The sequence below is a fragment of the Populus trichocarpa genome, chromosome 10, assembly GCF_000002775.5.
Source record: "Populus trichocarpa isolate Nisqually-1 chromosome 10, P.trichocarpa_v4.1, whole genome shotgun sequence".
Taxonomy (NCBI): Eukaryota; Viridiplantae; Streptophyta; class Magnoliopsida; order Malpighiales; family Salicaceae; genus Populus; species Populus trichocarpa.
The window spans coordinates 7,062,777-7,134,865 of NC_037294.2; the positions used below are offsets into that span (position 1 = coordinate 7,062,777).

Genomic DNA, 72,089 nt, shown 5'->3' on the forward strand with positions numbered 1-72,089 from the left:
TGTAATCCCTCTTCAAATCTATTACATAGGCAAGATAGGCCATACACCCCTTTCTCTTTAATTTCCTAGCAGTCATAGCTAAAATTATACAATTTGATATGACATTTTTTTCTCTTCTAAATATTACTCCCCTACCATTCAGTTATTGGAAAGTAACCATCTTTGCAAAATAATCCATTTAGGCCTTATACATACCCAACCAATCTATACCTAATATCACATCAAAATCATGTAGCTCTAAGGGAATTAAGTCTACTATCATTTCTACCCCTTTACATTAACCCTTACCTCTTTATACACATGATCAATTTTTAGAGTCTCACCTAAAAAGGCACTTATTGTAACTATCTTTTTTTTTTTTTTTGCCTTACTAAGGGTTTTCCCAAGTCTTCCCACCATTTTATTTGCTACAAAAAAGTGTGTACATCAGGATCAATTAATGCATACACAATAAATAAATTTAGTTGCAGCATACCTACCACTATATTTGGGGAAGCTCTGATATCATCCTAATTCATATGGAATACCCTGTCATGTGTCCTATCACCTTGAATTATGGGTCGACCCCTATTACCACTAGCTTCAGATTGGGTTGGCCTAATAGGTCTATCTATAATAACAAAATGTTCTTGACTCTGTGTTTGTTGTTTATGTCCCTGAGTTTAATCAACAGCTCTTTTGGGGCATTCCCTCTTTAGATGTCCTTTCTCATTATAACAATAACATCCATGACCCAGATGATAACACTTCCTCTATTTGTTCCCCTCATGTCTACATATATAGCATTGACTTGGCAATGCTAAACAATCTCTGGTGTGTCTCTGCTTACAACAAATACACTAAGGGTATATGATAGTTTTCAACTCGGAAACCTTCTAGCAAAACTAATTATCTGGCTTGATTGTCTTTCAGGCGATCCCTCAACTATACATTGTCCTAGTTGATGATCCTTTCAGAATAAAGTTCCCTCATCTTTTTTTGAAATGACTAAACATGCTTTCTTTACCCTTATTCAAGAGGGGTGGTCTACTAGAAAAAAAATGTATCTCTTCTCTTTCTTAGCTCTAACGAGCTCTACTGACCTTCACCCATACATGTCTCTAAGGCCAATATTGCCTCAATTAACTCTCTAGCAGTCCTAAACTGTAAAGCTACCAATCCTTGCTTAAATTTCTATCTCAAACCATCTCGTAGCCTCTTTATCAAAAGCTATATATGGGAACATATTCTTGAGCAAACATGGAGAGATCATAAAAGTTTTGCTCATTATCCATTATAAACATCCTCTAAATGATCCTCTCCCTATCTACTCTTAGATCCTGTATCCCGTACCCTTCCCTTAGCTAGAGAGGGATTTGTCATCGCACCCTTTCTTTTTCACTTCTCTTTTTCCCACCCCTTTCCTCTCAAAATCATGCCTTTTCTTAAGAAATAGCCTTTTTTACACATTAAACCTCGTATGCTTCTTTTCATTCAACTTAATGCTAACTTAATTAATTTTTTTAATCAAGGGTTTATAGTTATTGTCTCTTCCATGTATGAATAGAGAATGGTCAGCATCTAATTGCTAGAAACCAAGATCAACTAAGAAAGTTTGGAACTTATGGAACCATTGTCTAGAAGCCTATTTCAGACCATACAAATATTTATGCAGGCGGTATACACAAGTATCACAGGTCTTGCGAAAGCTCATGGGTACTTTCATATAAATTTCCTTATTTAAATCATCATGTAACAAGGCATTGTTGACATCTAGTTAATACAATATTCATCCTTTAATGGTAGCCATTGTTAAAAAGCAACAAACACTGGTGATTTTAACAATTAAAGTGAAGTTGATGGTATAATCAATTTCTCCGACCTCAGTAAACCCCTTAACAACAAGTTAAGATTTGAATCTTTTAAAATCGTATCAATATTGTATTTGATCTTATAAACCAATTGGAGTCAATGACGTGTTTTCTAGGAGGGAGGTGCTCCAAATCCTAAGTACCACTAGTCTCAAGAGCAATAATTTTAGTTTGTATAGTTTGCTGCCATAAAAGGATCTTTAATAGCCTTGGAGAATATAAAAGGCTCATCAAGATAAGTGATGGCAACTAGAAATAATTGATGAGAAGGTGAAAAATATGTATATTAAAAAACAAGGGAAAGAGCATATGGAATGGGATTTATTAAAAATAGTAGCTCAAAGGAAACACCTTCGATTTTAGAAGCAAGTTAGCGTTCACGTCAAGGCCTAAAAAAAGCAGGAACATGCACGACCTGCTTAATAAGTGGAGTGTTTACAATAGTATTTTCAATATGGAAATTAGGTATGGAATTTGGCAATGAATTTAGATTCAACTGTATTGTTAATATAAGACTCAAAACAAAGGTAAAGGTAAAGGGAGAATGACATTGGTATCTGATCATAACCAGAATTAAAAGGAAAAACATACATATAAAAAATAACATCACGTGGGATATGAATGATTTTTGTGTATTTAGATCATAGACTTTGTAAGCTTTTTTACCATGAGGGTACCCAAGAAAAACATAATAAAAAGAGAGATTCTCTCATTCTTTGGTTCTCTAACGAACTAAATTGATTTCTTAAAGATTAACCAACTTTTTGGTGTCTTTCTTATACTTCTCATTCATAAATGGGTATTCGTTGGATAAGGGGTTTTTATTCTAATAGTTTTGGTGTCTTGAAACATGATTTCATTGTGTCATAATCCTATCACACCTGTTTTGGCTTTCCAGAATTCATTGTTATTTTATTATAGGTTGCGTGACTATGTGATCACGAGGTTCATGTCACTTGGTATTAGATCTAGGCTCCAAAATTAGATCATATCTTTCTAAAAATTTCATTTTCTTTATGTTTCATAAATTTAGTGGTGTTTTCTAGTCTTTTTCTTCTCTTTATATTTTCAGCATCTTAGTAAAAAAAAGGTATTATTTCATTTTGTTATTGCCCTAAACATATTAGTAGCATAAAAAGTCAATAAAAAATGAAGAATAGACATTATTGAAGCTTCAATTCTATCATGAAAACATAAATAATAAAAAAATTGAATCAAACCATTTTGAAATCACTTCCAAATTGATAAATTGGTTATTTTGGGTGAAATCTAACTATTTAATATATTTACCCTTATTTTTTTATCTTTTGATTAGGGTTTCAATTCTAAATTAAATTCTACCGCAAATTGATCATATATGCTTTTTTTATATTTAGGCATAAGAGAATGATCTATAAATTGATATTTGTTGTTTAATAGGTATAAGGGTACTACATATTAAATTTTAGGTTATTCTGATATCGTTTGGTCCAGGTTTCAATTCTAGTGCTTAAAATTGCATAAGGAGTCAGATTTGCGTCAAGTTACAAAAACATGTTTACTACTAGTTGTTTCAACCCAATCAATTTAATTTTGTTATATTTGGGTTATTTAGGATTCAAATAAATATTTTCATTAATTTTTACATCTATTTTATTTTGAGTTATAATATCGTCCATATTTCATACGAAATCATTTGCTACTCGTGAAATCATTATTGTAGTTTTGTTTTACTTATTTTTAGTATCTTATTTTACTTATATGTATTTGTATTGCATTATGATAGTCATTGACATTGATTCATTAATTTTCAGATTTGAAAGAACCGCAAGAAGGTAAACCGAGACATAAAAGGTATATTGAGAACAATTAAGTTAAAAGCCTTGAATTATATGAAACATGAGAGTTGTGAGGATATATTTTCTTACTACCAAACAATTTTTACAAAATCAAAGATGTTTGAAAAATAACGAGTCTGCAACACCAAAAGCGAATACCACTTTCCAAATGCAAGCTTTCGCTCAACAACTCGACTAGGGTGATGAATGATTTGAAAGATAAAATGGCTTTGATGAGACAACAAAATAATAGGATGTATGGTTGGAGTATGGGGCTAATTGGAGAGGAAACATTGTTCGAAATGTTATAACTAACTTTGTTGATTTTGTTGATGAAAACACAAATGATGATGATGACAACGACAACAACAACTACTTTGCATTCGTGGAACAAGAGAATAGATTTGGGTCGAACAGGGCTAAGAGGCATGTTAGTTTTGCCCAGGGTGGAACATTCAGTCAGAGGGAGAATTCTCAGGATTTTAGGCATCGTGATGATTTAGGTGGAGAGCTAGGCACCATTAAGTTAAAAATACCTGCTTTCCAAGGAAAAATTGATCCAAAGGCACACCTAGAGTGAGAAAAGAAGGTTGAATGGATCTTTTGTTGTCATTACTATAAATAACATATAAAGATAAAACTCGTTGTCATTAAATTTACAGATTATGCACTAATATGGTTGGATCAACTTGTTTTGAGTAGGAAAATGAATAAAGAAAGGCATATTGATTCATAGGATTACATGAAAGCCATAATGGGGAAATGTTTTATTCCTAACTTATATTACATAGAGCTCTTTTAGAAATTGCAAAGTTTACATCAAAGGTCATAAACTATGGAAGATTACCACAAGGAGTAGAAAATTGCAATGATTAGAGCTAATATGGTTGAAGATCAGAAACTATTATGTCTAGGTTTTTTAATGGACTAAATAGAGATACAGTTAATGTTGTTAAGCTACAACATTATGTAAAGTAAAGGACATGGTTCATATAGCTATGAAAGTAAAAAGGCAACTAAAAAAGAAAGGGAAATGTATGACCATCTTACAATTTGGGTTCTTCATCATTATGGAAGCTGAATTTTAAGATAGAAGGGGTTGCCCAACTGAAACCCTTCACTAGCACCAAAGTTGAACCATCCAAAGCCATAGTTGATGTCTCTAGGGATTTTAAAAATAAATGTGATACTTAGTCTAAACATGTTTGTGATGTTAAGTGTTTTAAATGTTAAGGGCTTGGGCACTACACTTTAGAGTGTCCAAACAAGAGAATAATGATTATGAGAGACAATAAAGACATAGAGTCTGAAAGTAACAAATCTAATTATGAAGATATGCCACCATTTGAGGATTATACTATTAATGAGGTTACATACAAGTTGAAGATGAGGCCTTGGTTATAAGGTGTACACTTCAGGTGAAGGAAGATGATAATGATCAACAAAGGGAGAACATCTTCCATATGCATTACCATGTACAGAACAAGGTGTGTAGTTTGATTACAGAAAGTGGAAGTCATACTAATGTAGCTAGTACTCACCTTGTTAGTAATCTGAACTTATGTACTCTTAAGAATCATAGACCTTATAGATTCTAATATATGCAAGTTACATCTTGTTAGGGAGACCAAAGCAGTTTGATAGGATGTTATGTTTTAACTTGGTGCTGATTTGTTTTCTTCAAGGAACGATCTTCATTTTATATATTCAAGGATGAATCCTTTTGAAGAAGAAGGAGATGATATGAACCAAGTTAGGTCCAAACTTTTTCTTAAAATGTCTACTGGCCTATTTTGCGAGATCATGCATATCTCTCATAATATGTATTGGATCAAGCTAAAATCTTACAAATAGATACTAGACACATGGAAATATATTATGGTAAAATCTCAAGTCAATCAAAGTTTGATAAAATATGTTTTAAATTGTTCTAAGTTTATGTTACTGTATTGATAGATTCATCGAAAAAGTGTTCTTTCTTGGCTATTTTTAGCCCAATCAGTTCAAACCTATAATGGGGTTAACTTTGGATAGAAAAGGGAGATTAAATGAGGTTTATTTAGGCTCTAAATTGGTGCATGGGATTAGGCTACAAAGGTTCTTGATGGGGCTTTATAAATACTTTAATTTCAGTTGTTTTTTATTATTTGTTTTGCTCTCTTTATGTTTTAGCAACTTACAAAGAATTTTAACACTTTGTTTTTCATTCTTAATTTTTGCTTTTAGGTTTGATTAATTAGCTAAGGCTTATAGCTTGTTCGGGCTTAATTATTTATTAGTTTTTAGCTATGGACCAAGGCTTGTTTGGATTCATACTTTTAGGTTTATTAGTATAGGTTTTTGGTCAGTTTTATAAATAGGTCAATTTAGTCCCAAGGGTAGATCCATTAGGGTTTTTATTTTCAAGAGTATAAATACTCTTTGTAAGGACAAAATATTCAGACTTGATAATACTATTGTTATTGAATTTATTCAACTTGTGTAAGAGAGATTCTCGCATTCTTTGGTTCTCTAACGAACTAAATTGACTTATCGAAGATTAACTGGTTTCATGACGTCTTTCTTATATTTCTCATTCGCGAATTGGAATTTGTTGGGTGGGGGTTCTTATTCCCCAATAACATTGGTGCCTTGAGACAAGCTTTCATTGTGTCACACTCCTATCAAAATTGTTTTGGCTTACCAAGATTTGTTATTATCTTGTTGTTGGTTGCATGACCACGTGATCACAATGTTCGCATCACATTGGGTATACTAATGGAGCATGACTTGAAATAGTAAGCTTTTTTTTATTAAAAAGTTCATTGGAAATAACCATATGGTTAGAGGGACCACTATTAATAATCCACATGCAATCAAGCTTATTAGCATAATTAGCGAGGCTCAGGGAACCTTCATTCAGAAAACATGTAAGCTACTTATATTGTTCCAAGGTAAGACCAGAGATGGGTCAAATATTGGAGCCATCACTCGATCTTGTTGTTCCTTCATAATCAATTAGGTTTACAACATATGCATGATTCTTTGACTTTCAGGTTGCAAGCTTGCTTTATTTCTCTTTATCATTACGGTGACGTTGTTTCCAACCTGGTGGATACTTATTAGCTAATAGCATTTAGCTTGTGATTTTCATATCACTTCTAAAATATATTATATCTCTTATTGATTTCTGAATTGGCAACAAATGTAGTGGCTTCTATGACAGGAAATCATGACATTACCATTGCTTGCTATTTTTCTTCATGAATAATAGTGCCATATACTTTACTCAAAGATGGTAAAAGCTCACTGTTTATGATTTGGAAATGTACCGTTTTAAAATAATCATTTAGACCAATGAGAAATTGATACACCTTTTCTTTCTCTTTAGTTGCTGCAAATTCTTTTCCAACACTATAGTGACATTAAGGAATAATGTCAAACATCTGGAGTTCATACTAAAGAGCCTTAAACTTGGAATAATAGATAAGGACCATTTTATTCTCTTAACGAAGCAAGTAGATCTCTTTCTTGAGTTCATATATGCGTGAAACGTTCACTTGAGAAAAACATTCTTTTAATTCTAGTCTATAACACTTTATCCAAAATGCATATTGTTCTTAAGTTTGTTCTGGTCTGTTAAAAGAACCATCAATAAAACCAATTTTTTTTTTGACATGGAGAGCATTCTTCATAGCTCTCTTCCATATAGGATAATTATCCCTCATTGAGAACACAAGTCATGGAAACATTCCCTAGGTTATCTGAGGGATGCAAAACGTATGGTGAATTGAGATCATTAAAGGGTCGTGTTTGGATGTCTCCCCTTCTCAATATGCTAAGGGTTGTGTTTGTATTGGCTCCACTTTCTTCTGACATGGTGAAGGCTCGATACCATGAAAAAAGTACAAGATTAGAAGCCAAAAGGTTAGAGTTATGATTCTACAACGCTGCCTTTAAAGGGTGTAGAACAGTAAACACAGAGGATTTTCATGAGAAATCCTAAAAGCTAAAATAGGTGATATGTACTGGAAAGAAAATACAATCAATCCTAATTATTAAGAGTGCATCAAGCAATAGGTTTCTGGAATAGCCAACCATCATAGAATATTATTGATTTTTGGAGCTTGTTTGTTATTACAGGTCTGACCTCTGGCTTGGGTAGCACTAAGTGGCTCACTTATAGTTTTTACACCATTATTGTTAGTAAATTACTAGATTTGTAGACTGCACTTCGTCATTGGCTGGATAAAAAAAATTCAACGTAAAAAAAAGAATGCTAAGGAAACAAATTCAATACCTGAGTCATTGGTTCACTTGGTAAATTAAATAATATGATTTAAAAAATGCAACAACAATAAATCATTATGAAAAAAAATCACAACGAAAAAAAGGTTAAAAGAACCTGATCTAAGCCAGCCCGAATTATGAAACAACTCAATGATGAAGGGAAAAATTGAGAAAAAGATTTAAAAAGACAACAAAAAAACCAAGTTAAACCGGGTTAACTCGCAAACTTTGCAACCATTGATATAAGATTGAGATAATCTCATAGAAAATAAATATAGGAAAACAAGTTTGGATACTAATTTATAATAAATCAAATGAGAACATGATAACTCCATAAAAAAAATTATAAAAAAAGTGAAGTTCATTCTCTAGCAAATAAAATGTTGAAGGATGAAAGTTAAAGAAAAAAATATAATTTAAAAATATTAAAAAAAAACTCAATTTGTGCCCATCCTGGTCACGATGCAAAATCTCTTACCCAGACATGATACCAGGGCGAACGCATTCGAAAGAAAATTAATAATATCATGTAGCTTAATTCTCAAACAACATAATGTTTAAGGACAAAAATGAAATTTAATTTGAAAAATCAATTGGAAAAAACATGAGTCAAACCATGTTAATTTGCAAACCTCACGACCATGGAAATCATGAAATCCTTAAACCAGGTTCAATTAAGAAGCTTAATTCTCAACCAATTTAATTTTGACAGATAAAATCGTAAAAAAAATATCAATTTAAAAAATTTGCCAAGAAAAAAAAGATAGCAATAAAAAAAATAGGGATCAAAATTGATAGAAAAAAAACACCCATAAAGGATGAAATTGTAAACAAAATGATTAGGATAACCCAATAGATAGGAAAAAAAAAGGTATGCAGACCAATTTTCAATAAATCAAATGTTAAAGGATGAAATTAAAATAATTCAATTTTAAAAAAGGGACCCAAAAAAATTCAATCCATGATAACCTTTGAAACCAATGACCTTGGTCCTAAACCCAGGATTATCCTTATAATAATAATAAGAAAATCTTAACAACCTAGGTTAATCCACAAACCACGTAATCATGGGTACAAAATCGTGATAACCTAATAAAAAGAAAAGGAAAAAAAAGATAAGAAGACTAGTTTCAAATAAATTAAATATTGAAGGATGAAATTGAATAAATTAATTTAAAAAAAGACCTAAAAAAAAGTTGACCACGTTAACCTTTGAAACCAATGACTCTAGTTATGAACCTAAGACTAATCTCATAGAAGACAAACCGTAAAAAATAATAAAGCAAATCTCTAAAAAAAGGTCAAAATAAAAAAAATAGATTTTAAAAAGGAAAAAAAAATCAAGCCAGCTCGGGCAAATCTCCTAAACTCAATCTAATATCTAAAATTAATAACCCATGAAATCTTTGAGTCGGGTTCAATCAAGAAGTTTAATTCTCAAAAACTTTAATTTTGAAGGATGAAATCTGTAATAAAAATTAATTTAAAAAACTTTCAAAAAAAAAAGATAGCAATAAAAAGAATGAGGATCAAATTTGAATGAAAAAAAAAACATGGAGGATGAAATTGTAAACAAAAATGATCCTAAAGAAAATAAATAACAATCAAAAGAATAGGGACCAAATTTGAAATATAAAAAAAGGGGTAAGATTGGAAAATAAATATAATTTTATAGCTTATTAAAAAAAATAGTAATAAAAAGAATGAAGATCAAGTCTGAAAGATTAAAAGTTAGAAGGGGGTCAAATTGAAAAATATTTTTAATTTCATGGTTTATTCAAAATGAAAAAAAAAAGTAATAAAAAGGAAAGAGATCAAATGTGAACGGGAAATAAATTGCAAGGGTTGGTCTGATTTTTTAAAGGGGAGCACGCAGAATTCAAGGGTGGGGAGAGAGAAAAAGGAAAGAAAAAAAGGTTGTCGATGTCAAACCAGATGCGATTTAGGGGCACGCCTTATCTCACTGCGTTTAGGGCGCCGAGATCTTTCAAACACCACCTCGGAAGGTGTTTTTCTAATTATATTTAATAAATTTAATGTACGACAATACCTCTCAGTACCTTTGGAATTTACAATAAAACCAATGTAAAATGACAAAAAAAAACTTAGGTGAGAGTTTTGTTTGTTTTGTCTTTAAGAGCATTAAAGTAATTATACTATTATAAAAAATATAAAAATATAAAAATATCCTTGAGTAGTAGCCATTAGATTATTTTATTCTAAGGATAAATTAGTAATTTTATTATATAAAAAAACTAAATACAAATCTAACCCCATATAATTTGTAAAAAACAATTGTGTCATGGTGAAAAGATTGCATTGCCCTTAGTGCCTAGTTCAAAGGTCGTTTTGTTCAAACATCATTTCTTAATTACACTATTACCATAAAAAGTAATTCGAGTCTTGGTGAACAGTAACTTTCCTAGAAAAATTAGTTTTTTTTTAACTATAGTATATGCTTGATTTTTAAAGAAAATCTATGCACTAGCTTCTGTCTCCAATGATATATTCAATACAATTTATATTTAATAAAAAAATAGTTACACTATTAAATAACCTTCCATACAGCCATAAAAGGTGCATCTACAAGCCTAATTTCTTGTTTTGTTGTCTCTCTAAAAGCCTTTTTTTAAGGCACCCCCTTGTTCTTCCCCACAAGTTCTCCTAGACTATCAACAAACCTTTTTACTCTACCTTCATAAGTTGATAACTCAATCCACAAAATCAAATTAGCTCCCAAGAAATCTTTTAAAAAGGCTTCCACCATGATGCTTTGATTCGCTATAAAAACATAATGTTTCCACAAAGAAAACACACACCAAGACTCATGATGGAGATCACTATATTAAAACTTCGGTATGCAACACTTCACGTGTTACAAACTCATATACCTTCATTCCAATTACATTTGCTCTAGGGGTAATCATTTTTTGTTTGATTCAGTTTTTACCTAAAAAACAACTAAATTGAATCGAAACCAAATTTTTAGCTCGGTTTAGTTAATTTATTTCAAAATCTTAAACAAATATGAATTATTTTTTTAGGCTTTTCGTGACTTCTAATGGGCTTTCTAATGAGTTTTTAATGAGCTTTCTGATGGGTTCATAATTGATGTAATCTTGTTTAGTTTTCTTACAAGATTCAAGAAGACAAAGTATATTAAATATGTTGCCCTGATTATTCATTGATATTAAATTGTTAGTGTCAATCATGCATTCTTAGTGAGCAGCAGAATTTAAATAGCACACACCAACAAGTCAATAAAATCCAAATTTACAAAGCATTACCTTTAAAGGGCTTAAAAAAAACATTATTATAAAACACAACATGTCAAGAAAATAAGTATTCATTATGCACATCATCTTAGTCAAGAAGTACATTAAGAACATTGTTCCATATAGAATTATAACATGATAAATTAAAATAAATAATATAAAAATAAAATTAGCATTTGTATCATATGTTTTCAATAGATGTCCCGATTTTTTAAATAATTATCATCAATTATTAGATGCAACTTTCCACCAAATTCTATAAAATAAAAAATTAGACATGTTAGATTAAAAACACGTTAATCAATAAATCATAAAATAAAAAGCTTAAATTTATAAGAAAAATTACTTGACTTAAGGTGTTCATAGGTTTCAAAATCTTTTATCAAATTTCTAATGTTGATTGAAATTAGTCTATAATACAATCGATTTTGACAACAAATAAGTGTTTGGACTACTTCTAGAGATAAAAAACTTTGAAATTGATTGAGTATATAAATGTCAGTGCTAAAGGCTAATTTGAAAGCCACTGTGGATATAGGAATAGCTAGCACATTTTGTGCAACCTTCAAAAGTATATTATATTTCGAAACAATACATTTTCACCAACCCAAAATGTCTAATTTATCATCATTAGAATCCTCATAACTGTCAACCAAAAACTTCCCAACCTCATTTATATTTTCCACACTATCTTCCTCCTGCCAATCCTTTTAAATTGAACCAAAATGTTTGGCTTATCATCTACCTACATGGCATCAATAACATTAACATCATGTTTATGTTTATTATCATCCACCACTTTATCAGCTTTCAAATAAAATTCATACAAGCTCACCAAAGTATTTTTGTGCTTTGTCATCATCATACAAGTCACTAAAACAAAATCTTACATATTTCAACTTGAAACATGGATCTAAAACAGTAGACATATACAATACAAAAACTTAATTTCTTTCACAACCTCAATACTTTTCAAACTTTAACATCATATCAATCATCATTCCACTTAAAAGAATATCTCTACTCTTACACAATTGCAACAAGGTTTTGCACATATAAATCAATTCATTAAGAAAAAAATTTGATGTAACATGCAATAAGCCAGAAAAGATCTTTAATAACTTCACTAAAGATCTAGCATTTTTTCAAATCTTCAAACTAGATAGCCCTATGTTTTTTTACTCCCCTTTGAATCAACATCGATAAAGTAACCTAGGTTTGCTTTCACCTAACCTCACAAAGATCGTTTTCAATTTTTTTAGTAGCTTCTAACATAAGATAATTTGAATTACATTATGTGCGACATCCAAACACACTGATTTCTTACATCCTATATGCATATTCTTTGCACACTTCTTAAATGCAACTTGTCTAAAAAGTGAAGATCTCACAAACCTAATTGCATTTTGAATCTTAACAACTAAAACATTATTTATTTAATCCATCACACTTAATGAGGTTTACAATGTGTGCATAACATTTAACATGCAAATATGCATTTGACAATATATTAGTTGACCCATCTTTCATCACATTCTTCAAATATAAAATAGTCACATTATTAGAGCTTGCATTATGTACTATAATAGTAAAATATTTATCAAACCCCCACTCTAATAAATAATTCTCAATAACTTGTCCAATTGTCTTCCCCGTATGATTTGAAACTTGATAAAAAAAATATTAAGAATTCTTTTATACAAATTCCACTCATTATGAATTCAATAAGTTGTCAAGCATATATAGTTAATGTTTTGGACTAATGTTCATGTATCGGTTGTTAAGCACAAACATTGACCCCTAATAGTTGTCCTTAATCTTTCTTTCTTTTCCACATAAACTTTCAAACAATCTCCCATAACAGTGAAACGAGAAGGAAATCTAGGGTGCATAGTCCGACAAAATAATCTAAATCCCTAACCCTCCATAAAATTAAAAGGCAACTGATCAATTTTAATCATTCATGCTAGTATTTGTCTACATTCATCATAATTATAACCTATTTCCTTAAGAATTCTCATATTTTGATCTTCTAATTCGCCATTCTCTTTCTAAGGTTCTAATACTAAAACTTTTTGCTTCTTATAAACCACAAAAGAAAACTTTTTACATATTTTTAAACTACTCCACATATTAATTGTGCCATTAAGGATAATATGACATGCATAATTTTTTCACAATAATTACATTCAGCTCTAGGAGCTTCAAAATTACCATCAAATTTTGTAAAGTAATCCTAAATTTATGATTTTTTTTCTATCATTATTATTTCTTTTCCTTGATGTAAGGAGTTGATGTTGTTTAACTTTATTATCTGTGGTGGATCCAATGGTGGTTGATGCTAGGGTAGTGCTGGTGGATGATGAGTTTTGATTTTAAAGGTTTTTCATTGTAATTACCAAATGAAAATAATGTTACCAAACGTAATTGAAAAAACTAAATTATATAATGCATGATCAGTGAGGCTGGTCAAGAAAACACTAGCCAGAAAGTCACAGAAGAGAACAAATCATAAGCAGAGGGTTTTATTTGGCTTAGCAGTGTCTAACTCACACAAGCTCTAAGATCAGTAGATGCCCAGAAACCTAAGAATATATGATAACCAAGCGATAGATGGTCACTCAACAGTTCAAATTTTTATGTTAAGCAGAATAAGCTTTACAACACTACTGCCAAAAGCCACATTTCAAATATTTTGATTCGAATACTGCAGTCATTTATTGCTTAAATAAAAGTTTGTGTGGTGACTTTTAACTACTTACCATATGCATAACAGCTGTAAAATGCTTATCCTACAACTTTGCCGTGTTTTCTTTTGCCCCACAGGGTCCATATTGGCGTGAAATGCGCAAAATAGCCATTACAGAACTACTCTCAAACCCTACTAATATGTGCGAGGCTAATGTGAATCAAGGACCAATGGTATTAAATTCCCCTGGGCAGCCGCTGCACAATAATTTGAACAACCCCAAATGGAGTGATATAGTTGCAGAACACAGCAGTGGATTAGGGAAATTGGCTTTTGATGAACCTGTCCAGGAGGGAAATCCCTAGTCCCCACATAATTCTTCAGTGAATTAGCCAGTATTTTCAATTGGAAGTATAAACTTTTTGAGAAACAGTAAGGTTCAACATTAAAGGATGCAATGCACTACAAATATAGTTAGAATGCTAGAAAAGCTACACGAAAATACTAGACAGTGGCCTGTGCAGGCAGGGATCTTCAATGGCAGACTGCTGGGTGACAAGAACAGCTTTGATGGAAGGGAATTGAAGTCTAGGTGAATTGGTCAAATTTAAGCACCTGAAAAGGGAAGAAAAAAGAAATGCATACCAATCGATTATGATAGAAACAAACTGAATAGTTTCTCCAAGAGAAAAGAAAGTAAATGAAGTTCCCATCAAGAAATTCATAAAAACTCACTAATAAAAAAAAAAATGATCTCTTGCTGCTAGCGGAGCAGGAAACTCTGCTTTCAAGCTTTGAAGACCAAAAAGGCTTAGCAAGTAGGGTTTTCATTTTCTTTTCTTGATAACTCAAAAGAAGAGCATTCCAATCTCTCAATCTAAATCAATCTATGGAGATGAAGATTGAAGGGTGGGTGTGTGAGGGAAAGGGCGGGTGGTTTGCTAGCTCTGGAGATGAAGATTGAAAGATCAGGTGTGGAGGGAGTAGGTGGCTGCTGGCTGGTGTGGTTTGCTTGGGACCCAGGTTAGAAAGCAAATTTTTTAATTTATAGTACCCGATGTTTTTAGTTTTATTTAAATCAGTTTAGTTCGGTTATTTTAATTTCAGTCTTATGAAACTAAAATACTATACCGAATGTTTTTTTTTTTTAAATTAATCATTTTTATAACTTTTTTTCTTGGTTTAATCATTTTAGAATAAAAACTTAAATGCCACTGGACTCCGACACAAAGTAGGAGGAAAGTTCTTCTAAGCAAAGTAAGGGAATACGTTACATCCTCTAAGCAATGTCCCATCCTTGTTGGCAACCACCGTGAACTTTTCTCTGCCTATGGATGCACATTTGTCGACAAACCCAGTTTCAAAAAAGTTAATAGGAAATGACACATTTTTGAAAAGTTTATAGGGAAATGGCATTATTATTTTTGAATTGTGGTGGTTAAAGAATTGTTATTTATAATAGTAATTTTTTTAATAACCATGACTTAAAATAGTAGTTTTATTAAAAAAAATTGTGATTCTATATCGTAGTTATATATATATATATATATATATATATATATATATATATATAAAAAAAAAAAAAAAACTCTTTTTCTGTATGACCGTTACTTTTTTAAAAAATAAAACCTTAAATCCATAAAAACCCAAGAGAAAACAACCTCCAAATCAAGTATTGTCCAATCCTCCATCAAAATAATAGAATCATCTTCTCATTGTCTTCACGAGTATTTCTACTTTTTTTGTTGTTGCAAACCACCGGCTAAGATTGTGTGTCCAGCCAAACTACCGTAACCATCGGCCACCTACACATCATAAAAGCAAGGTAAAATATTTGCATTGTTTGTTAGTTTGATGGGTTTAATTATTGAATTAATAAATTTTATGTTTTGATTTAATCTAGTATTTGTGGTGTGTTTGATAATTAGATTATTTTAGATTTTGAATGTTGCAATTATGTATTGTTAATACAATTGATGTTATTTATGAAATCAATTAGACTTGAATTAAAGAAATTAGGGTTTAAATTGATTATTGGGTTAATTATCATATTTAATTATATTGTTTAAATTGATATAAATTTTATTTTAATTGATGCAATTAGATAAGCTTTTAATCAATTGATTGTATTAATAAAAGTTATGGTCGAAATCGTAGCAATTAGAGTTTGCGTTGAATTTTTGTATAAATTATCATAATTGTAGATTTTGTTCAATTGAGATCATTTACTTTTTAATTGATATTCAATTATCATAATTTGATTTTTAATTATAAAAATTGTTCAATTGATAAGTTGTAAAAATTATCATAATTGAATTTTTGCAATTAATTATAGTTTTATTGCTATTATTATGGTCTACATAATAGCAATTTATCTTTGTGTTGAATTATGAGATAATTTGTTTTTGATAAAATGAGTATTTTTATTTTACAAAATATGTCTTCAAACTTCTTTATATTGTGTCATTATGTGGTTCTATTATTCCTTATACGAATAATATTATCACTTATATTGGCAGAAGTACTATGTTCTTGAATGCTACTAAAAGCATGTCATTTAAAAATACCAAAAACATTATATGTGGAAGACTTGAGTTGAATTATAATGATGTTGAAATATATATCACTTGGAGGTGTTTTGTTGGGAAACATCAATATTTTCCGATACTAATTGCTTGTGATGTTGATTTTAGAAATATGATGGAAATGCCCGTCCAAAGTGGAACGAACATGATGGAGTTATATGTGAGTAGCCAACCTAAACGTAATAGCTCATATAATATGGAGTATAGAGATACTAATATATCTATGCCCATATTTTATCGGCCATTTAGACAATTATCACATTTAGTTGGTGTTGGTACATCTAGGACATTAGAAGATAGGATTATCGAAATTTGTGATGAAAATAGGATTAAAACTGCATATTATAATCAACATAGGTATGATTCCTTTGATTATAGTGATAATGAAAATGAGGGTGTTAGGAGTTTAGTTGAAACATCAGATGGTGATAGTAATGATGTGATGAGGCCTCCGGTTCCAGAATTTGGTAGTGATACTGGATTTGATGGCATGGTTTATAATGATTGGTCTATTTTTCATTAAAAAAAATCAGCTGGTAGTGGACAAAATTTCAGAACTAAAGATGATTTTGTGAATGTTGTCAAGCAATGACATATTGCACAATCACTTGAATATCGCGTTCAACATTCAAACTAAACATTTGTTCAACTACAGTGTGTTCATACACCTGAATATCAATGGTACTTACATGAGGGATACCATAAAGGATCAGATTCTTTGAGATAGAAAAATTGAAAGGTAAACACATGCACTATTACATACATAAAAAAAAATCATCATCAACTTTATACTAAATTTATTATATCAGCGGTTACAATTCTTGTCTAAGATAACCTTGCATATATTGTTTCCAGCATAAAAGAAGAGATTAAATTGCACTGTAAATTCAAAACTTGTTGCTATAACGCATGGGCTGCAAAACAAAAGATACTTGAGAAACTTTTTAGAACACATGAGGGCTCATTTGAAATGTTACCTAGATTGTTTGTGGCTTTACAAGAATAAAATCCTGGAACAATTGTTAAGTGGAAACATAATGGATAGCTTGATAGTAAAACAGTTATGCTTGGTAGTGTTTTATAGGCATTTGGTCATGCAATTGAAGGGTTCAAGTCTCATAGGCTAATTATTAGTGTGGATGTCACCTATCTGTATGAAAGGTCAATGGAAAGTTGTTCGTTAAAGTTACTTTTAATGCAAACAATTGGATTTTTCTTTTGGCTTATACACTAGTTGACGAAGAAAATAATGTCAATTGGAGTTGGTTTTTACGACTCATTCAACGTCACATTACAGGTGACCGTTGTGGTATATGTATTATATCAGATAGGTATGCTGGTATTAAGCATGGAATGACAGCAATTTGGCCTGAACTGATTGGATATCATCGGTATTGTGTTAGACACCTGGCAAGCAACTTCAATCACAAATTCAAAGATTTGTCAGCCAAAAAGGAGTTGCTTAGGAAGTGTTATGAATCTTTGAAGCATAAATTTGATGAATGGTTTGATGATATGGTTAATAGTCATCCAGAACGAAAAGAATGGCTTGAGTGGGAACTGAAAAAAAGATAGGTACTTTCTTATGATAGGGGTCACCGATATGGAAATATGACAACAAACCTTTCTGAATCTTTTAATCATATTTTGAAAGGTTTATATGCTTTGCATGTTTCTTCTTTAGTCCAATTGATATTTTTTAGGACTAGTGCCTATTTTGATAAGCAAAAAGATTATGCATATGACTACATTACACAAGGAAAATTATGGCCTCTTGTTGTTCAGCTGGAATTGGATGCCAACATACTTAGATATAGAGATCATACTACAGTACTTTTCAATATTGATGATGGCATTTTTCAGGTTCACACCCCTTATAAACTAGGTGTCAAAAAAGAAGTTAGATGAATAGTTAAGTTGGCGAATAGAACATGCTCCCATGATAAATGAAAGAGTTGTCATTGACCTTGTTCTCATGTTCTTACATGTTGTGCAGAAAGACATCATGATATTACCTAGTTTATTGATTAGTATTATAATGTTTGAATGTATAAGAACATATATAGGCCTCCATTTAATCCCTTTCTTGATGAATTAAAGTGGAATGAGTATAATGGTCCTTAAGTATACCTGGACCCTTCAAGATGGAAACCGGTTGGAGTCAACAAAAGTCACCTTGATTGCATAATGAGATGAACGTGAGAGAGGGGCATTTGCAACATAGATGTGGCATATGTGGTCAGACAGGGCATAACAAAAAAACATGTGAATACAAACAATGTATGTAATAAATTAGATAATTACATGTCCATTTATTATTATTTGTAATTTAATTTTAATTGTTTATTTATAATATTTATTTTTTAATTTTAATTAAATTTTGTATTTTATAAGTACACTTGGTTAGGATGTCTCATATACGAGGCGCGTCATCTTTATCTTCCCGTAGAGTTCCTCATTACATGGATCCTGGACCAATTGATCCATTTATTCTATAGTTGCAGGAATCACATAGATCATAGGTCATATGGAATGGGAAAGTACGTTTTTTTTTCTCATTTGACAAAGATGATCAATTATTGTGCTAATTCATGTTAACACATTAAATTTTTAATACATGTTAAAACATCAAACTTTTAATACATGTTAATACATTAAACTTTTTTCTTTTATTATGGAGGATTTGGGTAAGATTTATTGCAAATTTCATAAGTTGATGTCGTTTCCAAATCTGGTGATTCCATACATTATGCAGATGGGTTTTTATTACATCACATGTTTGTAGCATATAAAGATGGATCATGACTTACTCACGATGCTCATTGAGAGATAGAGATGGAAGACTCATACGTTCCACCTTCGTGTCAACAAGATGACACCTACATTGCAAGACATTGTTGTTTTACTTGGCTTGCCTATAGATGGGTGAGCATGTATTGTTATGGGCATCTAGAATAAGATAACTTTATACGATTGTGCATTTCGATGAGCACCATCCTCCTGAAATGTTCAAGGGGAACAATTTATCTATGAGATGGCTTTGAAAAAACTTTTCTGAGTTACCCGATAATTATGATGACAAGATCCTACAATGGCATGTTAATGCATACTAATAGTTTAATTATCATATTCATTTGTCTATATTTCGATTTGAATTCGATGTTCTATTATGCAGGTATACTAGAGCATACATACTTCATATATTTGAAAATATACTTTTCACAGATCTCAATGGGACGCATGTGTCCTTATTCCACCTACCACTGCTGGTGATTTCCAGTCCAATCAATTCCACTATATAGTTGGGGTTTAAGTGTCCTTACATGTTTGTATAAGCATTTGTGTTAAGCTAGTTTGGAGAAATCAAAGCAAGTCATTTGTGTTAAGCTAGTTTGGAGAAATCAAAGCAAGTTGGAGGATGTTTATTGCTTTAACAAGTAAAATAAATGTAATAAGTTTCTTATTTTTGTATTATATTTTTTTTATAATTGAGTTGGTTACTAATTGTTGTATGTTTTTTTGTACATAAAGCTATGGTCATTCGAGGATTTACACTTGGGGCAGCCACGAATTAAGTTTACACATGTTATGTTTATCTAGGTTTTGAAGGTTGATATACAATTTTCATTAGGATATATGTAATATGTTACTAAATATATAAATTATGTTGTTTAGATTAAGAATATTTGTCATGGAAACCTTATTTAATAAATTTCATTGCTTATTTATTAACAGATGGTGTAGAATTAGATATTTTAAACATAATTCAACCCATGTTTTGTCATTTTATCGTAACGAGTTAGATAAACGGCAGTCAAATTAAGTATATTGGTAAATTATAAGAGTGAAATAAGTATGTGTGTTGATGTTGGTAAATTATGAGAATTAATTACTTGTGTTGATATATGATTTTTTGGATATTGGTAGATCGGTTAAAATAATTGTGTGTCGATGATGGTAAATGATGAGAATTAATTACTTGCATTGATGTTTGATTTTTTAAATATTGGTAAATGTTAGAAAATTATTGCATAGGCTGATGTTGAATTTTTTTTATATTTATAAATGTTAGGAGATAATTTTTCATGGTTTGATATTGGTAGATGATGAGAAATAATTGCATTGTTGATATTTCAATAGGTCATGTGGAATCCTTATTCAGCAAATGATATGGCAGCTACTTTTGTTATATGCACATCGGCCATGAATTTATGGACATCAGTTGTCCCCCACATATTTTTTGAACTTGTTGAGTTGCATTACCTGGACAATGTAGTGCAACAATTTGGCTTTAAGTAACACATCCCATCTGATAAAGATACGAGTGATCAACTGAATTCTATTAGTCGTTCGAGTAAGCATGTTGATTATAATTAGATGCTTCACCACCTCCAGCATATATCGATGTGGGATGCACAAAGAAATTTCATGTCTAGAGAGGTGCATCTTGTAATTTCTAAGGAGAAATACATGGGTTGGTATCTAAGTGTAACACGTCGAATCATTACACCTAACCCAGAACAAGTTCCTCCACGCGAGGAGAAGAAGTATGAGCCACATGCACGTCAGATTCAAAATGCTGTAAGTATTTGTTATTTTTTATAGGCTTTGACAAAATCATTGTATTTTATTTGTCACACCCGGACATTGCGGCGACTAAATAAAAATTATCTCTCGATTGGGAAAAAAAAAGATATTTGACATCTTGTTCTTTTTAGGAAAAAAGGTATTGTTCAAGGAGTCGCCACCTAGTATTATGGTCACTAGAAACCCTAACTGTTCAACAGAGATTCTACAGTACAGGACTGGTTACGCAAAAGGTAAGATGTTATCACCCCTGAAGTGTCCTACATGAGGCAAGTTGCATTGCTGGTTTTGTCTAAAATTGCTAAGAATTTGTTCTCTTTTTCCTTTTTATTCTTCCTTTCATGTTCCTGACTCTAGCGTCAGTGAACAATTCCTACGAATATTTCCAACTCTGACGTTGGTAAATATCGCTCAAATCCAAAAAATACGATACTCCTGACTATGGCGTCAGTAAATAATTTCGCAAAAAATGAATTTGAAGAAAAAATTTTCTATGCCATTTGTTTCTTATTTATCCTTTACTATTATTTTCCCTTTTTAGATGGAAATAAAAAAACATTGCACTACATATTTGCATTTAACAATAATAGTCCACATATTGAGCACATAGCTAAAAAAAAAAGTACAAACACAAAGAAAAAAATAAAACAAAGTGTGAGGGGTCCACAAATAAATCAACGAAGGCCCCAAAATATTTTTAGAATTTTCTATTATCGAAAAGGGGTTCTTTTGGTCAAATATCAAATTAGAATGGGCATCAAAATTATGGTCAAGGCATAAGGGTGTGTTTTGCCAAACACACCCTTAGCAAACAAAAATTTAGGCCAGCTAGGCCTAAAACCTAGACCCGGCCCACTCTTTTTTTTTTAGGCTGGATCTAGCCCAGCCATGCGGACTAGGCTAGACCCAGCCAGTATTTTCTTTACAAGCGTGCGCGAGCTACTCGCGCACCTTTGCTACAGGAAGAAAGTAATTAAAAGTGAAAGGGAGTGGATGAAAGACTTACCTCTGCTAGACTGTTATTGCTAACATTTTGAGCGAAGATTGATGAAGGCGCTTGTTGCTGGGAAAACTCGGTCTTCTGCTTTTGTTTTTCTCCCCTCCGTTCCTTCTTCCTCTCGCCTTTGCACTGTGTTTTTTTTTTGTGTTTTGTTCGGGTTCTTTCTCTCCCTTTCTCTCTCCCGTTCTCTCTGTTTTCTGTCTTTTTTTTTGCTCTGTTTTTCTTCCACTGTTTTCTGCCCCCTTCTCTCGTCCCCGGAGCTCTGTATTTATAGGGGACGTGCCTGGTCTTCTCTTCGCGCATGGCTTGCCTTTGGATAAGCACGACTGAGAGGGATGCGTTGATGTTTCATTGGGATTCGAATACCTGAGCTCGATCCTTATCTCCCCAGGGCATCGATCTTCATGACGATAGGGATTAGTCTTTGTGTTTTAGTAAGACAGGGACACTGGCATTTCACATTTTTGCTCTTCTTTACAAGTGGGTTTGCAACGCCAAAGGAAGAAGAAAAAGAAACTGTGCATGGCTGAAACGGTGTCGTTTTGGACCGAAATTGACCATTTCTCAATTTGGTCCTTGCAGTTTCCAAATTTTGCATATAAACCTCTAATCTTTTCAATTTCAAATTTTAAACCCCTTAAAATTAGATTAAAAGGCAAATTGGTCAAAATTTGGGTTATAACATTATTTATAGATTAATAATTTCTATTTGCTAGGTTGGACAATTGCTACATGATGGTCAATATGATGCGGTTAATCTTTGTAATATCGATGATGATGATGATAATAGACTTGCTCACTATTATGTATCTTCTTGGTTCGAGACGTGTCGTACTATACTTGACTTATTATGAGACACATTGAGCCTATATAATATTGTTTCGGAGGATCAGACCACACAGACAAGTGGAAGTCGTGTTATTAATGAAGCTCGTTCATCCACTCGTTGTCGCAAAAGATATAAATAACATTAGATGTATTATTATGTTGTGTTATTTTACTAGTTAAGAGTTATCTTTATTAGTACTAGTTTTGTAATATTGTTTTTGCTAATTGTCATGTTGATTTTAAAGTTATCTTACATGTTATGCATTTTCATACTTGATTTATATAAGCATGATTTAATATCAACAAAAAACAAATAAACATGTGAACATGTTGTTTAAAAATTCAAATCATTCATTAACAACTTAAAACATACACAAATAAAAACAATGTTTAAAAAACACATGTATTAATTTGGGATTATAATTAAAATATCACACTTTAAATTACGAGTTTGAGATTTGATAATTTATGGTCCTGTTTGGCTTTTGGTTGTGATGGTTTAGACTTAGTTTTGTGTTGAAATTGGGTTTGGGACATAACTGTTATTCTCATTAGTAGTTATTTAGTGGTTGTTTAATAAAATGTTAATGGTAATATTACCATACCATTAGCGGTTATTAATAAAATTGTGTTTTTCAATAATGGTTGAGTCAAAACTATATTATTTATCAAATATTTTTTTTATACTATTTTTCAAAAACTTTTATCAAACTATACTGATTTCTAGTTTCTAGTTTTATAAAAGACCCGCAGTTTGGGGGAAGCCATTCTTTATGTTTGAGATTGTGGTAGTGGTGACGGTTCAAAGTGCTTTTCGCTTAGAAATACATTAAAATAAAGTTTTTTTATTTTTTAAAAAATTATTTTTAATATCAGCATATCAAAACTATTTAAAAACATAAAAAATTATTTTAAATAAAAAATTAAACTTTTTAAAAAAAACACTATTTACACCGTGTTTCCAAATAGAATCATCATTGAAACATTGACATGGGTTTTGAAATCAAGACAATTTACAAAATGCTGTGATATTCATACAAAAATAATAAAGTTCAGTGGCTGAAAAGGAAAAAAAAAAAGCATTGTGCATATTATTATTATTATACACAATAAATTGTCCTTTGCACCACAGTAGAATAAGAGCTGTTTTAATTTAGGATACTCATTAAGTTATTGACATTAATGGTAGTTAAATGTTGTTATAATTAGGGAATTTTGATGAAGCTAATACCGAATATCTCATATTAATGAAGACAAAATCACAAAGCTTAGCCATCTTTCTTCTAAAATCAAAATTCTTCATATATATATATATACACTAATTTAACTATAATTCATCGATCAAAATAAAGAATCTTAGCTTAGGCATCCTTTACTTCCTCTTAACTACGTACAAAACTATCTCTTGTTCACTCGTTCTTATTCCTTAAACCCTAGCCAAATTCACAAAATCCAGGGGGTCCTTTGTTTTGTCTTATTCTTTACCAATATAGAGATGAAAGAATTTCAAGAAATATTACGAGATATTAGCATGGACAAAGTATTTTTACTGTACATCATGAGAACAGATACGAGGATTGCAATAGTATTTCTCTTTTTATTTTATTTTTTTCACTCTGGTCATTAATTTGTTTTTTTAATTTTATCTTCTTATATTTTATTAATTAAAAATTATAATGATTTCATTTTTGTAGGATAACAAACAAAAATCTTGATATTGAATTGGAAAAAAAAAAGTTTGGTTTCATTGCTTGAAAGAAATTTAAAATTTAAGTACCAAAATTGACTAGAAGACAGATGTCTAGGCTCTTTTATTTTTTTCACAACTATTCATTTAGTGCATTTTAAAAGATTTCTATATTTTTTTATTTTTATTTTTGGTCCATTTAGTTTAGAACATTTATATTTTAGTCCAAAACTTTATTTTATTTATTTTTAGTCCCTGGGTTTGCGAGACGAGAGAGAAAATTGATGCAAAATGGTGTGTGTGAGAGAGCAAGTTATCAGTTAGCCATATTTTAAGAACAAAGAAGGATGTTATTAGTGTTAACGAAAACTAGTCGATAAGATAAGTTCATTTGAGATGATTTTTTTAAGCTCTAATTTTGTCAGAAAAGATAGATCGCGATGGAGAATTTTCTTTTCAATCTATGTATTTTTACCAATTTAAAAATATTTTGAGTTAATAAATTGATTTATTGAGGTGCTTAGGATTTTTTTTGAGTAATTTTAGGTGAAAATATATTTTAAAAAATTGATTTTTAAGTCCAAAAAATCCTAGGTCCATTTTCCGATCACATCTCCTATGCCCGGAATGTTGGCAAGTAGACAACACGTTTGGCATTCTTTCTATTGGACCAGGAGCTTAGGCCTGACCCTTCTTATTTTATTTTTTTTAGATTTAAATGCAATAACAAAAACTAGCAATATATTTCAATTATTATTTAATTTTTTCATGGTTCTTAAATAATAATATTATAGGTTTTTATGGGAATGTTAACATTTTGTTTTCAAATATTATGTACATGACATGAAAAGAAAAAAGAGGCTTGTGAATATTTAATTAAAATAAAATTTATGTTTTTTAAAAAAATTAACAGATTTTTGACATAATTTTATTATATTTATTATTTGTTTTGGAAAATAGTGCTTGCAATTGAAAAATATTTTTTTTTTGAAAGAATCAATAGATGTATTAGTGAGAAAATAAATTTTAAATTGAATAAATATATTTATTCTATTTATTTTAAATGTATGGAATTTAAAAAATATATATAATTTTATTATCACTGTTTTTGATTAAAAACATGCTCCTAATAAAAAAATCATGATATTGTTTCAAAGAGGATTGTGACTTTTTTACAACAATATTATTGATTGTTTTATGGATGATTATATATTGAATTATTGAATAAGAATAGAATATATTTTTTCTTGATTTTTTCATTATAAAATCTTTGGATAACTTTTTCATATTTATTGTTCTCAATTTTTATGTAGTTGTGGAGAGATGATCGAATTATAATTCTTATTTAAATTGAAGTTTGTTTTCATGATTATAATATTTTTTTTAAATAACAATGCTTCTTGTAAAAGAATATATGTTCATCAAAATTAAAAACAAAAGTGTGAATAGTTTATTTCAATTGAATATACGCTCTTTTCTTTTTATTTCAATTGATATAGTTTCTCTGAATTTTTTTTCTTGGTATTGTTTTTATTCAATAAACTATGTTGCTATTAGAAAAATAAATTTTGCTATAAAAACATTACATGAATCAAAAAACATAATTACATTTGACCTTGATAATTTTATTCATTGTCTTTCTTGTAAATATTTATTTTAAAATTATTTAGTTGATTAAAAACAAGGTTCCATAAAACAAGATTATCAAACCCGACCAAAGCCATGTCATATGTTATGGTTGGGTGAGTTTACCCAGTTTGATAAAATCAATAAAAAATATCACTATTTCAATATTTTTCTATTAAAAAAATATTAAGTCAATGTTGTTTTAAAATTATTTTTCTTAAAAGAAAAAAAGACTAAGTTTTTATCTGATATGTTGATTCATAGATTGACCTGTTAAGTCGGTTAGATCATATTCAGTCAACTCTCTAAACACCTCGACCGACCTTGTGATCAATTTACCAAGTTACCATGATGACTCACCAGGTTTGACAAGGTTTAATAGTATTACGAGATGACATGCTCGCGCGCTGCTGCGGGTTTATAAAACAAATGCACTTGATAGTGTTATAATTGTGAACCAGCACTAGATAAGTAATATAAATTAAAGGTATGATGGAGAAAATATTTCATAACGGAAAAAAAAGTTATGTTGGTGATCAAAAACTTAGAGAATAAACAAAATGATTTGTAGCAATCTATTGTGTTTTGTGAGGAAAGATACAGTGTTTTCGCCACATGATTTAGCTTTTCTGTTAATAAAAAGCAAAAAAAATTATAAAGCTAAATTTTCTACCAACTTAATATTAAAAAAAAATCAACAAAGATAATTTTAGAAGGAAAACAAACCCATGAGAAAAAACGTTGTAGCAATTAACAATGTTTTGTGAGGAAAACTACAGTGTTTTTTCCAATAATATAAAATAAAAAACCATTTAGAGAAATATTGTAGCAATCCACTGTGTTTTGTGAGAAAAACTACAACGCTTTCCTCATATGATTTAGCTTTATTGTAATTATAATTCTTAACCAACTCAATATCAAAAAAAAAATCGACAAAGATAATTTTGGAAAAATTCATAAAAAAATCATATGGGAAAACACTGCAACAATTCACAGTATTTTAAAGAAAAACAAATTACAAAGCTAAATTCTTAATCAGCTCAATATTTTTTTAAAAAATCGATAGAGACAATTTTAGAAAAAAAAAAAAAACAAACACCAAAAAAAAAATCATGTTGGAAACACTGTAGCAATTCACAATGTTTTGTGATGAAAGCTACAGTGCTTCTCCACATGATTTATCCTTATTTGTAATTACTTGTAATTGTAATTCACAAACAACTCAATATTAAAATAAAATAAAATTGAAAAAGATAATTTGAAAAAAATTATAACAAAAAAAACCATGCGGAGAGACACTGTAGCAATCCACAATGTTTTATGAGCAAAGCTACAATGCTTTCCCCACATGATTAAGCTTTATTACAAAGTTAAATTCTAACCAACTCAATATTAAAAAAATTAAAATCGACGAAGATAATTTTGGGAAAAAATATTACAAAAAAAGAAAACACAAAAGAAACTGGAAAAAAACCATGTGAGGAAAAACTGTATCAATCCAAAGTGTTTTGTGAGGAAAAACTTGTATTTACTTGTAATTGCAATTCTTAACCAGCTTAATATTTAAAAAATAAAATTGACAAAGATAATTTTAGGGAAAAACATAACAAAAACAGGAAAAAACCATGTGGGAAAAAACACTGTAGCAATCAACAGTAATTTTCGAGGAAAATTACAGTGCTTTCCTCACATATTGTAACTGTAATTTTTAACCAGCTCCATATTAAAAAATAAAATAAGAAATGATAATTTCTGAGAAAATCATAAAAAAAACCATGCGAAGAAACATTGTAGCAATCAACAATGTTTTAAAGAAAAAAAATTACAAAACTAAATTCTCAGTCAGCTTAATATTAAAAAAAAATCGACAAATATAATTTTGAAAAATAAAGAAATAAAATAGAAAAACTATGTGGAAAAACATCGCAGCAATTCACAGTATTTTAAAGAAAAAAATTACAAAGCAAAAATTTTAACTAGGTTAATATTTAAAAAGTAAAATCAACAAAAATAATTTTGGAAAAAAATAAATGAAAAAAAATAAAAAATAGAAAAGTTGAAAAAAAAAATTTGACAAAAAAAAATTTTTGACAAAAAAAAGAAAAAAAACAAAAAGAAAAGAAAAAATTAGCAAAAAAAGAAGGAAAAAAAAAATACTGTTGTAATCCACAGTGCTTTGTGTGTGGGGAATAGTGATTCCCGCACACCATTTAAATAGTGTTTTATATATATATATATATATATATATATATATATATATATATATATAATATAAGGTATAATGTACACAGCATGTAACTAACTAGTGTTTGTCATTTTATTTTATTCGGTTTAATTTTCGTTTCATTCAATTCATTTTACAATTCGTTCAATTCTCAAACGTAACCAAACTCGAAATACCGAACCGAATCAAACTATCCGGTTTGGTTTTCCAATTCCAAACCAAAAAGTTCTCACTCCTGCGCTGGATTGCCAATATCACCTTCCCAAACAATCCCTAATCCAGCACTTTGTTTCAAAATTTCAAAAAGAGTCCACCGATTAAAAGCTACTAACCAACCTGTCCTTTTCCATGCCCCCACCCTCTTCAAATTATATGTTCCCAACGTTTCACAACCTTATTATTACTTTCATAATCTTAAAGAGAAAATAAAAAATTAACCGTGTTTTTTTAAAATTAAAATTTTTTTTTATTAAAAATAATTTTTTATATAAATTTTTATTTTATTTTGATATATTAATTTTAAAATTTTAAATGAAACATATTTTTAATCACAATCACTACTACAATTCCAAAGAAGCTATTATTATAAAAAATATATATATATATTATGAACTGGCTGACAAGTTGATTATTTTTTATTTTTTTTAAAATAATATTATTTTAATTAATTAATTAGATGAACCTAAATTAACGTATAATCCATAATTAAGGCTTTGGAAAGCTCAATAACTACGAGAGCGTCATCAAAATGGGGAATATTATATATATATATATATATATATATATATATATATAAAAATGGAGAAGATGTGGGAGAGAATGATAAGTTGACCAGCACGTAAGCATCCACCAGGCCAAGGAATAGAATGTGGGGCGCCCTGTGCAGACAGCATTCCACGACGACCTGTCCCTCATTTTTAAAATTACCCAACTACAAATAAGTCCGAAATACTTGTTCTCATGATAGATCAGTCCTCCACTTTTAAAATCTTGCTAAATGCTCCCTGTATTTTCCCTGGTAACGATTTCATACCCCCATCGCTCTCCTTGTCATAAAATTGAAATCATTAATTTCACTTCTTTGAATAAATATTCAGTATTATATTTTAAAGTGTATGACCTATAAAAAGGTCAATAGAATAATTTATTTATTAATTGAAAATAAGTAATATTTACCTTTTATCCTCAACTAGATTATTGTACATGTAAGTATAAACTGCATAATTGTATAAATATGTGTGTTTAAATTTATCTAAAAATGTAAAATAACAAATAAGAAATGTGTTTTTTTTTTATTTTTTATCTTGATAATATTTTCTATTATATAATTTGCAAAGAGAATATCATAAATTTAAAATTCAATTATATTTCAATTATTAATTTATCTTCTTTATTATTATTATTTTATTATCTTCCCATAGAATTTTAAGAGTCTTTTGAGGTGTTTTTAGTTGTCATCCCCAACGACAATATTTTTATCTTTTTTTTAATACTTACCTTTTAATAATTATAGATTGAAATTTTATATATTTAGACCCAGCATTTTTTTATTATATTATCTAATTTATTTGGTTTTTTCCCCTTTATAAGTTTTTTATTTTGAATTTATGATTTTTTTAAATTTTTTCTTACTCTCATGAAAGTTTTAGTGGAGGTTCATTCCATGGATAATGATAAATTAAAAGTGATTTGATGGATAAAAATTCCAAATAACATAAAAATATATTTGTGAGATAACAGAATAGCAAAATTATAGATGTTACATATCTAACAAAAACAACCTTATTAAATTATATATATATATATATATATATATTATTTTCATTATTATTATAAATCTTTAAATCTCTTATCACATTTGATGGTAGTATGGAATGAAACAAGTAATAAATCACCCATTTAAACCAAATCAAGCTTATGGAGAAATTGGCAAGGTTTAAACAAGATTTGGAACTGAGTTGTTACTGACTATATAAGTTAGGGACTGTTTTATAATCATCCGTTTAAAATTCGATTTCCACCCTTCCCCACTTTCTCAAAACGTGTGTCCTTTTCATCAACTGAACGAGCAAGACTCTTGTCTTGTTTAAAAATAATTGCATGATATCCTATTTGGTTACTTGAGAGAAAAAAAATATTTGAAAAAAAAAAAAAAAAACCTGCGCCTCTGTCTCCTTTCTCTTCCAGCCTTTAAAACTTTCAGACAAATTCCAGTTCGGTCTGGTCCAGTCCAGTGCATGTAAATACAGTTAGGGTTTTTGTTACTCTCTCTCTGTTGTAATATTATTTAGTAAAGTTAAATTTAGCACCGACAAGATAAGGCAACAGCAATGATTCATCATCGAGTGAAGTTATTGAGTCGACTCACTTTGATTCAGGCTCTAATGGCTGTCTTTATTCTTTACCTTCTATTCATGACCCTTCAAGTCCCTCTCGTTCTCAAAACCGCCCTTCTTTACGCTTCTGACGGCTCTCTCAGCGATGCCTTACCCAGGCCTCTATATTTGGCGGATTCTGTTCGGGTCGAACCGAGAAGGATAATGAGAGAGACCCGAGCAGTCTCGGGTCTTTTCTTCAACGACACCGTCTTCGATGCCATTGAAACTGCCACTGACGAGTTCTCTGTGCTCCACAAGGCTGCAAGACAGGCGTGGGTTGTTGGTAAGAAACTATGGGAAGAGGTGGAGTCGGGTAAAATCCGACCCGACTTGAATAAAGGCAACACCACTGAACAAAAGTGTCCAAACTCGATTGTTTTATCGGAGTCCGAGTTCGGGGCTCGGAACTGGATCGTGGAGCTGCCGTGCGGGTTGACATTAGGGTCCCACATAACGGTGGTGGGGAAGCCAAGGTGGGCTCACCCGGAGCGAGACCCGAAAATAGCTTTGGTGAAGGAAGGGGAGGAGGCAGTGATGGTGTCACAGTTCATGATGGAGCTTCAGGGATTGAAGACCGTTGATGGAGAGGACCCACCTAGGATTTTGCATTTCAATCCCAGATTGAAAGGTGATTGGAGTGGGAAACCAGTGATAGAGCAGAATACTTGTTATCGGATGCAGTGGGGCAACGCTTTGAGGTGTGAGGGCTGGAGTTCTAGAGCTGATGAGGAAACTGGTATCTCTTTTTTTGGTTTTTTATGCATGCTCGCTTTGTTGATGTCATATTGTAAGGTTTTATTTCTCTGAGTTGATTGAAAAACTGTTTTCTATGTTGATTGCGATTTTGTTGTGGATGGATTTGATGAATTAGTAATGTGGCTTTTGTGGTTGATTTATCTGGAAATTATAATTTAACTTGGAACTCGATTCATTGGTTCTCAGGGGACTTCGTAAAATTACCTGAAAGTTTGTACACGTGCCCATTCTTTTGATACCTCTTGCCATGGGATCTGGCTTGCATCTCCTTTATTTTGTTTTGTCATGTCTGAAAATATTACCTGCATTATTCTTATTGATAGGATGATTTTAAGGATTTTTTAAGCAAGGTGGTTAAAATTCTCTCGATTACTAGCTTTTCAGGATTTTTTTGGCTGCCTCTTTTGCTTCTTTGATTCACCACTGTCACTCGAATCCTGTAATCTTAAGAGGGCGCTGATTGTTGTTTTTTTTTTTTCCGAGTTCTGTGAAGTTGATGGACTGGTGAAATGTGAGAAGTGGCTTCGTGATGATGATAGTAGCTCAGAAGATTCTAAGGCGACCTGGTGGTTGAACAGGCTGATAGGGTGGAAAAAGAAGATGTCATACAACTGGCCCTATCCTTTTGTAGAGGGCAAATTGTTTGTTCTTACACTGAGTGCTGGCTTGGAAGGTTATCACATCAATGTTGATGGGAGACATATCACTTCTTTTCCATATCGCACTGTGAGCAATTATGTGATATGTTGATTTTTTTTTTATTCTTTTGACAATTACACATAATCTTTAAATTTGATGTATTTGCGATGCTTGCAGGGATTTGTTCTTGAGGATGCCACTGGACTATATTTGAATGGGGATGTTGATGTACAGTCTGTATTTGCTGCTTCTCTACCTGCTTCACATCCAAGCTTTGCTCCACAGCAGCATCTTGAGATGTTTAAAAAGTGGCAAGCACCTCCTCTTCCTAATGACCAAGCAGAGCTCTTCATTGGTGTCCTCTCTGCTGGCAACCATTTTGCTGAGCGGATGGCTGTGAGGAAAACCTGGATGCAGCATGAGTTGATAAGATCTTCAAAAATTGTTGCTCGGTTTTTTGTAGCATTGGTAAGGGTGGTTATGGGAGGTGTGTTTAATTTTACAAACCTTCTTTGTGTTAACCTTAATCTGAAAATACTAACATTTAGTAAAATATGTACTTTTCATGTGACAGAATGGAAGAAAGGAAATAAACGTGGACCTAAAAAAAGAAGCAGAGTATTTTGGTGATATTGTTATTGTTCCTTACATGGATAACTATGAACTTGTTGTCTTGAAGACTGTTGCTATCTGTGAATATGGGGTGAGTGGTGTAGTGAGACCAATTCTTTACTTTATTTTCTTGCAAGATTTAATACGTTTCTTCTACATGTTGTCTTCATCTATTTCTTCTAGTATGGATGTGATTTCATCTCAAGCTTTATTTTTATTTTTTATCCTAAGATTACTAACTGAAAAGATTGTATTTATTGTCCTTGTTTGTTATTAATAGGTCCGTACAGTGGATGCAAAGTATATCATGAAGTGTGATGATGATACTTTTGTTAGAGTGGATGCCATGATCAAGGAAGCGAAGAAAGTGCGGGGAGATGGGAGCCTATACATTGGAAACATTAACTACTACCACAAGCCCTTGCGTAATGGTAAATGGGCTGTGACGTATGAGGTACTTTCATTGACTAATTTTCCTTCCATGATGTTGGGTATTATGCTCACATTTGCACTTCAGTGATGAATGGTGGTTGGTTGTTGTGCTAGTTAGAATTCCACCAAAATCCCCTGCCCCCATGCACCTCCATGTACATTGTCTGACTTCTCAGTTCATTCATTTACTTTGCCTTAAGAGTTGAATGCGTGTTTTCCAAATCCATATGATAATGTTTTTTGTTGCAACATATTATCTACTAGTATTGCTGTGATTTCATGCTTTACATTTCTCTTACCTGTATAGTTTTTTAGCTGTACTTGTAAATATAAAGTCCCTTGTCTAGAATTGGCAATTGAAAGAGAAGTGATGAGAAACCAGCTATACGGAAATGAGCTTTAATATCTTGTTTTATTTTAGTTGTTCTAGTTGGTTAGAATTCTTCTATCTTGATTGCTGTTAATTACCTTATCTAAAAATGATGCTAATGGGGTTTTGCTGCCTATTTAAGAGCATCTTTTCCATGTTTAATAAAGACTGATTATAAATTGAATCGAGATTTGCTATTTCATTTTGCTACTATCACTCTTCCATATTTCTTCTTCTCTGTTTATCTCTCTCCTGTGGGGATTTCTTTCTTCTCCGATTTAATTTTCTGCCTTTCTTCTATTTAATCCCTTTCCTATAGGGAATTCTGCTCCTATCTTTATTATTACCCTGTTCTACATCGGCTAATGCCAACCAAAAATCGTAATGTTGAGGCCTGATTTTACCCAAATATCATAGTGCTTAGACCTCCAAAATTAATCTGATTTCCAGTGGAGAGATGGTATAGCTTGAAGCATTGTACTCAGTGCTCACATGCCATAATCTATTTTTTAATTATTAATTAATTAGTTACAATTAATAAGTTGTTGTAAGGGGGGTTGCATGGTATGTTACCCATTCAAAATACCTTAACTAACCAACAATGTTTGTTAATTCAGGAATGGCCAGAAGAAGAGTATCCACCCTATGCAAATGGTCCAGGCTACATCATTTCATGTGACGTTGCGGATTTTATTGTAGCTGAGTTTGAGAGTCACAAGTTGAGAGTATGTTGCTCTGTGTCACCTTTGCTCCTTTTCTTGTTCGTGCTTGCGTGCATGCATGCTGTTTGCACTTTGTACCCTCATTTGAGTGCCTGTCTCTGTCATGCCTTTGATTTGCTTACTTAGTGCAGTTATGGTTGTGTGTGATTAATGTGAACCAATATCCACTTGATGCAGTTATTTAAGATGGAAGACGTGAGCATGGGAATGTGGGTGGAAAAGTTTAACAATTCAAAACCCGTAGAATATATCCACAGCTTGAAGTTTTGCCAGTTTGGATGCATTGAAGATTATTACACTGCTCATTATCAGTCGCCAAGGCAGATGATATGCCTCTGGGACAAATTAAATCAAGGAAAATCCCAGTGCTGCAATATGAGATGATTATAAATTTATCATGTCAGCAATGATTACAATATGATAAACGCGAGGAACAGATGAAAGCAACACAGAAGCAAGTTTTGCGGTGGTTGTACATCTCTGTACATATTCAAAGGGACTTAAGTTAAGATGTAGCAGGATTCTGGATTCTCATGGAGTCCATTCATTATATTTTAATTTCCCCTTTTCCCCTCTTGATTGTTGCTCTAGAATAGGTATAGAGGGATATTTCTGTGGCTTGAAAAAGACATGTCGAAGTTTTGTATTCTGGAGAGGGAAACACTCAAAAGACTGAAGCAGAAAGAATGCAAATATTCTCTTTAACTAAGCATGGGCATGCCTCGTTCCCACTGCTCCCTTTAAAGTCCAAACACTTGCGCACAAGATATATAGAGAAGGAAGTGTTGGTTCAAATATCCTCTCATTATTGATATGGTTGAAGTTCTTCCATGAATTTTCACATCAAGATTGGTTCTTAATGCGAGCGATATAATAGCCATTATTCTCTGTACACACCACTAGGGAGAGACTCTCTCGAATCTCCTCTCTTCACTAATTTGATTTATATGACAAGTTTATGGAATCATTTTTAATTTTTTTTGGAACGACAAGTTAACAGCTTTTTGGGTAACCTGCAATATTTACTTGCAGAATTCCATAAAATAGCATATCTAGCTATAGCACGAAAGAACATTAAGTAAATTAAAGAAAATAAAGGTTCACACTTGCGTACCGACATGGGACTTGTGGATGTGAGAGTGACACAGAAATATCGCCAACACTAGGAAACAAGCAGTCTTGTTAAATTTTTTTTTTTTTTTTGGCTAGAAGTTATATTTTAAAGTATTTTTTATTTAAAAATATTTAAAATATTTTTTAAAAAAAAAAATTTATATTTAACGTTATTATATTAAAACGATCTAAAAATATAAAATAAAATTAATTTTAAATAAAAAAATTTAGATTTTAACCACAATACCAAACACATTTACTTCACCTGCAGACAGTAGTGGATATGTTGAACTTATACTATGAGACATGAATTTCTGATTCAAGCATTGTTTTTAAGCGTAAATTAAGGCTGAAAGGCAGTAAAATCTAGGCTTTCAGGAGGGAATAACAGGTATACATGCATAAAATAAAGTGTATCAAACAGGGGTCGAAGAAAAAATAGTGCAAGATATCCAATCTTTGCCTTTAAAATATTTGATCAATTGGATGGATATCATGAATCACGTAAAGAAGCTCTGGTCAGGGGTGATTATTTTCAGTTCGGTTCGGTTTTTATTAAAAAAAACTAACCAAACTGATTTTTTTTTAAACCGAAACCGGTTCAAACCGACGGGTTTCGGTTCGGTTCGGTTTTTTAGGACAAAAACAGGTTCAAACCGGTTTAGCTCGGTTTTTTCTGGTTTTGGCTCGGTTTTTCCAGTGTGGCTCGGTTTTGCTCGGTTTGTTTCCGGTTTGGCTCGATTTTTTTTCTTTTTTTCCGTTTGGGTTCGGTTCGGTTTTTTCGGTTTTTTGCTTATAAAACCGAAACCGAACCGGCTGATTTTTTTAAAATTTTAATCGGTTTAATCAATTTTTTTTTGTTCGATTTTTTCAGTTATTTTTTTTTCTAATTTTTTTGATTTAATCAGTTTTTTTATTTTTTCACTTACCCCTAGCTCTGACTGACTAGTAGGTGAGGAACTTGATAAGTAACATTGACAGAAACACTGGAATTATTGTATAGAAGGGCATACAGTGAAGCACCATAAGGTTAACACCTTGGAACCGTCGAGGAAAACCCTTCTCTTGAAATACCAGAATCGGAGCTCGGTAGCTTTTCTATTAATGAAAAAGCTGTTGGTAGGATTCCAAACTAATTTACAATGTAATAGAAAAAGAAAAAAAATATCTTTTACTACGTTGTTGGTAGGATTTCCAAACTAATTTGCAACATAACAGGAAAGAAAAGAAAAATTCTAGTTAATTTGGTTAAAATTCATTGATTTTTTTTTAAATTTTTTTTTAATCAAAACAATATTATTTTTATTTAAAAAAAAATAAAATTAACCCTCACAGCTTTTTCTCAAATTAAGTTTTAAAATTATGATTGTAGTTTTTTATGCTACGGTATATTTGTTTTTTTTATTAAAAAAATTATAAATTATTTTTTTGTATGTGTCAATTTTTTTTTAGCAAAATGAATGAAGTATTAACAAGAATAAGAATATGTTCTAAATTAATGAGAAAATATTATGTAAAAAAACTTCCAGCATGCAAATCTTGTGAGCTTTTCAGTTTTATTCAGAGAATCTAATGAAAGCATATTTGAGAGTGTGGTTGTTGTTGTTTTTTGAAATAGTTTTTACTTGAAAATATATTAAAATAATATATATATATTTTTTAAATTTATTTCTGATAACAGCATACTAAAATGATCCCCAAACAAAAAAAAATTAATTTAAAGTAAAAATAATTTCAAAATTTACTTAAATTTCAATGCAAACACAGCCCCAAATAATCACTTAGAGAATCTTTGACCACGTAGTGCTACTCAAAACCGTTTCTCACTCCCTTTATTTTTTATGTTCTTTGGAAGTTTTTGAAAAATTGACACAATTAGGATAAAAGTTTTGAGAGAATGATATAAATTGAAAATAATATTTGGAATATAGCACAATTTAATCACAATCATTTTTTGAATATCAATTTTGTATGCACTATGTTGTTTGGTCAAAACCAAAATACATGTTTCATATAAATTAATTAACCTAAACAAAACTCAACCCAAAATTCTATGAAGATCTAATGATCAAAAATTAAAATTCAAGATCTAATGGTCAAGAAAGAAATATAAGATAAGATGAAGTGGAAGGAGAGAGAAATGGGGGAGAAACAAAATGAGGAAAAAAAATGGATCACTAGGAACACACCGAGACTTTGTTTTCAACACACGTTAGAAAGATTTCGACGAGATAATTCTAATTACACTTTAAAAGACCACCAAACGAGGTTGTAATTAACCTCAAACAAAAATCCTAATCAATTATAGCTTTGTTTTGGGGTGTTTGAAGGTGTAGTTAGAATCGTCTTGTCGAGATCTTTCTAACGATACCAAGTATGTAAAAAACAGAGTTCTAATGTGTATCCAATAACCTATTCTTTCTTTCAATCTTTTTATTTCCTCATTCTCTCCTCCACATCTGCTTTCTCCTCTCTTTTTCTTGGTCACTAGATGTATTTAATTTTTATAAAATTTCAGGTTGTACATGTCAATTAATTTAAATAAAATATGGATTTTAAAATAACTGTTATTTTCAATAATAATTACGTTCAAAACTGTGTTATTTTACTAACCTGTGTTATTTACCCAAAAAAATCTTATCAAACTGGTAAAATGATAAAAGACCCTCATCTCTGAATTGTAATTATGTTCTTGGTGTCTTGATTTCACATTGAAACAGCGGACTATTTTTAAATAGTAGGTGGTGATGCCAATGATAAGAGAATACTGAAAATAGTGGACTATTTTTAAATAGGAAGTGCTGATGCAATGATGATAAGAGAATAAAAATGGAGGTATAGAGCTTACTTTATATCTTTCTGAGCTTGCTTAGGGATTTTAGGGCCAAGAAAAAGAACCTTTATAATGAAAGTGATTCTCTCTTAGTGGATTCAGTGCTCAAAAGAAAGAACCTTATTCCATCATCTGGTTTAGTTTAGGGAAAAGCAGGCCGCCAGTTCCCCTGTGCTCTAAAGGTCCACTTTGTTAATGGGAATCACACCCTTGGCCCAGCTAACATCGAACCACAACCTCTAAATTTCAATGCTTTTTTTTGCCCTTTTCGAGTAAAATTTTGATGGTTTTGTCAAGTTTAGCCTTTAAACTCTGTAGAACATTCATTTTTTGGAGTGCGTAAATGAACTGTATGTCATGAGTACCTGATCCCTTATGCTCTTCCTTTATCAAGATAAAAAGAGGCTGGAAAATGAAAAAGAAGAATGAAACTGTTTATCTTTTGCACATTTCTTCCATCTTAAGGTACACTGAATTCTTACATTATATGTAAATACTTATACGGGCTTGCATTCTTTAGCTGTCTCACACGAGAGAGAAATCTTGGCATTACTTGTAGATCATTGGATTTCTGTCAGACTGAAAATATTCGGGGTAGCTCTAAAAGAGGACCCGGACCATAAAGTATGCCAATGAAAAGATCAAGAAATTGCCTGCAACGATTCAAAGATGATCGATATGAATGATTGTATAGTTGGATATCAAGGACCAAAAATAGACCCGAAGGGAAGGGAAAAATTAATTGAAGAAATGTAGATATATACCTGCAGTGTGCCTTGGGAGAAGCCTCGGACTGTGATTATATGGTGATCGAAAGAAACAATCTGATGTTGTGTTGAGGCCACCAGGACAGTTACAAACAAATGTGTTGTAAGCTCCGCCGTAACCACAAACTCCATTACTTCTCTCGCAGTTAGCACAAGAACTTGGATAGTCATTGTACACATTGAACTTGTATTTAAGTGCTATCCCATACTTCCAGTTTTCAGGGTTAGATTCTTGGCCATTGAAGCTATAGAACCCAGAGTATGAAGTGCATTGCAACTTTTGTAAATCCATTTCAAAAGAAGGCCCAAGATCTACTGGTGTGTAAACACAGCAGGTAGAGATTGGAAGATTGAGCATACTGATTGCTCTGCAAGAATATAAGAAACTGCAAATGGGTGCACCTGTTCTGTCACACTGAGGGATTACTGTGGTGTTGCTATCAACATCATAGGCGCCATTGGTTCTGTAGATAGGTGATGAAGTGGTTGAGCAGTCAAGTAAAGTAAAGACTGTATCGTCGTGAAAAGAGAAGGGAGCGTCCCAGTCTAGGCCAAACCCTTTGCTTGTTTGAGTGCAAGCACAGGTTGACATCGAGGGATCAGAGATGTGTATAACTTGACTGGAATATTCTATGTTGGTGACCGGATAGCAGCCAGTATGGGTGGTTAAAGTGAGCTTTTCTTGGTTGCAAGTCACGTATTGTTGAAATCGTGGATCCCCACAGCCAAGGCCAGTTCCAAAGGGATACTTGATGGGAATTTGGCCACAGGAGTTCTTGCAGGTTTGCGAGGCTACCAAGGAGGAGAGGGTTGTGAGAGTTAAGAAGTAGAGAAGAAGGACACAAGAATATTGCTTGACCTTCATCTTATTTACTAGTATAGATTAGAGAGAGCAGGAGGAGATAGTTGGCCGGAGAGGTGAGATGTGAAGATTTCCATTGCTAGCTTGTCTGTGCATTCATTATATAGTACTGGAAGAAGCTAGCTAGCTAACCGGCTGTTGTCTTACCTTTTGGGGCAGGGGGGGAAATTAACTAAGAGGCATGGTGTGCGTTTGTTTCAAGCGGATACATTACTTTTGTGACTTTCGGTGTTGGGATATTGCTAGCTTCGCTTTTCCCTACTACTATTAGATGCCTTGTTTTGATCACTGCTCAGTCTGCTCTTATGCTTTTAGTTAGTTTGTGTGATTAATCTGGCTCGATATTGTTGTAAGAGTCTAGACTTCACGAACCATTAGATGCATTGCCCACGCCTTTGTTTTTGCTAGTCCTGTCTGTCCTTCCTTCAGTACCAACAAAAAAAGAAAAAGAAAAAAAAAGGACACTTTCGATCCACTTAGCTTAGCTTACGGGATAAGTTCTTATTAGGAGGTGTGGATTCTAGTTTGAGGAGGATAAAGCCATTGATGTAGTTTGTAAATAAATAAATAAGAAAATAAATGTTTATTTTATATTAAAAACAAATTCACTTCTAAGTATTTATAAGATAGTGTTTGTTTGATAAAAAATAGTTTTTTAGAAATCATTTTCCAAACTAAATAGCTTTAATTTAAAATATATCTGTTTCAAAAGATATAATATTTTATTATAAGATTTTCAAGTCTAATAAAATCTATCACTACAGTACATAAAACATATATAAAAAAAAATATTTTTATTTTTTTGTTTTATCTTCTTATTCTTTCAAAGATTTAAATAGTGTAGTTATATCCTAGAAGTATTATCTTTGTATAGAACAAACAAACACTTTAAAAACAACGTTTTTACGCATCTAAACCAAATCCTTATCTAATTCTATCTTAAACTATTTTTCGTACTAATAGCATATATTCTCACAGATTTACGTGGAAACAGAAACCAGATACAATGTTTTGAAGAATCTAGATCGACAAGTAATGCGTATTACCTTACTAAAAAATGAACATGACCCACCCCCTCCACCCCCAAAATAAGGGCTGCCATTGTATTTGACGAGTGACACAGCTCCTTGTAAGCTGTCAAGACAACAAGGCATGGAATAAAATCAAATCGATGAACGTTCCCTTTTTTCTCCGCACAATAACATGGTATGATTATTCTAGTTCAAAACGACAGGAGGGTTGCTGCTTTATCGACACAATAAGCTATATTTAACATGTACTCGGCATGCTACACAGGATAAGACTGGATTCAACGAAGTATACAAGTTATGTGTAATATTTGGTGTATATATTAATTAGTACATGAAACGTTTTATAGTATTTTAAGCTCATATTGGACAAGACAATGATTATTTCAGAATCTGACATGCAATAATATAATTTGTGTTGGGACATGTCCAATATTATAATCTGAAATTTTTTTCAGTGATTTTTTTTTGTGATATTTTTTTAATTAAAAAATATTTTTATAAAAAAAACATATGCCTGCTTTACTTCGAAGATGCTGCTGGTACTAGTTTCTTGAGGAGTTGGTTTCTTTCCTATGTTCCTCATGTAAAAAAAAAAAAAAGCTATTATTTGATGGTTCGGTCTTGAAAGCATTTCTTTCAATCTTCTCATCCTCTCTGTCTGACTTTATTAAATTAGTTTTTCCATCATTTTCAGGGTTTTTGTCTTTGATATTTGATCTTTTATTTAATTTATCCTTTTCAGATTTTTCCTGCTAGAATAAGTTGTGGTAAAGAATTTTTTTATTTCATCACCTTGTTTCGAGAGAATTTTTCTTCTTGGTTACTTTTCCATGATTCCTAAAGATTTTATAATCAATAAAATAGTAATTGAAGAAATTTTAAAATGCTTTAAGAGTAATAATCAATATTTACTCTACAAGAGAAATTTTTTTATTATAAATTTTTAATCATACCATATCCTGCTTCAGTAGTTGCATCTGTGAGTTTAATATGTTGCAGTATATCTGTCACTAAATTTGTTATAATATCACCTCAATGGTGTTCATAAAGATGCGTAGGATTGCTGAGGCTCGTCTTGGCAGCCAATGAAGAATGAAATGATCATCGTCCATGCTTCTATGATTCACAGAGGGAGGCCATGGAGGATGCTAGTTTGAATGTCATGTGTACTGTCAATATTGAGCTCACTGCTGCTGCCATTGCTTATGGTATTGACAAGAAGGCAAGAAGGCAGGCAAGAAGGCAAAGGGTACTTCTGATGTCTCTCTTCTTACCATTGAGGAGGGTGTCTTTGAGGTGAAAGCCACTGCAGTGCTGAAGATACTCTCCTTGGAGGTGATGACTTTGACAACGAACTTAAGAGAGAACAAGAAGGATATTAGCGTTCGATTGCTGTTGATTTTATTCTTTTTGGAATAGAATGGAGGAACCCTAGTATAAATACATTTCACGTACAGTAAAGTAGAGTAGTATCCATATCCTATCGTAAACCTGATTTTTTATCTTCGAGTTTTACATGAACATAATCAAGTAAAATTTTTTACTATACATTCAGGGCTGGTATCCTTAAACAAAACTCTTTCCAATCCATTCTATGAGACTTAGTTATTTAGTTGTGTGTGTAGATGTCCGGACCATCTTGCGTGTAACTCGATTAATTTCTCGGGGTCTAAAGTTAATAATCATGTAAACCTCCAGTAGCATTACAGGACTCAAACAAATGACCTCTACAGAACAAATCTAAAATCTGCCTAATTGAGTTACACCTCATAAAATTTAAATTTAAATATTATAATTGTTAAATCTTGATTGATAAGTTAATCTTGAAACTCAATAATATAAATAATATAAGACTTAACTTGAGTTGAGATTGAAATTGAATTAGACAAGAAATTTATCAAGTTAAACTTAATTAACCTGATCAAAATTTGGTTGACACGACATAACTATTCAATCTAATTTAGCCAAAAATTACCAAAAAAAATAAATATAAATTCGATGTTATCATTGTAACCATGTTCTTGCTAATAGCAAAAGGCTACTCTACCAACCTGCTACAAGTGAATTTGTGATACAGAAAGTATATAATATATACTATATTAATTAACCATATATATGAAAAACATGTTTCAACTAAAAAGATATTGTGAACCAACAAATGTGTTGGAGATGTTCTTGAATCCCTGCATTGGGAAACGTGCACCTTTTGTGATATGAAAATTTGACAACTCATCGAGGACATAATTGTGAAGCATGTGATTCAATGAATTGATGCGTCACTCGAAAGACTCGAAGCCAGGTTTCAAGACAGATTCGACAACTATGGTGAACTTTTTAATTATTAGCTAAAAAAGTTGTTTTAATTGAAAAAAAAAACAAAAACAAAACTTTAAAATGAAAATGGAAAAGACATAATATTTAATAATATTAATTATTTTCTTCACAATTAATATTTCTTAACATTTTACATAGTTGTCTGCTTGGCTTGAATCTAACTAATTAAAAAGGACATGCAGATATTGAACCAACCCACTTAGTTACCGTATCAATCAAAGTTTATTATTTTTATTTTTTTTAATTAAAATAGCATTATTTTAGTATTTTTTAATTTTAAAACAAGGTTGTAAGTCAATTTTGTTGAGTTACCTAAATTTTTAAATTAATATTTAAACTCGCTTGTTTCAAGTTTCCATCCATGAATTCATGAGTTTATCATATCAAATTGTCAGAACAAAACAAGTTTAATAAATATTATATTTTTTTGGTGTAAACCATGCTTTTTTGAACAAAAATAATTTTTTAATTTGACATAGAATGAAGTAATATAAGAAACACAATAAATAAAAGATCACATTAATTTACCGACTAGGAATCACACTGAAACCTAATTCAAAATCTTATCACTGAATATTTGTTATTTAGTATTTTATATCTTTAGAATATTTACAACTCCTTAAATAAATTTAAAAACTTAAACCAATAAGAAAATCCCCAAAAAAAATCCTAAACAAGCTAGAAAAATAATCTTAATTAAATATAGTAAAACAATAAAAAAATTCTAATTTAAATAGAAAAAAAAACCATAATTATCAACTGTGAAAATATAACAAATCCTAACCAATAATTTCTAGAATTATAAAAAAATAAACCTTTTTAATTTTACATTGCTATAAAACTGTAACTCTATTAAAAACAGAGTCTTAAAATCTTCTAAATCTTCTAACAAAATTTTAGCATGAATAAAAAATTATTACCAATAATATAAAAATGTACATTAAAAAAATTTCCTCCATTATTTTTGTTCCTAGGATATTATTATTATTATTATCTATAAAGCTAAATGGTGTGATGTTTTTACTGTAGCCACACAACTGTTCACCCTCTCACGTTTTAATGTGGATTACAATAGTGAAATTTTTGAAAATTTATAATTTGGTTTTCAAACTTTTCTTTTGCATAATTGAGCTCAAATTAGTGCCCAATTGTATTTTTTTTTTGCGGGGTGAGAGTTGAATTGCTAGACAGGTGACTAAAGTGCAATACACAAGTAACATAGATGGTGCGTTCAAATTTGATGGTGAAGTACATTTTTGTCCCCCATATTTTTTTTACTATAAAATGACCAGTCATTTGCATTTTTTAAATATTCATTTTAGTACCAAACTTCAATTTCATCATTTTTCAGTCTTTATTAGGTGAGAGGAGAGAGAGGCAATTGTCAAAATCTAGCATAGAGAGAGAAACGCATCGTTTCAACAATTATAGCCACCAAAACGTTAGATTTTTGTTCTAAATGGTTCCATATGATGATGAGAGTTTGAATTAGGTGTTTTGTTACCTTAAAAATGCCTAAAAAAATAGTTCTAATCTAAGGAAGAAATTAGGTTCCGGGTTGATTCTTGGTTTTGGATCGTTTTTTTCCGTTGTTGGAGGTTTAAGGATAGGTTGAACATGGTTATGAGGGTGTTTTCTAACTATTTTCAGTTAGAAATGTGTTAAAAATTAGTTTTTAGAAGAAAAAAAACCAAGCATCCTGATTTTCCAGCCACCATAGTGGCTGAAATCTAGGTATACCAAATAACGCGTCTTCTTTTTTCAAATTGAATTGGGAAAGATGGCATGTCATCCACACTATTATCTTACAAAAAGGCCCACTCAACTAGCCCTGATGTTGCAAGCCTACGCGCGAGCCCTTTACACATATGCCAGACGCTAGGCGTGGCCTCATTCTTTGCATTTTTCTTTTCTTTAGAACTTTTTATATATGTTTTTTAAAATAATCTTTAAATTTGTATTTTACTTCTTTGTGATTCTTTTTGCTTATTTATCCTCTTTTAAATAGTGATTAGTTTTAAATTACATTGGATTTGATTAATTTCTTAAGTGGTTTGTATTATTTATTTGTAGTTGTTTTAATATTTTTTATATATTAAATTTATTTTTAGAAATGAAAAATATTTATTTATTATGATATTTTTAATATATGCGGCCTTGCATAATAGTTTTTTTTATTTTATCTAATAAATCTTATGCGTTTGTCGATTTTTATTTCAAATTGATTTGAATAAACAAATTCATTAAACACAATCAAGTAAATTATCATATTATGGTATTAAATATCTTAATTTATATTTATTTATTAATTTTTCTAATTTTTTTCTTTAAGAAAAAAATTTACGAACCCAAAATCGGTTTGTTAGGGTGTCTTTTATCTCTCTCTCTCCCTCCTGAACTTGACCTTTTTTTTTGTTTATTTTTTTTATCATATTCTAAAAACATTAGTTTCATAGAAAATGGCTAATGAGTTTAATATTTTTTTTTTCATTAGTGTTTTCAACATCTCAATATTAGATTGGTGTTTGATTTTGCGATTATTTATTTTTATTATTATGTAGTTAAATAAAAAATATTTTTTCAAAAAACAAATTATAATCCCACTAGAGTCAATAACTCGGTTCATAGGTTTGACGTGCTAGTCCAGGTGCCCGGTTTATCGGTTTGACAAGTTCACTTCTTGATTTTATTCTTTAATATTGAATTAGTTGAGAAATAAACTGTGAATATAATTAAAAAATAGTTTAGAAAAAAAACATTATTAAATTCAATAAAATCCATGACATGAATCACTTGAGGATTGAGATCGAACCAATTTATCATTGTCTCAATAATGTTTTTTATTAAGATATCATCTTGAATTTTTTTAAAAAATTAAGCCATATTTTTACTGGTTATTAAAATTATATTTAAACCTATAAAATTAATCAATTTAATCTAAACTAGCTTATATAGTTTAATTAAAAACTCAAGTTAATAAAGAAATAGATTACAAGGTTTCAAGAAATCAATCTGCAACTTACTCCAGACGGGATCTTGGCTGGTCAGACTCCAGACGGGATGAGGTTTCCAACTATAGCCCAATAGTATCCAAATTCCAATACTCAGCCCAATTATTTCAGCCGTAGCAGCAAGCAGCACCACCTCGAGCGACCCTGAGTGGAAGTATCGCGACTCCTATAATCTAACCCCATTCGTCTCTTTTTTGTTTTTTTACTTCTCCCTCTCCTTCTCTTTCCTAAATCCTAAAAAATAAACTCCCAATTTTTTGTACGAGAAGACAGAATTTTTATTGCATGGAATGGGGGAAGAGAAGTCAAAGAAGAGACCACTGGACCTGGACTCAAACTGGGACGTGATCATGGGCAGAGACGACGGCGAACCACCGCCATTAGTGATCGTGAAAAACACGCCACAACCGCAACCACAGCCCACGCCGAGTCAGAGAGAGGACTTTGCTTCAATCTCCGATAAGAAGCTGGAGGAACAAATTGAGAGAAACAAAATTCATGTTATGAAGTTAGGCCCTACATTGCCTGACAAAGGACAGAAGCTTCAACTTACTATTAAGGCCATGGAAGAAGAGCTTGATCAAAGAAAACATCGTCGCCCTGCCCAAATGGTCTGTTTTCCATTGTTTTAGTGGGTTTTCCATCAATCTCTTTAATTTTTATTTTTGAGTCTTGAAAATTGATTCTCGCATGAATTGGTTGCTATGTTTTTTTACTGGACAGGATGTTGCTGAATGTGAGAAGCACAGAAACTCAACAGCTTCAAGTAGAATTGCTAACTTCAATTTTCTCTCCTAAATGTTTATGAAAATAAAAAAAGATATTTAAGGTATCTGAAAATGGGTTTTGTATGTGCTTCAGATGGGTTTGGACAAAAGGATGCATCATCATCTCAAGTCAAAAATTCAAAATCCCAATTTTCCACTATTTTTAGTAGAAAGATGGAAGAAAATGTATGATGCTCTTCTTTATGTTTTCAAGCCATTCATTCATATCTAGGGGTTTCTTTCTTTGCATAGCATATTTGCTGTTACCTAACTATTTATTTAACAGACAGATTGTAGGGTAGGTAATGCATTCGATAAAGAATTGACGACCTTGGGTCACTGTAATCGCCAAAATATGAGAAGTAATGGAAGGTCAGGGAAAAAGAGAAAACAGAACATACAGTCATCATCAAGACAGTTGCCTTTTCAATTTGCTACCAGGGTCTCTCTTAATGGAGAAAGACGTGGACCTGCTAATGGTGATCAAAAGGGTAAAGCTTCTTCTGCTCATCTTTTACACCACAACAGCGAAAATTTCTCCACCAATTCCTCCAAGAAGTAAGCGTTTTTACATTCATCACGTTATCCTTGTGTCATATGTGTATTTATATCAAAGTGTGCTGTATGCATACAAAGATTTTTCTTCCTACCCATAAAAAAAAGAAAAGGTTGATTGTATATGTTCCCACTGATGTGACACATTGTTCAGTTGCACTCTTATTTACCAGTTTATGTGATCTTCCCTTAGTTTTTCCTCGTGAAGATGTCTATTGTTAACTAATTGACGGGCACGAGGAATAGTGGACACCATACCTCATCGAAAAAGGATGTTATCCAAACACATTTCAAGAATTTTCACTCGTGAAGATTTTTATATCATTTGATTTCTAAATTTTAAGCGATATGATGTAATAATCATAATAAATACAGATTGCACTTGGAGTTTGTGTGTAGAATTAATCTAAGATCAATGTCCTATAAGATATACCATATTAGCATTTTGGCATGGTTTTCAACCTGGTAGCCTCTTCACATGAATCCCTGAGTATATAAATTTCATCTGCCCTTATTGCCTCAAACAGTTGAGTTGGAAGAAATGCATGTTATATTTCATGGGCATTGTTTAATTTTTAATTTGATTTTTTCGGGTAGGAAGGATGATTGCCGAGTCCTGCCTTCAAATGGTTCAAGGCCTAGGAAGGTATGTTTTTTGACCCCCCCCCCCCTCCCCTGACTGTTTGAGCGAATAATTTTTAACCTTAATAAATATTAAAATTTAAATAGCCACCTCAATAGGTAAGCTCTATAAATGACTGATGGTGTGCATTATACACGTAATTGTTCATAAGAAAAAGCTTGTTGTTCAGAGTGATAATGATAATTAGAGTGTCATTTCTTTGCTATACAAAAAAAAAAGAAAAAGATTAGTAATTGAAATGGTTAGACTATGATATTTTAACCGGAAGTGTCACTTGTAGAGTCATGTCTAATGATCTGTGATTAATGCTATTAAAACTTTTCTCTACATTGATTGTCTAGATTCTCAAAATATTGGCCTAGCACTTTGTTTGCATCAGATTGATATCCACATGCAGAGGAAATTTTCCCTGTAATATCTGCAATCTCTGGCTATTGTTTGGTTAGTAGGGTCATGATAGGAGGGCTTTTGAAGGATGCGAAAGATTTTTCTCTTTGTTATTTAGATAGCTAGTTAAATGCTACTCTTTTGGCGCTAATATATTTTGTCGATGATCTTTCTGTTATAAATTGTCTATTCTCTTTCTCGTAAACTACATTTTTTTTTCGTTTTGTTTTTTGCACCCTCTTGGTGCTCTTAAGTCAAAGATTTGTTTTCTTTGTTTTTTTATATATATTGAAAAACATGTGGCAAGTCATGGAGTTGTGTGAATTGCAATTTCTTTGAATTCTACTGTTGATATTTCTAGAAGTTAATTGGTGGTTTTGGCAGAACACTAAAAATGCTTGTTTGCGTCCATTTCCTAGATTTGATCTTACAATGGTAGATCTGATTAGTGAGACCTAGTTCTGGGATTGTGTATATGGCCTGAGAACCTGAATGCGGAGCTACTTATGTTTTGAAGAAGCTTTACCTGAGGTCTAGTATTAGTCAAAGCAGCTGGAGCTACAGTAACCATTATGTTCTATCTTGGTAGCTTTCATAAATAATATGTTTTAATGGCTTTTAACTATAAAGAAGCTGCTTTAGAACTCAATTCTATTTGTATTTAAACCATCACTATCTTCTCATGAAAATTATAAACATTAAAAGTAATTTGAATATTCTCTTATCAAGTCATAACTCATGTGTGGACTTTGGAAAATACCCTTGCACTGATGATCAGGTGTGGTTTGTGTTAGTGTTGATGTTTCACTGAAATTGGGTGCGGGATGCCCAAGCACATGTTTGATGATGGTGCTTTCCACAATCCCAAAAATCAGTTAATTTATTCTTCACTACTGTAGTTGTAAGCTGTATTAAAAAACTCTGGAAAATTTTATTTTTTGAACTGTATCAAACAGAAGTAAAGATACAGGCTAATAGAAAATGGGGAGTTGAGACATGACATTGAGAATGGCCAGTTGTTTTGGTGCATGAAATTTATTCTGCTATGCTCAAATGTAGCCAAGTGTATCTTATGGAATAGCAACCCGCTGTTTACACTGTTCTGCAATAAGAATTTTTGTCTTCAGCAGCTGATTGGATACATGATAACATTATTTAAACAGGATCCAACAGTTGTTGTCCTAGACGAAGATGAACCTCAGCTAGGGACAACAGAGCTAGCAAAAGAATTGGCTGAACAGTAATTGAAACTCCCAATGTTTTTCTTTCCTTTTTTCCCATGTTTCAACTTTTGACTATGCTGTTAATGGTAATTTTGACCCCTCTGTTACTTGTAGCATGAAGGATGCTAAGATCTCTTATCCATCAAGGTACAGCAATTTTTTTTCTGATGACTTTAACTATTTTAAATTAGTTTGCAACAGGGACGACACATAATCTTCTGATGACTTGTTGATTATCTTTGACACAGAGATGATCCAGCATCTGTTGAAATTGCTTACAAGGATATGGATTGCCTTGCCCCTGAAGCTTTTTTGACATCGCCTATTATGAACTTTTACATCAGGTAATTGTACTAGCATACAGTTTAGTTTTGATCTGATAATTTGGGGCATTTATTCAATTTATTATTCTCCTAAACCCTGCACATTTAGGGTTCATGAAAAATTTGTGAGTGAGTTTTCTACATTTCAGGCTGTTGATTGAATCGTTGGATGCTCTCTGTTTGTTCTCTTTCTTCTTCTTAGAGTAGTTGTTTCAACTGTACTGCTGTTTTGAGGAGAGCAGTTTAAAAGGAGTTGGTCATTAGGGATTTATTTGAATCTTTGACAACCACTTAGTATGGCTTATAGAAAAATATGAAAATGCAAACTTGGCACACACTGAGTTATGACCTCCAACTCTGCTCACTGGCTATTTTTATAAGTTTATGAGCAGAGCCCTCCGAGCTTGTCGTGTTTCTTGACATAATAAAAGATTCCATTGATAAGTCTTTTTTCTCCTTTTGAATAATGTCTTTGATACAGATTGACATATTAGCGAGGGGAGTGAAAGAATGCAATGTATAGAGAACATAAGAATCTAATAGACCAAACCCTTGAATTTACAAGGAGAGCTTCTTGAATTTACAAGAACCTTGTTCTTGATGTCCACAAAAACATAGAATCAATAACTCGATGAAATTACCCCCCCTGCACCACAATTCAGATTGCAGATCCCAGTACATTGAATACTCAGTTGTGGAGGCACTCAACCTGGATTGCTGAAATTGGTGTACTAGTCTCTTAGCGTTTTCAGATTAAACATGGAAGGAAAAAAAGAGAGAGAAGCAAGAAGGCTTTTCAGTTGTTTCAAGGAGAGAAAGGAAGAGAGAAGAAAAGTGAAGGATAAGAAGAAGAGACACGGTGAAAAGGCCAAGAGAGATGCGATGAAGAGAGGCAAGAGACTGATAATAATAAATGTGCAATTGACTTTTATAAAATGCTAAGTGTTGGAATTGGACCTCCTGTAGGCCAGGTTTTAAAGTTGAAATTTAGCCTAGTATACAATTCTCTTTAGGCCTATTTTTAATTCTATTTGGAACTAGATTTTTTATTTTATGTTATTTGAAAAATCTTCAACCAATAATATTTTCTTTCATTCACTAATATTGCTATTTTTATATAATAGATGCCTAATAATATTAATATTTAATAATGACCCAAATAGGTTTCTAAATGTACCACGATCCAAATTATCATACTAACTGCCCCTACATATCATGAATGCACACATGTGCGAATCATGTTCCTACCACAGTGACCCAAATGTCCACAAATCTGATAACTTTGGAACCAAAATAGGAAGAAAACCACTAACAAATTAAAACAGTGTGCTAATTAAAATCCTTCGTGATACAAAATATTGTAAATTATGAGTTTCCTAAGTAATATATAACTCCTGAATATAAAAATTACAAAGGAATTGGGACTAGTCTGCCTTATGCTGCATCAGTAACTTGTTTAGTTTTTTATTAGATTTCAGCTGGAAAACATCTGAAGGGAGAAGATGCTTATTTATAGGAATTAAGTGTATCCATTCCAAAATTTGGACATTTTATGTCAAGCTCCTATCCTAAAAATTAAAACATGACAGTCCCAACACCTAGATCCAAACGCACCAAACAATGTGCTGCAAAGTCCAAACAAAGTAGATGGGACAGAAGTCCAATGATACACTTGTGCAAAATGATGCAGTCTAGGATGAAGATAGTCCCTCATAAAACATTTATAAGCAGGACAATGGATTCACCAGCAAATCAGCAATTCCTTAGGAGTATTCTATGAAGTACATTTTCAGGCTGTCTTGCAAGCAGTAAGCTCAATGTTATAGGTCCTTGACTTCAGCTTGTTCTTTTACTGATCTCCAAAGTTGGATTGGGTGGATTATTTTTCTCATGAATCTTCATATGAGTTTGTGCCTGACCAACTTGCGAGCTGGTCTGCCTATTTGTTGCCTAAACTGGGTACCGTGAGGTTAAAGAGTACTGGAACTGCATTCCTAAAGCGGGTGTTTGTATCTTGTATCTGGAGTTGCATATTATTTCTTAACAGGAATGATTTTCAGTTCATTATACATTGAAGGAGAGTTTACTATTTGAAGAATAAATTATTAAATTTTGAAAACATGTGATACTATTGGCTATTATTAGCGTAATATAGTAGAAATACTAGAATTCATTCCTTACACTTCTTTTTTGTAATTTGAAAATGCAATGCTTTTTCCAAATCTTGTTGTGTATGTACTCAGAATGCCCTATTTTTGGGGATGTTCTAGGTAATTCTTTGCAGATTTTAAGTGACAGTCTTAAATTTCTCTTTTTAGTTATTTACTGCTTTTCTTGTTTAGATATATACGTCTGCAAGCATCTCCAGCAAATAAGGCGACGTGTGATTATCACTTTTTTAACACATTCTTTTACAAGAAGCTGGAACAGGCCATATCATATAAGGTAGCTTTCTTGCTTGGTGTTTAACTAATAAAAAAAGGAAACATGTCAGCTTTCTTGTCTCTTTTAAGTGACGTTGTTTAATTCATCAGAACATACATTCATAGATCTGACATTTGAAAGCTATTTTGTACTAGAGCTTTTGAATGCCTGAACTAGTAGAGCTAAGTACCTGTAAAAAATATTGGCAATGTCATTGCTTTTATATTAAATTTTACAATTTTTATGTGAAAGTAATTTGAAAATGATTTGATGGATCCTGACCGAGGCAGCTCAGCTTTAATTAGTGTAAGATTTTGCCCATGATTTTTATCTTGAGAAAATCAGGAATTAAAATAAATAGCTACATGTGTGACACGGGAATTCAATGTTGTTTTAGTGGTGGTGGTTTAAGAATTGAGTTGATTAAAAACACCTTGTTTTCTTAAAATAAAAAATTCCAGGGCAAAGTTTTGGTTATATTTGGTAATTAATGTATTATAGTTGAATGCACTATTATGCCTGCACCGTCTCCATTCACACTCATTCATAACTCATCTTCCCTTTTATATGCAGGGGAGTGACAAGGAATCATTTTTTGTCAAGTTCAGAAGGTGGTGGAAAGGTGTCAATATATTTGAAAAGGCTTACATACTTATTCCCATACATGATGAGTAAGTTATCTATGTTAATTTTAACTGCTTTACCAACTCTTCCCTTATTTCTGATTGCATATTGCTGCTTATAAGGAGAAATGTAGGCTGTGATTGCAAGATTATTGCTCTTATATCTTTCTTATTTGTAAGATTGAAATTAGTCTAGTCATTAGTTAACTGACTTCTTATGTGAGGATTTCTTTGCGGTTACTAGTAAACTCCATGTGAGTGGAGAAGCTCCTCATTCCCACACTGGTAAATTCAAACTATTCAGGCAAGGGTTCAAACCTGAGATATGCACCTCAACAGCATCCCTTAAGCTAAACCCATGGGACTATAGTTACTTGACCATCCAGTTGAAGGATTTAAAATTCTTTAATTAATGCTGTTAGGCCCCCCCTGGGTGTTAGGTGCAAGGCACCAAGCCAAAATGCCTTTAAGGCCAGGTCTAGAGGTGCTTAAAAGAGTGCTTAGATGAATCAGCATCTTTTCCATTATATCTATTAGAATATGGTTTTGTAATGCATTTATTTGGTATTTTTGTTATGCCTTAGTATTATTTCGTTAAGTCAGCTGAAAGGGAAGGCATTTATGCCAAGTTGAGAACTTTGAAAGACCATAAAGGATAAAGAAAAAAAGAAGAAGAAAAGAAGGATGCAAAAGGAAGATAAGAAAAGGCACCACCACACAAAAATGAAGGAAGACAAAAGGCACCAATATCTACCCTGTATGATGGTAGTAATTGTATCGTTAGGAAATATAAAAGAACGATGAAAAAGGAAGATAAGAAAAGGCACCAATATCCACCCCAGATGATGGTAGTAATTTTATTCTTAAGAAATCTAATGTTAGGTATCCCGTATAATTTAACATTTTCGTAATCGAGTTTAATGGGCTTGATGATACAAGAGGCTTTGGAACTTAGAGAAGTTCTCAATTTGTTTTTTGGTTATTATGCCTGTTCAGAGATAGTAAAAAAGAATGGACTATTTTATTTCTATCTTTATTGGTTTGATGTGTAACATTCTAAAATGATAGATTGGAATAATCTGGCGATGAACACTGGCCACCTTTCTATTGGGGATGGTTTGCTCCTTCAACCAAAACAAAAAACAACAAAAGAAAATTTGGATAAATGGTGACTAGAAAAGGAATCGGATATTGGCACAATAGGAGTCATCTTATACATGAGTAGTTGAGACTGAATACATTTGTTTAAGGTCATTAGCCAGCGATGCCTCTCCCTCCAGCATAGGAGGATCCAGGCAGGATAATCAGGTTATGAACATATTTCTTTTTCTTTCTTTGTTTTTATGTTGTGCATTTTCGTATGAAGTTGCCACTTTGCAGACTCGAACCTTTTGCACTTATGATACCTGTATCGCTGCCATTGGACTCGATGATGGCTGATCTTTGTATGCACTGTACACATGCATATTTGTGAACATGCTTGCTCATGAGAAATGTGTATCAGTGTCTTTTATTATGAAATAACAGCAAAAAGCATGTACTAGTGTTCAGTATTATTATAGTGCTGTCTCATGTCAGTGGTTGGTGCCTAGTTCCCAACCAAAAGAGATGCCATCTTCTCCCTGCCTTTTCTCTCATCTGTTAAAAATCATTTCTCACCTGTTTCACATATTTTTGTTGTCTTTCATGTATCCAGTCTTCATTGGAGCTTGGTGATTATATGTTTCCCGGATAAGAAAGATGAATCAGGACCAATTATTCTTCATTTAGATTCATTGGGATTTCATTGTAGCAGTACAGTATTTTCTAACATTAAAAGGTGAGACAGGAAAGTCCTTCCAAGCAGTAGAGTTGTTTTCATAACTAACCTCTTGCTGAAGTAATGTAACAGTTTGTACCTTGTTCCTATGAATGTCTTTTTTATTGGGTTTGTTCAGGAAAGGGACTGATAGTGTTGTTGCGAACTTAAAATTCTTTTTGATAATCATTATTGAGAAAGAAGTACCTTTGAACTGTAGCTGCAGAAAATTACAGTGGGAATTACTTCATTTTTCTATGTTCAAAGGTTGAGCATGTGAGAAGCATTGGGAACTATTATGATAATGGGAGAGAACTATAAATTAAAGCTTCGTTGTAATGCCTTGTTAGAATGCTGTAAATTCAAATCCTAATGAATGGTGTTACTTGTGTGCTGCAGTTATTTGAAAGAAGAATGGAGGTATATGAATCAAGAAGTTCCTACAGATTTTCCAATTCCAGATAGAATATGGAAACATCTAGATCGTAGAATTGAGGACAAAATCATTGCGGTGAGTTTATATAGAAAATGTCCCAAGCGTTGTGTTGTGTCCTGGTCATTTCCCTTGAATGGTATTTATGCCTTAATATGACCATGGGTATTCCTTAAAACTTTTGCCCATTTGTACAGTCCCCCTAATTTGCATAATGGAGGGGGTAATGTTAATTGGATCTTTCTTTTTCTTTGAATCTTAATGAGAGAACCTCAAGATCTTTGGCTGCTTATACAACTTGTTAGGAACCAAATCACATGTGGAATTGAATTCAATTCTACATGTAATTTGAATTCAATTGATAACCTATTACAATTTTTATGTTTGGAATAAAATACTAAATCATATAATTGAATTCAATTATACTGTTTGGAATACACGTGGAAATGAATTGAATTAACAATCTTGACTATTTTGCTCTGAATTCAAAAAAAAAAAAAAATTGTTACAAAGACTTATATTTATGTTGCCCTTAATTGTTTATCGACTATTTATTATTGTTTCTCATCGTGGTTTTTCTTCTTTCTAGTAGAAGTTTGGTGATTGTTTTGGGCTATATAAAAGAGATTAATTAACAATGATCAACATTTTTTAATTCTTAGATCAACGAGCCTAATAGTATGACCCATTCGCTTGTTGTGTGCATAAAATACAACATGTTCCTATAAAAGATAGCTAAATTAAATTTTTCAGAGAGTTTTCTTTGTTATTCGTATCATTAAAAGGACCAATTGTTATTTAAGAGACTAAATTAAATTATATTGTTGATGTTATCAAGAATTTTTCTAGGTTACCATATGATTAGCGCCCACAAGGACCACAACAAACACATTAGTTCTCTTAATAATCTATCAAGAGAACAGAACAAAAGAAGAGGAGGGCAGCAAATCATTTGAAGAAATAGGTGTTGATGAATATTTTTGGAATATTATTTTCATTGTTGATGAATATTATTCTCCCCTCTGATTTGCTTTTGCCTTTTTCTTATGATTTGAATTCTAGTACCCTCATAAGTGTTTCAAATACAGAAATTGATTTAACCTTTGGAATTGAATTCAATTCCAAGGTTTCCAAACGGCCTATATCCTTAACTTCTGTATCTTCTCTGCCAGGCTTGATTGTACAGTGTGGTTTCTGAAGGTTGTGGATTTTGTTTTTGTGCAAATCTTTCCTTGACGCCTATACCAACCCCAGATCATGTGTGGTTTTGTTTTCTCTTGCTAATCACATTTGGAAAGCTAGGGTGATTTTCAAAGTTGAGGCTTTTGTTTTGACTATAGTCCTTAGCCCTTATTAACCCTAATGATTTACTTAGGAGGTCTAAGGAAGCTTTTTTCCCGGATGTCCTTTAAATGTTATTGCTGTGATGAAAAGTCGTACCTATCTTTTTCAACATTGTTCTGTGGAGGGGGACAGGCTTTGTTTCTGTGTAGAAAGGATTGTAAGAATCTGTGAATTCTGATGTTGTGCAATGTTTTGCATGCATTTGGACAGAACAGGAATTTCTGGAATTTCAATATCATCAGCCATTGAGACAAAAATTGCTGAGTAGAAATTTTTTTCTTGCGTTGTTATGATGTTTTGCTCCAAGATCTTGGGGTGGCGTCTCCTTAGCTGATATTTAGTGTTGTTGGAGAACTGTATTTACTGTTTCTCCCATGGTTTTACATTCTTTCCATACAATGATTTTCTTCTTGAAAAAATGTAAAACATCTATAAACTTTTACCTGCTTGGCGTGGGTGGGTGATAGGTGATTTAGTTCCCGAAAGTTGTTGGCCTTTTACTCCTCAATTGTCTCACGGATATGTGGTAGTGCTTTTTTTATTATTATTATTCAATTGAATGTGTGAATTTGGAGCTCCATTAATGAAGTTGACACATTTTTCCTTCTCTCTCATTTCTTTAATGGTTGGTTTGAACTTCACCTCACTACATCCCATTACTAAATTTCCTCCCAGGTGCCCCAGCAGAAAAATGACTATGATTGTGGCCTCTTTGTACTTTTCTTCATGGAGCGCTTCATTCAAGAGGCTCCTGAGAGGCTGAAAAAGAGAGATCTGGCAATGGTAATTCCTCCCAACCCAGACTTGAATGAATAATTTCAACAATGTAGTTTAACTCCTTGATTCAATATTTGTTACGTTTCAGTTTGGCAAGAAGTGGTTCAGACCTGAAGAGGCCTCTGATTTAAGAAAGAAAATCAGGGCTATACTTATGGATGAGTTTCAAAATGCGTTTAAGAGTGGTCATATTTCAGACTCTTCTTCTTTGTCTTCAGGTGGGGATCCTCCCTAAATTTGGGGTTCATATGGGGCTATTATTTTTTCAAGATTGGGTGGTTTATCTACCTGTGGTTTGCATTTTAAATGCTACATTACGCGTGCAAAAGATGTTCGTGTATAGCCGGGGTAATTTGGTTCAGAGAAAGCGAAATAGCTAACATGTCTTGGTTGTTTACCACTGATCAGTTACCAGTTTGTATCCCAGTTTAATTGATTCACCAAATGTACAGAAGGAGAAGGGATTTGAATAGTGCTGCTTTATTTTTGATGGTGGTGCAGTGTCTGCCTAACATCCTTTGTGACTCTTTTTGTTTTGTTTGCCTTTTTGGACTTGTAATTAGTTAAACGCCCCTGGATGCCAATGCAATGCCTTGCATGCAAACAATATGAAAGTAGAAAAGAATACAATGATATCTGTGGGCTTTTGAGCTTGATGGAAATGCAGGTTTTAGTTTCAATGCGCAACCACTTCAGTCCAAGTTGAATGTGATGATTGGAGAAGGGAAAAGACGATGCCGTTGTAGCCTGCTGCGGCGGATTTGATTATTTGTATTTAATTTACTACCTGAATTCATGCACCGAGATGTAAAACTGAAGGAAATACCTATTGGCAATAATCAAATGGTAGAGATTACTGATTCTGTAGTAGTAGCTAAGCTGTAACAAAATGACAGGTCATGCCAGGTCCGCCTGAATAAATGGCTCCCAACTTTTCACGTTCTGGGAGAGATTGTCGCGCCTGACTTATCCACGGTTCATCCATGTTCGCTAAAAGTGATGACATCAGCACGATGGGACTCAAACCCTGACAACAGACCTCGAGCTAAGCAGGAGAGGATGGCGGCACATGTTTGATATCACAAGGCCGGCCAGACAGACGCATGCGTGGTTATCTTCGCCAATGCCTGCATAGGCGTAAGGCGTAAGGCTTTGCAATCTATCCCAAAGCCACAAACTCGAAACAAAAACGCCAACTCAGTTTTCTTCCGAGCAATCTGCAATGCGTCAAATGTGAAAGGAAAAGATCATGTCATAGACAATTTCAGAAACCAATCAATAAAATGTATTACATCAGCAACTTTCCCACGAACCCTCGAAGCATATGCAAATTGATAAGAATAGTTCTAAGACTATCATCTAAAGAACCAGAGAATTTCCACTAAAACCAAAACTCCGATATAACCTGCTTAAGTATCCTCTGCATCTCGTCAAGTTACCTAGCTAGCTGCAAGTTCTTGAGTAACTTTGCGATGCCTTCTGAAAATACAATCACCAGCTCATTTTACACACACACACACACACACACACACACACAGAGGTATATAGGTATCCTTTTAGTAGAAAGAAAACTGAAAAAAAGGGGCAGGTATGCTCCAGGAACACTTTTGATCAAAATTTAATATACTTAGGAATGAGGTTATTTGGTATTTAGATAGTGGTTAATCACGTGTTTATATCAATATTTCTTTTTCCATAGCCCAAGAAGTTTGTGATTGTCGGTAGAAGTCATGATACCTGCAAAACAGTCCTTATGAGTTTAGAGACTCTTCGATTATAAAGTTAGTGATTTTTAAATAGAAAGAACATAATAAATAAAAATAAAAAAGAGCTTTAAATTCCAAGAAAAAGGATGTTTGTTCTTGTTTTTGATATGATAAATGCTCTAAGAGTTAAGTTATGAGTGTTTTGAGGGTTGAAATTGTAAACTTTTTACCCAAGTGATTCAGGTGATATTTATACTTTCTGAACTTTGTTATTTTGATGGAGTGGAGGGACTGAAGAGTCATTTTCTCTAGATGACATTAATGAGGGATAAAAATCATTTATACATCATTAATAAGATGAAAATATGGTAGGCTATTAGGAGACCTTTCATACACCTACATGTATAGGAAAATGATTATTTCTGATTTTTTTATACACCTATAGGTGTAGGGAGATAATTATTCCTGAAATGAACATGTCATGCAAATAATCTTTAGATAGAACTTTATGGTCCTAACATGGATCTCTAAAACCAATTGGGTCTGGCACATAGCCAAACCTATGGGAGATAGGTCTGGTAGTTCATCAGACTTATAGTTGAACCCAAATATATTGAGTTTGACAACTTGTCAGACATACAATGTCCTGAGCTCAGCTCATGGCTGAACCCAAGTATATTGGGTCTAGCAAGTTGTCAAACTCACAATGTCTTATGCTTAACTCGTGGCTAGACCTAAGTATGTTGGGTTTAGGCTCTTTCAAAATATAAAAATATTGAGTCAAAAAGTCTGACTTATCAATTGCCCCCAAGTCCTTATGTATTAGATGCATAAGGACTTGAAAAGTCTTTTGGGAGACAACTGGTCAGGTTTGTCTTATCTTCCCTAAAAAGGTGGCATTTGAAATGTTGTTGGAGAGAGGCGAAATGATCTTTTTTAGAAAACTGTTTGGCTGTGTGTAATCAATACATTAGGCGTTTAGCCTTTCTAAGGTCATGATGTGATGCCACGTGTTCTTCGTGCATTGGAAATATAAGGCGATGACCTATATAAACTTTATTCATTTTCAATTTTATTTTTTACAATTGCCAAAATTTATCTCTATATTTTCTACACTAGGAGCCTTACATGGAGATCAAGTTTCTTCATTTTGTGCATAAGAATCATCTTCTTCTAGGTAAACACAGAAATCACACTTCACCTCTTCTTTTTTGTTTTAAATTTTCTTAAGAATGATTTCTGGAAAAGGCAAGAAAATCATGTCTCTTAAGATAGATTTTAGTTTGAGGCCTAAAACTATAAGTACTCATCAAGGATCTACAGTCATTAGAATAGGTCCTAGATCTGAAAACAGTGTTACTCAACCCTCTTCCACTAGAAAAGGGGAATGAGATTGTTCCTCAAGAGGCTTCAAATCTTAAAGGACAACTAAGGTTACCTAGGATGCCTCCAAATGAGGCAGAGAGTACGGTGTCATACAAACAGGTGACCTTAGTCAATGCTAAATAACCAGGGGACTATGTGATCATGTTGCCTGAGACTAATGATCAAGTCACCAGCAAACAGTGAAGGATAATATTATCATTTCTGCACCTAAGTGTATGTACGAGTTTGGATACTCGTTTCCTTTAGAATGATTTTTAAGGGATTTTTTTTTTGTTACTTCAACCTATAGCTCCACCCCAATGGGTAGACTGCCTTGTCTAAATTTGACAAGTTGATGAGAATCTTCAAGGAGGAACCCACGATTAGGGTTTTTAGAAACTATTATTCGCTAACCAGCAGTGCTGAAGGAAGACCTTTCATTCCCTAGTTCTTCACCTTTTTCCAATAGGCCAAGAGAGCCTATGAAAGATACATTTCGAGGAAAACCTGCTCATGCAAAGAAGTTAAGGGAAAAATAGGTGATAGTAAGATTTGATGGTATGGCTAGACCTTGGGATGGGTGTCATAACCCGAATTTTTACCTCATTTTATTAATAGTTTTCAAAAAAAATAATGAAAAACAAAAAAAAAATCCAAAAAATATATTTTTAACATATTTGAATCATTTTCAACATTTTTAACGTCTTTTCAAAACAATTCAAAATTCAAAAATTTATTTTCAACATATTCAGCTATTAATGCGTCCATTTCAAAATCATTGTTTATTTTTATCATCGAATCAGCGTTGACGTTGCATTTTTTAAAAATATCAAAATACAAAAAAATAAAATATATATATATATATACACACACACACGGATAAGGGGATCAAAAATGCAGAGGAAAAAAAAAAGGACCAATAGGAGGGAAAAGGACAAAAAACTTTTCGCCTATAAATAGGTGATTTTACACACAAAAAAATGAGGAATTTAATGAAAGCATTAGCCAAGAAAAAAAAAGATTAGTTAGAGCACACAAAAAAAGCTACACACAATTCTTCTCTAGATTGCATTAATGAGGAATAAGAATCTCTTACACATTGATAATGAGATGAAAATATGGTAGGTCCTTTAAAAACATTTCATACACTTACAAGTGTGGAGAAATGGTTATTTCTATTCTTTTATACACCTACAGGTGTAGGGAGATGATTATTCCTGATATGAACAAGTCATGTCAATAATCTTTAAAGAGAACTATATGGTCTTAACATGAATCTCTAAGACCAATTAGGTCTAACAATTCATCAGACCCATGATGCCCTAGGTCAGCTAATGGATGAACCTAAGAATACTAGGTCTAGCAACTTGTCAGGCCCATGGTGCTCTAGGCTTATCTCATGGTTGAACCCAAGTAATTTGGGTCTAGCAACTTGATAGACCCACGGTGCTCTAGGCTCAGCTCATAGCTGAACCCAAGTATATATTGTTGTCAGACCTACAATATCTTGTGCTCAGCTCATTGCTGAACCTAAGTATATTAGGTCTGGCATCTTGTTAGATCCATGGTATCTTGGGCTTAACTCGTGGCTAAACCAAAGTTTGTTGGGTTTAGGATATTTCAAAACATAAAAATATTAAGTCAAAAAGACTTACTCATCAACTTCAATTTAGGCTATAAAACCCTTATTCTAATAATAAATTTGGATATTTAGTATAGATCTCTTCTCCTAAAGGTCATGATTAAATCTCTAGCTTTATTTAGCTTCTGATCATGAGATATTTCAATGGTTTTCAAGCATTAGTCCCATCAACATAAAATCAAAGCATCAATGGCAAGTTTGATTGGTGTTTGCAACCTATAATAATTAAAAATTCATTTGGGTCTTGAATTTTTTATGAAATTTTAGCGTGATCATCCTCTTTTACCAAGTAATATACAACCATCAATTCTATTACCTAAAATGAAAATTGTGAATATGTTGCATTTTCCTATTTGGATAGAAATTCAACAAAACAAACTTTTGTTTTTTATGAAGAATTATGAACATATTGACACTTTTTCTTTTGCATGTGTATAGATTATTCGATGAAGATTAGCATGAGAGGAAAACAACCTATAGATTATAAGATTTGATGAAAAACATGGAGAATTAATTAAAGAATACAATGCCTACCAGCAAAATTGAAAATAGAATTTCAACGTGTTATGTGTGGAAACAAATGGTAGCAATGACAGACAAGATCAAGGATTGTTGCATAAAAGTCTAAAATGGCTGCATGGTGAAGATAAAAATTAGAGCAAGTTAGGTGGTTGTAAATGTTGAAAATAGTAGTAAGCTTTTGGTGGTTTGGTTGCCATTATTGACTGAAAATAGGGAGGGTTTGTTCCCCATTTCAACTATTAATAGAGGGCTTATGAGAGCTAAAATATTGTACTGAGTGATTGAGAGCAAGAGTGCACTAACAAAGAGTTTGAGTTGAGTTGAGAGTTATTTTATCATCCTCATTGTAATTTATATTTTATCCTCCTTATTGTCATGGTTGTTGGCTTGTTGCCCTCGCCACAACAGCGCCAACGTGTCTGGCCCTACTGCCTTGCGCTAGAGGCGACAACCACTACCACTCAGCTGCAAGGTTGTTGCCTCATGCTAGAGGTGGCGTAACAAGAGGGTAACCCCTTGCACTGTGTCAAGCCCAGCAAAAACCTTTACTGTCATTGTTAAGGTGGCTACCAGCACAAGGCAGTGTAGTGCAAGGGTAGTCTTTTGTGCTGCAGAAAACCTAACGAAAAAAAAAAGGGATGTTGGTGTTAAAGTGGTGGCCAGTGTGCCCACTACCGGCAACTGCAAAAAGAAAAAAAAAGGGGCAGAATTTATGATACTACCCCTAGAGCTTTATTTAGGTTTTTGGGTTTAATTTACGAATTTACTCTTGCAACGTATGCCTTATATCTGGGGTATAATTAAGGAAGATTTGCAACTTTTCTCCTTCTTGTATGAAATATTGATTTTATATTTTAAAATTAAAATCCCAAATTAAATTAATTATAAAATTAATATTTCAAATTAGCTTAGGTTCGAATTAAAATGTTTAATTTAGAGTTTTTTTAGTTTTGTAATATCTTAATAGGATTAGGATTTAATTAAAGTATTTAATTAAATAATATTTAGAAAAATGGTTTTTCTAAATTAAAGAGAGTTTTTAAGCCAAACATTTTTATTGAATTGATCCTTAAATAGTTTAGGATATTAATAATAATTTTAATATGATTAATTTTCTTATTAGATTTTGAAAAATGGTTTTTCAATAAAAGAATCTATATTAAATAAAATTTATTAAGTTTGGGACATCATCAAATTAAATTTGAATTTAATATTTCAAATTCTTTGAAATATTATTTTAAAATTGCACAAAAAACCAATAATTAGAATTGAAGCATGCAATATATTTATTTATGCGTATTAATGTTTTACTATGCTTGATGGATGGTTATGGACATTAAAGACCACTGTAATTGTGTTTTTATGGTTGAATGATTGTAATATTAAATAGGACTTGTGTGTCTTGTTTTTTCTCTATTTTTCTTCCAGGGTTGTAAAATTCTTTTCTTATATAACTCCCCTTGAATATAGCTCGAGGTTTCATATTTAATTATGTAAATGTTATATAATTTAGAAATGTAATAATTTAGGCCCCGTTTGTTTACTGGAAAGTAATTTCCTTTTGGAAAGTGAATTCCAGAAAAATAAATTCCGGGAAAGTGAATTATTTTTCGATGTTTGGTAGTGTAATGGAAAATAAGTTGGAAAACACTTTCCAGTGTTTGCTTATGTTATGGAAAATGAGCTGGAAAATAACTTATTAATGTTTTATTTTTTTCAAGTTTATTAAAATAATGAGGAACAAATCTTACAAATTAAAAAGTTGAATGAGAATGAAATTGAAAAAAAAAATAATTTCATAAATTATCTCAAATAAAATAAATAATAATCAAAATAATAGAGATCAAATCTAAAAAATAAAAAAATTGAAAGATGAAAAAATTAAAATAATAATAATTAACATTTCATAAATTATTTCAAATACAATAAGTAACAATCAAAAGAATGAGGACCAAATTTGATAGATAAAAAAATTCAATTAAAAAATGATAAAGGAAAAGCAAATAACAATTATAAAAATGAGGACCAAACTTCTATAAAAATTAAATTCTAAGGGATGAAAATGAAAAACAAATATTCAAAACAAAATATATATATATATATATATAGCAATCAAAAGTTTGAGGACCAAATTTAATATAATCAGTAAATAATATGACATTTCTAAATTTTTCACAACTTCCGGAAAGTGTTTTCCATCCAAAATAAAAGGAAAACACTTTCCTAGAAACCAAGCTAAATTTTCCTTTGACTGGAAAGTGTTTTCCATTAACCGGAAAGTGTTTTCTGTTGATCAACTTTTCTAATGGCAAACAAACACAGGAAAGTCTGGAAAGTGGTTTCCCGGAAACTACTTTCCGGGAAACAAACGCAGCCTTAGATAGAAAATTATTTTGTAATCCAAAATAAAGGTGGTGAAGGACACAATCATGGTGCTTGCAAAGGAATTATAAAGATTTGCAACAGTTATCTAGATTTTGACTACCTAATTCTCTTCAATGGCTCAAGAGAATTAATTTAGATATGTTCATAATCATCAAATTAGAATGACATTCTAAGGGTGTATGATAATATATAATTTTTATGTATGATATATCAATTATGCAATGAAATGAGACCTAATTAAAATTGATAATTATTCTCTCATTAATATATTAAGTACATGTTGAGAACATGATTTGTTTCCTTTTGATTTTATATGCATACCAGAGTTTTATTCATGGATAACTTGTTGAGTTACTCAAAATTATTGTTAAGAATATGTTTAATTTTATAAAATTAGGTCCTACTTAACTAACTTACATAATTTGAATGAGTCACTTCTAATCATATAAGGTTAGAGGCAGTAGTTAGGTGAAACATTTATGATATGTTTAGACAAAGAGTTGTCACATAACTAATCTAGAAGTCACGTAAAGATATAAGTGATAAAATATGTTATCTATCTTATTTAATTTATTTTTATTTATTGAATTACTTGAGGTCATACAAATTAAATGGAATCCTAGCCTATGTACGCGAGATTTCTCAATTTGATAGTGAGGGCTATTAATTTGCAGGAAAATAGTGGGAGATCAAGTTAAGATTAAAGATCTTATCTAAATTTAGTTTTAAATATGTATACATGAAACCAATACTCGTTATATTTACATGAATAGGTTGATAGATCACCATGAGTAAAAATAAATATATCACTACATAACATATATGATACTAATAAATTGACTGAAATAAACTTCTTGGACTGGTATCAAAATATAAGAATTATTCTCAAACAAGAAAGAATATTATATGTTCTTGAAAATTTTGACTCCTTATATCCTTAATGAGGATATTGATAACGAAGTTAGGACTAAATATCAATGTCATATTGATGATAATAAGTAGGCTACATATGTGATGTTAATTAGCATGTCACTTGAACTTCAAACATATCATGAGAATATGGATGCCTATATAATAATTATGCATCTCAAAGAGTTGTTTAATGTAATTAGATACACTGAAAGGTATAAGGCCTCTAAGAAATTGTTCCATTGTAAGATAACAGAGGATTCATCAGTGAACACCTATATGTTGAGGATATTTGGCTATTTTAAAGAAATTAGACCAATTGGGCTTTATCATAGACCATGAATTAAGTGTTGACTTGGTCTTGCAATCTAAGCAAAGAAGCTTACTTGGGGCATCAATAATAACAAGGGTATTTGTCATCATTGTGGCAAGGAAAAACACTATAATAGAAACTGTAAAGATTATCTTGCAACCGTGAAGGCTAAAATGCTTATTGAAAGTTTATGCTTCATGTGTGTTTATAATTGAATAAAGGTAAAGTGGACCTACAAGTTGGCAATGAAGCAAGTGTTGTTGCATTAACTTTGCCAAGTGGGCTAATATTAGAACTTATAATTGTTATTATATTCTAGCATTTTTTAGAACTATTGTATCCATTTCTGAATGGATTTAAATTTATTGTTAAGGGCAAATATTGTTCCTTCAATAATAATAATGTTTATTATAGATCTGGTACTTATACAAATGATTTGCATATTCCTGATCTTGAAATGCTCAGATTTAATACAAATAGCAAGAAGAACATATTAGATAATCAATATCTATATTATATATGGCATTTAAAACTAGGTCAGATCAATGAAACAAGAATAACTAAGTTACATAAAGAAAAATATTTAATCCTTTTGATTATGAATCATATGAAACATGTAAAGCTTGTAAAGCTTGTTTATTGATTAAGATTACCAAAACATTCTTCAGTAAAATAGTGAAATATATAATGAATTATTAGGTCTAATACATACAGATATATGTGGACCAATAACAATTTGTGTCATAGATGGATATAAATGTTTCATCATTGATGACCATATTGGATATGGTCATATGTATTTGATGAAAGTCAAAATCATTTGAAATGTTCAAATAATTCAAAAATAAAATTGAAATACAAATTGGAAAGAGTATTAAAATACTTTGATCGCATTGAGGTGATGAATACTTAAACCAAGTATTTTAAGATTATCTAAAAGATAATAAGATTCTCTCACAATGAACACCTCTTGGAACACCATAAATGGAGTTTCTGAAAGGAGAAGTTGTACCTTATTGGATATGGTACAATCCATGATAAGTTATGCGAACCTTCTATTTTCTTTCTAGGGTTATGTCTTGCAAACTATTGCTTATATTTTAAATAAGGTTCCATCAAAATATGTTGATAAGACTCCATATAAGATATGGAATGGTAAGAAATTAAACATATAATACTTAAAGATTTAGGGATGTAACGTTTATATGAAGCGTATAGTATTTGAAAACCTAAGAGTTGGGTTAAATAATTGTAAGTTTGTTGGATATTTGAAAGAATCAATTGGATATTATTTCTACCATCCCATTGAGTACAAGGTGTTTGTCTCAGAATATGTTACCTTTCTAGAGAAACAATTTGTTCTTGAAATGAGCAATTGGAGGGAAATAGAACTTAAAAAAGTTCAAAAACCATAAATTGACATTCAAATGGAACCAGAGCCTAAGGCTATAGCATTTGATGTTCAACCTGAAACTCAAGAAACACAAGAACTCTGTAGATCTAGTAAGACACGTCATACACTATTGAGATGTCAATTTCTTATGGAAGTTGATGATGATGAGTTGTTTATACTTGATAAGCCTATCAAATACATAGAAGCAATATCTAATAATGATTCCGAGAAATGGTTTGAAGCCATGAGATCTGAAATGGATTCCATGTACACCAACCAGGTATGGACTTTAGTTGATCCACCTAGAGGGATAAAAATTACTGGATATAAGTTGGTCTTTAAGAGAAAGACTAACATGGATGGCAATGTATAAACGTGCAAAACTATAGTTACCAAATGTTACAGACAAAGACAAGGGGTTAACTTTGATGAAACCTTCTCGCCGATAACTATGTTAAAGTCCATAAGGATTTTGCTTGTTATAGTTGCATACCATGATTATAAGATTTAGAAAATGGATGTCAAGACTGCATTCCTAAATGTTAATCTTTATAAATATGTGTATATGACGCAACCTGAAGGTTTTGAATCTAAGAAATTTACCAACAAAGTATGCAAGCTACAAAAATCTATTTATAGACTTAAGCAAGCTTCAAGGAGTTGGAATATCTATTTTGATGAAATAATTAAATAGTTTAATTTCATTAAAAATATGTATGAACCTTGTATTTATAAAAAGGTTAGTGGAAGTGAAGTCATTTTTTTAATATTATATGTAGATAACATATTATTGATAGGAAATGACATTTCTTTACTCCAGACAATAAAGATTTGGTTGTCCAAGAATTTGTCCATAAAGGATATGAAAGAAGCAGCCTATATATTGAAAGTAAAGATGTGTAAAGATAGACAAAATGCTAAAACAGTTTAGCATGGAAGAATTTGATGATGCTTATCTATTTTGTATGGAATACATCTTTCCAAAGAAATGTGTCCTAAGACACAGATTGAGAAAGATAGGATGGAAAGAATTCCTTATGCTTCGACTATAGGATCCATTATGTATGCAATATTATATACAAGACCAAATGTATCGTATGCTTTGAGCATAACAAGTTGATATCAATCTAATCTAGATTAAAGTCACTGGAATATAGTTTAACATATTCTTAAATACTTAAAAAGAATTAAGAATGTTTTTCTTGTCTATAGAGGATATAAACTAGAAGTTCATAGTTATTTGGATGCTAATTTTTAATCAAATATTAATGATAGTAAATCTCAATCGGGATATGTTTTACTTTAAATAATAGTGTTATGAGTTGGAAGAGTTCCAAACAAGAGACCACAACAAATTCTACAACTAAAATTGAGTACAGCTCCATGTTTGAGGGGACAAAAAAGGTTGTTTGGATCAAGAAGTTTATCATTGAACTAGGTACAGTTCCTAACATTGTTAATCTAGTAGCCTTGTACTGTGATAACAATAGAGTCATTGATCAAGATAAGTAACCAAGGTCTCATCAATGATCTAAAAATATACTTAAACAATTCTATTTTATTAAAGAATCAGAGAAATGAAAGATGTAAAGATAGAGGGAGTACTCAGTGAAAAGAATCTTACAAATCCTCTCACTAAGGCATAGTCCTAATAGAAGCATGTTCACCATGTGGAGGGATATGGTATTAGATACATGAGTGATTTGCTTTAGTGTAAATGGGAGATTATTAGTGAATATGTCTTGTAGTCAAATGGTTGGTTACACGTAGTACTGATTTTGTTTATGTAAAACATATTTATTATTAATAAAATCTTTCTTTATCTTTAATATTCATTTATATTTTATTAGTGAATCTAATATTTAATTAATGAATCTAGAGTAAAGATAAAGTTCATGGGATAAAAATGTTTTGCAAATGAAATTATAAAGTTGTTATAATTATGAGATCCTTATTGCATCAAAGCATTGTTTCTAAATGTTCCTGGTCATTGTTCTATTAAGAATGCCTATTAATTAGAGTTTTTGAGACCAATATATATTATGTTTTTTTCTTTTATGAAAGGAAGCAGTTGCATTGCTCTCATATATTGAGGTATGAGGGATACTTGGAACTAACATATAGGTGTTTGTCAAATAACATTTACATTAAATTAGCCCGTAAGAGAATTCTATATGGAGAGATCACTTATGTCTATGGAAAGGCTTACGTGATAGTTGTGTAAGTGATCTTTAGATTTGAGATCACTAAATTATCTCTTATAAAGAGTGTTATGCTTTCATCCTCACCACAAGTTGTCCTAATTAAGGATAATAAATAGATAAATATTAGGTATGGCATAAAATATATAAAATTATTTAAGGAATTAAGAGAGGATTCATCACCCTAGATGAATTAGAGAAAATGTTTTATCTGTTCTCAAATAATATTGATTGTGAAATCCTTGGTCAAGGTGGAATGAGTTTTGAAAAGAGTTTCAAAATCTTATTCAAATAATTAATGACTATAATGCTGAGAACTAACATGATTTAATAAAGCAGACATATTATATGCTACAATGTTTAAATTAAAACATTTATGATGAAAAGATAATAATCACACTAAGAAACTGGGCACTAAAAGGTTAAGTTAAACCACTTATGACTTTTTTAATATTTGAATGATCATGACAAGTTGTTGGACATTGTACTTGATCTTCAAATACAAGTCAATCAATTGTTGAATTGATAATAAATTAAATTGTTTAATTTATTTAATCTTATTTTATTTAGGATTATGATTTATATTTGGGACAACTTATTAGGGAACCTAATGGGTCACACACATAATAACCATTGGTCAGAAATTAAAATGGGATGATTAATCAAATGTGATTTGATTGTAAATAATTTTTAAAAATTAAGGACTAGAATGTAATTAATACATGGGATTACAATTCTAAACCTAGAAAAAATCAAGTAAGGACTTGATTGAATAAATTTCTAAAATTATCCTAAATTAATAGATGTGATATTATTTAAAGGGCAAATTGATATTTTATCTTTTATAAGGTTTTTAGGTTTTTCTATAAATAGAATGTTATGCCTCTTATTTCTTATGAAAATATGATAATAGTACAGTACAAAAACAACTAAAAAAAAAGAGCTAGCACTCTAAGGTATAGCAATCTCTCTCTCCTAAAAGGGTTTAGGAGATTGTTCACTAGTAGTTCAAGTTGACTGCCATTAGAGGCTAGATATTTGGACGGCTAATGGTTTACGACAACTCAGCCTTGAAGCAAATATTCAAATCCAAAAAGAACATTTGATTTTCGGGTAATTTTTATATAAACCCTAAATAATTCTAGATCTATAAGGATCTTTGGAACACCTAAAAATCTTAAATTTATTATTTCCACTCCATGTATGTGTATCAGGAAAGTCAACACTATCTCATGTAGTTTCTTTATTCTTTCGTGTTCGGTGATTTCTCCTTACTTAGTTTGGAATGACTAGATAAGGGGATGCTTACATGTTGAACACGTGGAGCATTTTCTTCACATACTCTTCCCGTAAAGGGTTTAGAGTACCATAAGCTTTGTACCTAAATATTTGTATACCAAGGATTTGTTTTGTAGCTTCTAAATCCTTTATTTCAAACTATTTTGACAACTCTTATATTATCCTACTACTATATATGGATGACATGCTAGTTATAGGATCTAGTATTGAAGAGATCAATAAATTGAAGGGGAAATTGTCAAAGCCAGTAAGCACCCCTTAACTAGTCATTTCAAACTAAGAAGCAATCACTAAAGACATAATAAGAAAGGAACTACAAGAGTATAGTTCCTTCTGCATCAGCAATCGAAAGTATCATGTGTGTTATGTTCTGTACAAGATCCTGTGCAAAATACTAATCTGCTGATAAAAGGAATAACTACAGAGAAATTGGAAGTATGTATATCTTCAGTTGGTCTTCAGAGATAGAGATCAATATGGCGTCATTTGTCTCCTAGTGGAAAATTATTATACGTGGAATCAGATGGTAGCAAAGAAAACCAAGAAAAAATAAAATAAAATGATATGTGCAATGTCTACATGGGTGTCCAAGATGACTGCATGGTAAGTATAAAAAAATGGCGGCAAGTTTGGTGGCTGAAAATGCTAAAAATGGTGGGGGCAAACTTTCGATGGTTTGGCTATCATTACTGACTGAAAATGGAGAGGTTTTTTCCTCCATTTCATCTATAAATAGAGGTATTGTGAGAGCTGAAATATT

At 31.7% G+C, this 72,089-nt stretch overlaps 4 protein-coding genes and 1 long non-coding RNA gene across 5 annotated transcripts in view; 2 read left to right on the forward strand and 3 right to left on the reverse strand.

Annotated features, from left to right (window-relative positions):
* Nucleotides 1-14,217: 14,217 nt before the first annotated feature.
* Nucleotides 14,218-14,967, reverse strand: LOC112329030 (uncharacterized). The gene is made up of 2 exons (XR_002984521.2): nt 14,636-14,967; nt 14,218-14,515 (listed from the first exon to the last, which is right to left on the reverse strand). It is a non-coding gene; the product is annotated as an uncharacterized LOC112329030 (long non-coding RNA).
* A 15,597-nt stretch (nt 14,968-30,564) lies between these two features.
* Nucleotides 30,565-35,055, forward strand: LOC7492403 (hydroxyproline O-galactosyltransferase GALT6). The gene is made up of 7 exons (XM_002315660.4): nt 30,565-31,551; nt 32,065-32,297; nt 32,388-32,678; nt 32,785-32,913; nt 33,103-33,276; nt 34,242-34,349; nt 34,524-35,055. The coding sequence occupies exons 1-7, from the start codon at nt 30,768-30,770 to the stop codon at nt 34,728-34,730; spliced, it is 1,926 nt and encodes a 641-aa protein (XP_002315696.1). The 5' UTR covers nt 30,565-30,767; the 3' UTR covers nt 34,731-35,055.
* Nucleotides 35,056-38,705: 3,650 nt separating this feature from the next.
* On the reverse strand, nt 38,706-40,117 carry LOC7460785 (wall-associated receptor kinase-like 10). The gene is made up of 2 exons (XM_002314586.4): nt 39,057-40,117; nt 38,706-38,945 (listed from the first exon to the last, which is right to left on the reverse strand). Exons 1-2 carry the CDS (start codon nt 39,922-39,924, stop codon nt 38,893-38,895), a joined length of 921 nt encoding a protein of 306 aa, XP_002314622.3. The 5' UTR covers nt 39,925-40,117; the 3' UTR covers nt 38,706-38,892.
* Nucleotides 40,118-46,276: 6,159 nt separating this feature from the next.
* LOC7492402 (ubiquitin-like-specific protease 1D) lies at nt 46,277-58,457 on the forward strand. The gene is made up of 14 exons (XM_024611308.2): nt 46,277-46,908; nt 47,021-47,063; nt 47,159-47,250; nt 47,351-47,622; nt 48,217-48,265; nt 49,813-49,889; nt 49,987-50,019; nt 50,121-50,216; nt 52,538-52,640; nt 53,193-53,290; nt 54,939-55,061; nt 55,440-55,551; nt 57,493-57,600; nt 57,683-58,457. The coding sequence occupies exons 1-14, from the start codon at nt 46,588-46,590 to the stop codon at nt 57,827-57,829; spliced, it is 1,674 nt and encodes a 557-aa protein (XP_024467076.1). The 5' UTR covers nt 46,277-46,587; the 3' UTR covers nt 57,830-58,457.
* A 13,171-nt stretch (nt 58,458-71,628) lies between these two features.
* LOC7492401 (uncharacterized) overlaps nt 71,629-72,089 on the reverse strand; it is a 7,012-nt gene continuing 6,551 nt past the window's right edge. Inside the window, exon 10 of the mRNA XM_024609598.2 lies at nt 71,629-71,822. The gene's annotated coding sequence lies outside the window, so the exon portion shown is untranslated. The remainder of the gene's footprint in view (nt 71,823-72,089) is intronic.

What these genes read in the sequence shown, in the direction of transcription:
- LOC7492402 (XM_024611308.2), top strand. Translation starts at nt 46,588, where the DNA reads ATGGGGGAAGAGAAGTCAAAGAAGAGACCACTGGACCTGGACTCAAAC. An exon ending in GCAAAAGAATTGGCTGAACA is followed by an intron (nt 49,890 to 49,986) that starts GTAATTGAAACT and finishes TGTTACTTGTAG; the next exon opens with CATGAAGGATGCTAAGATCT. An exon ending in AAGATCTCTTATCCATCAAG is followed by an intron (nt 50,020 to 50,120) that starts GTACAGCAATTT and finishes TCTTTGACACAG; the next exon opens with AGATGATCCAGCATCTGTTG.
- LOC7460785 (XM_002314586.4), bottom strand. Translation starts at nt 39,924, where the DNA reads ATGAAGGTCAAGCAATATTCTTGTGTCCTTCTTCTCTACTTCTTAACT. An exon ending in TCTCCCAAGGCACACTGCAG is followed by an intron (nt 38,946 to 39,056) that starts GTATATATCTAC and finishes GAATCGTTGCAG; the next exon opens with GCAATTTCTTGATCTTTTCA.
- LOC7492403 (XM_002315660.4), top strand. Translation starts at nt 30,768, where the DNA reads ATGATTCATCATCGAGTGAAGTTATTGAGTCGACTCACTTTGATTCAG. An exon ending in CTTCTTTTCCATATCGCACT is followed by an intron (nt 32,298 to 32,387) that starts GTGAGCAATTAT and finishes CGATGCTTGCAG; the next exon opens with GGATTTGTTCTTGAGGATGC. An exon ending in CTCGGTTTTTTGTAGCATTG is followed by an intron (nt 32,679 to 32,784) that starts GTAAGGGTGGTT and finishes TTCATGTGACAG; the next exon opens with AATGGAAGAAAGGAAATAAA.